Genomic DNA, 60,948 nt, shown 5'->3' with positions numbered 1-60,948 from the left:
TTAAGCTTAAGAACTGTTATGTGCCTAGAAGTCAGAGTATGAGCTTAACCCTTTACCACCTAAGTGGCTTTTTAAATAGTAAAAGAACTTTTATAATAGTAAACAAACCCTGTATCATCCACCCATAGCCACTCCTCACTTGATCTCATCTAAAGAACACAATAAAAGCAGTGTGGATTCTTGAGGCAGGGCTCTTGGTCTCTGAGACCTTGAGTTCCCGGTTCCCACATTTACTTAAATGTCTCTGTGTCTTCTTTTATGTTAACTTTTTTTCCTTAAGTTCCACAGCACCCAGTTCTTCAGCCCCATCCTGTTGTGCTGGCCCCGGCACTCCCTATCACCATACACAAAAATAAACTCCAAATGGATTAAAGACCTAGATATAAGACCAGACACTATCAAACTCCTAGCGGAAAACATAGGCCAAACACTCTCTGACATAAACGACAGCAACATCTTCTCAGATCCACCTATCAGAGTACTGACAACAAAAACAAAAAATAAACAAATGGGACCTACTCAAACGTCAAAGTTTCTGCACAGCAAAGGAAACCCCAAACAACACAAAAAGACAACCCACAGAATGGGAGAAAATCTTTGCAAGTGAATCGATTGACAAAAGATTAATCTCCAAAATTTATAAACACCTTCTGCAGCTCCATACCAAAAAAAACCAAACAAGCCTATCAAAAAATGAGCAGAAGATCTAAACAGGCAGTTCTCCAAAGAAGACATACAGATGGCCAGGAAACACATGAAAAGATGTTCCACATCCCTCATTATTAGAGAGATGCAAATCAAAACCACTCTGAGGTACCACCTTAAATCAGCCAGAACGGCCATCATCCAAAAGTCTACAAACAATAAGTGCTGGAGAGGGTGTGGAGAAAAAGGAACACTAGTACACTGTTGGTGGGATTGTAAATTGGTGCAACCACTGTGGAAAGCAGTGTGGAGATTCCTCAGAAAACTAAACTACCATTTGATCCAGCAATCCCACTCCTGGGCATCCACCCAGAGAAAACCATGACTCGCAAAGACACGTGTACTCCGATGTTCATTGCAGCACTATTTACAATAGCCAAGACATGGAAACAACCAAATGTCCATCAACAGAGGAGTGGATCAAGAAGATATGGTACATAGACACAATGGAATATTACTCAGCCATTAAAAAGAATGAACCACCAGCATTTTTTGCAACATGGATGGACCCAGAAACTCTCATGCTAAGTGAAGTCAGCCGTACAATGAGACACCAACGTCCAGTGCTTTCACTGACATGTGGAATCTGAAAAAAGGACAGACTGAACTTCTTTGCAGATCAGATGCTGACTCACAGAAATTGAAAAACTTATGGTCTCTGGAGGAGAGAGTTTGGGGGTGGGGGGATGCGCCTGGGCTGTGGGATGGAAATCCTGTGAAATCAGATTGCTATGATCATTATACAACTACATATGTGATAAATTCATTTGAGTAATAACAAATTTTAAAAAATAAAAATAAATACCTTATAAAAAAAAAAACCCACATGAAAAAGAATAAAACACCATCTTACACCACACACACAAAGTTGACTCAAAATGGATTAAAGACCTGGACATAAGATCTAAAGCCACTAAACTCCTGGAAGGAAACCCAGGCTGACAGCTCCTTGACATTAGCCTCGACAACAGTTTTTTGGATTTGACACCAAAAAGGCAACAAAAGCAAAAATATCAACTGGGACTACATTCAACTAAAAGGTTTCAGCACTGCAAGGAAACAATCAATAAAAGGAAAAGACAACCTACCAAATGGGAGAAAACATTTGCAAATAATATATCTGATATGGAGTGAATATCCTATATATATATATATATATATATATATATATATATATATATAAACTCCTACAACTCAATAGCAAACAAACTATCCAATTTAAAAATAGGCAGAGGACCTAAACAGACATTTTTTCCAAAGAAGACATACAGTGGCCAACAGGCCCATGGGTCATTAATCATCAGGGAAAACGTGAATCAAAACAGCAAAGTTATCACCTCACACCTGTTAGAATTGCTGTCATCTAAGAGATAAGAAATTCAGGTCTGGAGGAAAGGGAATCTGGGCCCCCTGGTGCTGGGAATGTAAATTGGTGCAGCCACTGTGGAGACTGGTATGGAGGTTCCTCAGAAAATTAAAAAGAACTACCACAAGTTCTCCTCATGGCTCAGTGATAAGGAATCTGATTAGTGTCCATGAGGATGTGTGTTCGATCCCTGTCCTCAGTGGTTTAAGGATCCGCCTTGGCCATGAGCTGTGGTGTAGGTTTAAGGTCGCAGAAGCAGCTCATATCCTGTGTTTCTGTGGCTGTGGCTGTGGATGTGGCAGCTACAGTTCCAATTTGACCTAGCCTGGGCACTTATGCTATGGGTGTGCTGATAAAAATAATAATAATAAAAAAACACCACTTAAGTAAAAAATAAATTTCATATCTTATTTTAAAAATGAATTCCTAAAGGATCATGGACTTAAATATAAAATGTGAAATGGTAAACCTCTAGAGTAGAAAAATACAATAAAATCTGTGGGACTTTAGAAGAAGCAGTGTATTCTTAGATTTGTTACCAAAAGAAAATTACACCCACACAAAAAAACCCCAGTAAATTGGACCTTGCAAAAATTTTAAATCCTTGCTATGTGAAAGTATGATGAAAAAGCTAACACACTGGGTAAATTACTACTTAATCGCATATTCAAAAGAATCTGGAAAAGAATGTATATGTGTATATGCATAACTGAATCTCTTTGATATAAACCTGAAACTAACACAACACTGTCCATCAACTGCACTTGGATAAAAAAAAAATTTTAAAGGCAGGACTTAGAGTCAGAGCATATTTTTAAAACTCTAAAAAGTCAGCATTTAAAAATATGCAGATAAAATTGGACACACAGGGTCATGGCACCAAAGAGGATGCACAGCCCCATGTAAATCAATGAAACTGGAACACCCTCACACCATGCACCAAAAAACACTCCAAATGGCTTAAAGACTTAAACACAAGACACCATATAACTCCTAGAAGAGAACACAGGCAAAACTTTCTCTGACATCAACTGTGCAAATGTTTTCTTAGGTCAGTCTCCCAACGCAACTGAAACACAAGCAAAAATAAGCTAATGGGACCTAGTCACACTGACAAGCTTTTGCATGGCAAAGGAAACCACAGGGGAAAAAAAAAGACAATCTATGGAATGGGAGAAAAAATTTTCAAGTGATGCAACTGACAAGGGCTTAATCTGTAAAATATACAAAAACTTATACAACTCAACAGCAAAAAAAAAACCCAACAGCCCAACTGAAAAATGGGCAAAAGACCTAAATAGACATTTCTCCAAAGAAGATACACAGATGGCCAACAAGCCCATGAAAAAATGCTCAACATCACTGATTATTAGAGAAATGCAAAGCACATCTAGTATGAGGTACCACCTCACCCCAGTCAGAATGGCCATCATTAGTAAGTCCACAAAGAACAAATGCTGGAGAGGGTGTGGAGAAAAGGGGACCCTCCTTCACTGTTGGTGGGAATGTAAATTGGTACAACCACTGTGGAAAACAGTATGGAGGGATCTCAGAAAACTTAATATAGAACTACCATATGACCCAGCAATCCCACTCTTGGGCATATATCCAGACAAAACTTTCCTTGAAAGACATATGCACCCGTATGTTCATTGCAGCTCTATTCACAATAGCCAAGACATGGAAACAACCTAAAAGTGCATCGACAGATAAATTGATTAAGGAGATGTGATATGTATACGCAACGGAATAGTACTCAGCCATAAAAGAACAAAACTATGCCATTTGCAGCGACATGCATGACACTGGAGACTCTCATACTTCGTGAAGAAAGTCAGAAAGAAAAGACAAATACCACAATGATATCACATAAATCTGGAACCTTACATACGGCCCAAATGAAACATTCTGCAGAAAAGATACTCAGGGACTTGGAGAGCAGACTTGTGGGCTGTTCTCTGAGGGGGGGGGGAGGGAGTGGGATGGACAGGGAATCTGGGGGTAATATATTCAAACTATTGCATTTGGAATGGGTAAGCAATGAGCTCCTGCTCTATAGCCCTGGGAACTGTACCTAGTCACTGGTGATGCAGCGTGATGGAGGATAATGTGAGAAAAAGAATGCGTATATATGCATGTGTGACTGGGTCACTTTCCTGTACAATAGAAAATTGACAGAATACTGTAAACCAACTATAATGGAAGAAATGAAAATCATTTAGAAAAATTAAGTTAAAGATATCTATGACCCAACAATGGGTATTTCCCCAAGAGCAATGAAATGTGTGTCCACAAAAAGACCATACAAAAATGTTCACAGGAGCTTTGTTTCTAGTAACCCCAAACTGTAACAACAGGAAACAGCCACTGGTACCGTCCTCAGAGCCCCTTCAGACTTCTCTGGTTGTACATGTGCTCGCTGTGTGTGTCTGTGTAGCTCACAACTTTCTCTCGCCTGTAGCTTCATGTAGCCACCACCACGATCAGGCTATTGACTGAATCATCACAAGACTCCCTGGTGCTCCCCTTACAGGCATACCCCTTCACCCCCATATACCTGAACCCCGGGAAAGCATTCATCTCTTCTCCATCTTGATAATCAAACGTTACGTCAACAATGTTAGGTAAGTGGAATCGTGCTGTGTGTACCCTTTTGAGACTGGCTTTCGATTCAGTGTCATTTCTTTGAGGTTTGGCCAAGTTGCATGTACCAACCGCTCACTCCTTTTACTGCTGAGTCCTCCTCTGTCATGTGGATGTGCCCCAGGTTATGTAAACATTTACCCATTGAAGTACATTTAAGTAGTTTCCGGTCTCTGGCTACTAGGAGTAGAGCTGCTGTGAGCACGGGGGAACAAATCACTGAAAAAAAAAAAAAAAGTTTCACATCCCTGGGATCAAGGTCCAAGAGTGCAGCTGCTGAGTCATGTGGTAAGTCTCGGTTTAAGTGAGTTCACATGTGGCTGTGGCCGTACCAGAGACATTCCCCCCAGCAACGCATGAGTGATTCACTTGTTTTTAACTTCCTTGCCAGAATTTGGTATTATCACTAATTTCTTCAAAAGCCGATCTGGTAGTTCTGTGGTGAGAGCTTGCTGTATGTTCCGTTTACACTTAGCTGATGGCTCATGACGTTGGACACCTTTTCATAGCTCTACCTGACAGCTGTGCAGCTTCCTCGGTGACACGACCCTGAGTGTCCACTTTTTAATTGAATATTTTAAAATGTTGTCTTTTCAGAGTTTACAAAAATTATACTCTGAATATAAGTCCTGCCTTTGTAATTTCTATTTTTTTTTTTTTGTCTTTTTGCTATTTCTTTGGGCCGCTCCCGCTGCATATGGAGGTTCCCAGGCTAGGGGTCGAATCGGAGCTGTAGCCACTGGCCTACGCCAGAGCCACAGCAACGAGGGATCCGAGCCGCGTCTGCAACCTACACCACAGCTCACGGCAATGCCGGATCGTTAACCCACTGAGCAAGGGCAGGGACCGAACCCTCAACCTCATGGTTCCTGGTCGGATTCGTTAACCACTGCGCCACGACAGGAACTCCGTAATTTCTATCTTTTATTGAAATGCAGTTGATTAACAATATTGTATTAGTTTCAGGTCCAGAGCAAAGTGATTCGGTCAAACATATACACTATACATTCCTTTTCAGATTGCCATCAGTGGCAACAAAGAAATGAATGCCCATTTTAAGCACAGCTTATTTTCAGTGGTGACAATAATCCTAAAGGCAGGTCCTTGTTGCCACCACAGGGACACCTCCTCCTATCAGGAACCGAGTTATTTATTGTTGGTGTTCTTAGTTCCTAACGTTCATGGAGACTGCCTTCCTCCTTTTACAGGGAAGGGCCAACACTGGTGAGAGCCAACACGGCCTGGAGCCAGGACCCACGCCCGCCAGAAAGGGGGGACCCACGCCCCAGCCCCCTGAGAGGGTGAGGGTTGTCCTGGGCCCCAAGAAGGAGAATGAGGCCCCAGGGGTTCTCCAGGTGTTCTGCACCTGGCGTCGGTTTGCACAGATTGTGGAGGGCTCAGGAGGGGAAGGAGGGGATCACTGTCGGCAGCTGGAGCCCGTGGTCCCTGCACCAACATGCCAGTGAGAGGCCGGCCTCCAGCTCACTCAGGATCACCTGCAAGTAATAAAAATAATAGTGCATGAATAACAGCAAGAGAAGCGATAAGTCCACGCAGGTGGTACTCATGTTATTGTCATCACCTTAAACCTGTCAATGCAACAGCAACCCTCTGTCCCGCTAATAACCCCTTCACAGAAGTGCTGACTAAGGTGGTCAGGAGATGTGTCCAAGGCTCTCAGGAAGAGGCCAGAGTCTCCTCCTGACACCAGCTGCCCCGTGCATGGGAGCAGCAGGCCCTGTTCCCACTGGCTCTCCCTCTCACCAACCCTCCCCACCCACAGCCGGGGCCCTGCCGAGGATCAGGACTGGGGTCAGGCCTGTAGCACGGACTCTCCTCAGACTCTCCGCTTCAAGGGCAGGACAGCATCTCCGCTGACCCTGGGATACTTAAGAGCTGTGAGGAAACCATTCATCGTCCCAAGGCAGACGTCAACCTCGGAAGTCTGGTTGAAGGTATCCCCTGAGATGATGGCATGAGGATGGCACCTCACTTGTGCCGTCTTCTTCCAAATCCCATCATCCTAGCCTGGTCACAAGAAACAGAAAAATCCCAGTAGAGGAACTCTGCACAACAGCTGACCGATACTTCTCAAAACTGCCAAGGTCGGGAGATCCTGCTGCGGCTCAGCGGTTTGTGACCCAAGTAGTATCCATGAGGACGTGATACCTGTGTGATCCCTGACCTCGTTCTGTGAGTTGGGGATTTGGTATAGCTGTGAGCTGTGGTGTAGGCTTCAGCTGCAGCTCCCATTCAATTCCTACCCTGGGGACTTTCATATCCTACAAAAAATAATAATAATAATAATAATAAGGAAAACAAAAAGAAAAAGTTCAGGTCAACAAAACTAAAGAAACTCCGAGGACCTAACAGCCAAGAGGACTCTAAATGCCATGTGGTTTTCTAGGTGGGATCCTGGGACAGAAAAAGGAATTAGAGTGGGTGAAATCTAATGCAGTCTGATTTCACCGTGGACTGTCGTTGATAGTATAGATACTGGTTGATCCCTGGAAACAAACACACCATCACAAAAGCAAGGTCTTAATATTAAGGGGAACTGTGTGGGGGGCTTATTGGAACTCTAGGTAGTGTCATCTCAATTTTTAGGTAAGTGTAAAAATGATTCTAAAAAATAAAACCCATTAAAAAAAAAAAAAACCTATCCCTTCTGCAGGATTTTGATGTACACGGGAGAGAACCTTGGCAGAGCAGCTGCCCCCTCATGCTGTGTTCATGCTGACCCCTCCCACCCGGAGCCCCAGCCCATGTGGCACCAGGCACCCTGGCCCTTCTCGGTGCCTGCCAGGACCCTTGTTCTGCTCAGTCCGGGGCTTGTGCCCTCATGGCCCTTGTTTAGTTCCAGGAGGGCACGACTGCCTCCTGAGAGCCAGGCCTGGTGGTGCTCTGAGCTCCCCAGAGCCTCAGTGTCACCTGAGGAGACAGACTCCTCTTAAAGGTCAACAGCAGACAAAGGAGCCACTGACCTGGAGCCAACGCTTTAGCCTCACGCTACATCTCACGTTCCAGCAGAGCGAGAATTTCCCAAGTCTTTCCAGGAGGATGTAAATCTCATCTACTCGGACAGGAGACAAGCAGGGGCACGTCCCTTCTCCACACAGTGAGTCGCCTTCCGTCCTGAGCTCTTCTTGCCCTGCGACTGTCTTCCCTACTTTTCCTTTTGATGTTTCTGCAAAAGCCAGATTTGTTTTGGCCCTGACCTATTTTATCGTGGAGAACACGATACCCAAATTGCTTTGCTTGTGTCTTCTGCCACCTCAGTCTGAAACTGTGAAGTCCCCAGGAACGTCCAGCAAGTCCGTGACCTGCCTGTGCCCCAGATCAGTAGGAGGAAGGAACTCAGAAGTGGTTCACTTTCTAAACTGATCAGAGTCTTTAAGAGAAACCAGAGCCCGAGGCCCTGACTCAGCAGGGATCTGGTAGTACCTGGGTTCCTGTGAATCAGGTGAGAGGCTAGGGAATAGCCAGCCGACACAGAGGGTCAGGTGGCCAGTCTACAGGAAGAGACTCAGGGGGCTCAGATGTGCAGCCAGAGGGGGTTGTGTCAATTCCTGCCTGCATGGGGCAGGTCTCAGGCGAGTGGTGAGGTGTGTTTGGCGTGTGGCAATTATCAGGGGGAGCAGGGACCACCCTGCTGACCCACAGGCACTTCAGCTCTCTGAAGGTGAAGCAAAGCGGGTGAGAGCATTAGACAGGTGGCAGCTGGGGCTGTCAGGGCGGAGAGCCTTCCTGCCCTGGAGCTCCCCTACAGATATGCTGAAGAGAGATTTCTTAAACACATGTCTTTTTTCACAATCCACCAGGAAAGGACAAGCCCTCCTGAGTTGTTGACGCTTTCTCCCAGGTAGCCCACAGCCTCCATGAACCCCCGGGACAGGGTGAGGGCCTTCTGACCTGCCATCCCCCAGGGCTGTCTGGGGCCTGCGCTTTGGAGGGAGGTGGGACCCGCCTCCCCCCTACTCCAATGCATTGATCCAGTTTCCCCAGGGACACAAGGAAGACAGTCTTTTCTACAGAGTTAGAACCTGTCCCACTCAGGGAGGCCCAAGGATCCCAGAAGGGTTGGGAGACAGGTGTGCAGGGCTGTGTGAGGGGACCTGGGAGCTGGTGGATGTGTAGGCTGGGGGTCCTGGAGTGTGCTGTATGGGGTGTGTGCCTACCTTCCCTGTATCTCAGCCCCTGGCCTGGCCCGACCCTCAGTGCAGGGAATTTCCTGGCCAGCTCAGGAACAAGGGATGAAATGACAACCAGGACCCTGCCAACCCAAACTCCTCTGTCTCCCAGGGCCTCCGTCCCTGGTGGATCAGCTGGGAGTGGCCCAGGGAAATCTGGGCAGCTATGGTTTCAACTAAAGGGCTGTGGCCAGGTCAATCCACAGCCAACTCTGAAAGCTGACAGAGACAATCCCCAAAGAGTCCAGTCCTCTGGTGCCTGGGACATACCCAGGATGGGCACATGGCCGCTCCCATGACTCCAAAGCCCTGTACTCCCTGCCTGAGCACCCATTTTGCTGCCACCAAGAGTGAGAATTCCCTCCTGGCCTGGGATTTCCTTTAGGGAATCAGGAGTCCTGTGCTGGCTTGTGCACGGGAACAAGCCCACATGGTAGCAGGCTCAACTCACCTGCAACAGAGAGCTTCCAGGTTTCCTGATTCTGTCAGAAATGCCCCACATCAATGTGAGGAAGGCTCACGGTGCCCCTCCTGTGTGGCTCAGGGAGCGATGCAGGCTCTCGTGGAGCTGGGGCGGGTTGTGGGGTAGTAGGGGCCACCAGGGGCTCCAGAGTGGAGTTAGTTCTCTGCATGTCTCCCTGGGCACAGGGACCTTGCCTGATGTCTTAATTATGTGCTTTCTGCAACAGAGCTGCCAACACCACACACTCTCTCAGTGCCGCCCCACCGCCCCATGCCTCCCTGGGCCGGGCTGGCTGTTTCCCAGAGGCTGCAGGGGCTCAACCCCCAGAGGACTGCAAACAACGGCACCACCGTGGAGGAGTTTGTCCTGCAGAGCTTCTCGGAGGAGCCTGGGCCACGCATTCTCTTCCTGGCCATGTTCCTCCTCCTTTACCTGGGGGCTCTTGCAGGGAACACCCTCATTGTCACCGCCATCAGCCTGCACCCAGGCCTCCATACCCCAATGTACTTCTTTCTCACCAACCTGGCCATTTTAGACATCGTCTGCACCTCTACGGTTGTCCCCAAATTGCTGGAGAACCTGGCACTCAAGGGTGGCACCATCACCTACCAGGGCTGCATGACCCAACTCTTCTTCCTGACCTGGTTTTTAGGGGCGGAGCTCCTGCTGCTGACGGTCATGGCCTATGACCGCTACGTGGCCATCTGCCGCCCGCTGCACTACAGCAGGCTGATGGGCCGGCCGGTCTGTGCTCTGCTGGCAGGCAGCGTGTGGGCAATCACTGTGGTTGACGCCTCCGTGCACACAGGGCTAATGACAAGGCTGACATTCTGCAGTCACAATCAGATCCAGCATTTTCTCTGTGAAATCCCCACGCTGCTGCTGCTCTCCTGCAGCCCGACCACCCTGAACAACGTCATGATCGTCCTGGCGGACGTGTACTTTGGAGTGGTCAACTTTCTGCTCACCCTGGCGTCCTACGCCTACATCATCGCCAGCATCGTGCGCATGCGCTCCGCCACGGGCAGGCAGCGGGCCTTCTCTACTTGCTCCTCCCACCTCTTGGTGGTCACCTTGTACTACTCCACGGTCATCTACACCTACATCCTCCCGGGCTCTGGCTCCTCCCTGGAAAACGGCAAAGTGGTTGCTGTGCTGTACACGGCAGTCAGCCCCACCCTGAACCCCCTCATCTACTCGCTGCGGAACAAGGATGTCAAAGTGGCCCTCGGGAAGGTGTTTTCCTGCATCCGTGGCCGGCATGGACCTTGCAGGCTCACGGGCTGATTTGATAGTAAGACGCGGAGAGTCTGAAGTGAGAATCAAAGAGCAAGAAGGAAGTTAATGTGATACACTTAGGTGATATGCGCTGTCCGGCAGGAACTGCCGGTTTTCCAGGTGGCTCTGAACTAAGCCTTCCAAGGCCCTAAATGTGGATGCTGTCGGGGCTGCAGGAGGAAGGAGGCAGGGGAGACCCAGCAGGGGCAGGAGGAAGAGCAGGACGCTGGGCCGGGTGGACCCCCTCCAGCACCTTGCAGCCTGGTTTTCTCAGCACCTGGCACCTGGAACCTTGCCTGAGGGGTGCTGCTGGCCCCTTCCCATTCCAGAGCTGGGCTCCAGCGGTGAGGGAGTGCCCAGAGTCTGGCTGGCCCAGTGTGCACACTGCCTGGCACATTCTGGCGTGGGCAGGTCCCTGTATCCTGCTCTGGGCCACATCACCCAGAGCCTGATTCTCCCACTAGACTCCTGTTGGTGGGGGGTCCTGGTTCTGGCACCACAGAGACTGTGACACGTGGTGGCATCCAGCCTTCCACCTAAGGACCTGCAGCAAGAGGGGCGCTTCTACTTATTTTTCTCCTTTCAGAAAAGGGCACATTCATCCTTTTACCAGGAGACAGTGCCAGGGCAGGAAAGGGTTGTTTTTGCTTCTTCGCACAGAGCACTGCGGCTTATTATGTTAGGGGCCCCTTTCCTCCTCAGTCTCCTCGTTGTTATTTGTCCCACCCTCTGTGCTGGCCCCTGAGATTTGGTGTGCTTCATGGCTTCATGCGAGCCCCTCCTTTCCTTTAAGCCCATAATAAAAGCTGCATTTCTTCTTAGTATTTGCCAGTGGTCTCCAAATATAGAGCTACAGTCAGAGCCTCACCTCTGAAACCCAGAGCATTGCCGTAACTGCTTAGCTGACCCTTAGCCGACAGTGACATCCCTCACACACCTGGAGGCCCATTGGGACCTCACTCAACAGGTGCAGGCCACATATTCAGCCCTTCAACCGCATCCAGGCGGAAGAGCCACAGCTGTGTTTAATAGTGTATTTATTCATTCTTTCAGCTTTATTGTATTATAACTGACACATAGGTCTGTGTAAGTGTGTGTGCAGCATGATGGCTTGATTCATCTTTGTGAAATAATTGCCACAGTAATTTTAGTTACTATCTCTTATTTCATAAAGATACAGTGAAAAAAGAGAGAGAAAATTGGTTTTTTCCTTGTATCAGAACTTTTAAATCTGGTGTTCCAGCTGTGGTGCAGTGGATTAAGAATCTGACCGCAGCGGCTCAGGTTGCCATGGAGGTATAGGTTCAATCCCTAGCTCAGGAACCTCCATATACCATGGCTGTGGGCAATAAAAAGAAAAAGAAGAACTTTTAAGTTCTACTCTCAGCCACTTTTAAACACGCACTGTTAAGTACAGTCACCATGTTGTACGTTACATCCCCAGTACTCGTTTATCTTATGACTGGAAGTTTGCAACTCTTCATGTCCTTCCATTCTTTCATCCCAATCCCTGCCTCTGGTAATCTCAAATCAGATCTCTTTTTCTATGAGTTTGGTTTTTGTTTGTTTGTTTAGATTCCACATTTAAGTGACATCACATGGTATATACCTTTCCCAGACTTACTCCTGTAGGCCTAATGCCCTCAAGGTCTCTCCATGCTGTTACAAATGATAGGATTTCCTTTTTGTTTTAATGGTGGGATAGTGTTATTATAATTATAATGGGATAATATATAGCAGCATACCACACATTCTGATATGTTTTCCTGTCTTTTTCGTAAAGTTTAAAATGCAGTCTAACTTTGAGTTATTATTTCACCCATCTTCAGAAATGCATTATTTAGTTATAAATACATTATTTGGGTATTATTGCAGATATAAGGACTTCTAATTTTTTATTTTATTTTATTTTATTTTTAATTATAATCAATTGTTATTTCCCCAATACTTTTTTTTCTTCTGTACAGCATGGTGACCCAGTTACACATACATGTGTACATTCTTTTTTCTCACATTATCACGCTCCATCACAAGGGACTAGACATGGCTACCAGGGCTACACAGCAGATCTCTTTGCTAATCCATTCTAAAAGCAATAGTCTGCATCTATTGACCCCAAGTTCCCAGTCCACCCCACTTCCTCCCCCTTGGCAACTACCAGTCTATTCTCCAAGTCCATGAATTCCTTTTCTGTGGAAAGGTTCATTTGTGCCATATATTAGATTCCAGATATTTGTGATAGCATATGGTATTTGTCTTTCTCTTTCTGACTTAGTATGACTTTCTGACTTCACTTAGTATGACTTAGTATGACTTTCTGACTTCACTTAGTATGACAGTCTCTAGTTCCATCCATGTTGCTGCAAATGGCATTATTTTGTTCTTTTTATGGCTGAGTAGTATTCCATTGTGTATATGAATTCCAATTTAATTGCATTGTGGTCAGCACACATAATATCTATGACTTATTTTATGGACTATATATGGTTTTTCATGGTGAGTGTTTTGATGCCCTTGAAAAGCATGTGTGTGGCGCATTCTGTTAGGTATGAATGAGGTCAAGGTGGCCAAGGTGTGGTTCAAGTTACTGTATCCTTGTTGATGTTCTGTCTAATTCTTCTATCAATTACTGAGAGAAGAGGTTTGAAATATCTCTCAATAATTGTGGGTTTGTCTATTACCTCATGTAGTTCTTTTGATTATTTTTTAAGTATTTTGACACTCTGTACATAGGTGCATAAACATTTAAGGATATTATGTCATGTTAGTTGCTTCTAATTTTATTGTAATTTTTTATTATGTCTTCTAAGTCCCTGGCAACATTTTTTTGCTCTGAAATTAACACTGTCTGATATTAACATTATCACTCCTGTTTTCTTTTGACTGTCACTAACATGATATATGTTTTTTTTCCACCCTCATCTTATAATGTACTCTGTCTTTATGTTTTAAGTGCTTTTGGGGGGGCAGCATGCTTTTTATGCCTATCTAAAAGACTGCCTTTTAATTGGGATGTTTTGACCATTTGCATTTAATGTAATTATTTCACTCATATTTGAAAGATTATTTTCCCCTAGGTTTGGAGTTCCTAGGATTTTTACTCTTTCAGTACTTTAATGTTGTTGATCCTTTTCTTTCTAGCTTGGATTTTAACAAGAAATTTGCCATTATCTTTGTTTCTTTGTACAGATCATACACTCTTACTTTGAAATAATTTGAGTGATTATTTTGTTAAAATTTTCCTGCTGCAGTAGGCTGTAATTTTACTACAAACAGAGGTCATGTTTTTTAAGTTGGTTAACCCCTTCCTATAATTGCATGTTTTAGCCTGATAGTCCTGTAGGTTCAAACACTTCATTACCATAATAAAATTAAAAAAAAAGAAAAAAGAAAATAAAATAATAATCTCTTTATTTTCTTACTTCCCTTGCCCACATTTTATGATTTTGATGTATTTTTTTATTTTATTTTAAACATCTTCATGATTGCATCTGTATGCTGCCTTATTTAAGTGACTGCTCTTGTTTGTGGTTTCCTCCATCCTAGTTCTTCGTTGTTGTTGTTGTTTTTTTTAATTCAGAGAAGCCCTTTCAGTATTTGTTTCAGAATGGGTTTTGTATTGCTGTGTTCTGTTTGTTGGAGAAATGTTCTACTTCCCCTTCCATTTTAAATGATATTCTTGCTGGATAGAGTATTCTAGGTTTCATAATTTTCCCTTTCAGGGCTTTAAATATCTCTTGCCATTCCCTCCTGGCCTGTGGAGTTTCTGTAGAGAAATCAGCTGATAGCCTTATAGGGGTGCCCCTATAATTGACACTTTGCTTTTCCATTATTCTATCTTCCACATTAGTAATTCATTCCTCTGCCTTATTCATTCTGGTTTTTAATGCCCTTAGCTCACAGTTTGTACCTCTGCAAATGAATTTTCTAGTTTTTCTTGGCTCCTCCTTCTATTTTCTAGTTTCTTTCTGAGGGGGTCTGTGTTACTGTTCGTGTCTTCTCTTAATTCCTACAGTATCATCACTATCTCCCTTTTGAACTCCAAGTCTGTCAGACTGCAGAGGTCTGTTTCATTGTTGACAGCTTTAGCCGTGCTCTCCTGTTGCTTTAACTGGGAATGATTTCTGAGCATCTTCATCTTGCTTGTGTTTTTCTTTTTTGTGGTGGAGATGCACTCCCCATGGCTGGGCACGGTTTCCCTGGCACTGCTGCAGAGTGATACTTGAGGTCAGGCGGTGTTGGCCAGCCTGCTTTGAGGCAGCAGGGTGTTTCCTGAGGGGGGGCGGGGCTAGCTGGGTCACACCAGAGTGGGGGGTGCATCCTGAGGTTGGTGGGGCTATCCGGTCACTCCATGGAAGAGGGCACTTCCCAAGGGCGGGCAGGCCTAGGTGGGACACTCCAAGGCAAAGGAGCACTTCCTGAGTCAGGGCAGGGCTTGCCTTTGTGCTCTGGGGCCACGGAGCTCTTCCCGAGGGTGGGCGGTGCGGGCTGGTTTGCACTTCAGTGGTGGAGGATGTGCACCCTCTAAAGAGTTCTGTTTGGTTCTTCCCTGGGGCTCTGAGAAAACCTCCCTGAGCGCCTGTGGTTTTGCAGGTGACCCAGGCTTGTGTCAGAGTTGAGTCAGGTTCCCCGTGGGCATCAGAGAAGGGGGTCACCCTTGTTGGAAGAGGGTCACGAGTGAGCTCAAGCTGTGGGGCGGACTCACTCCCCACTTCTCCTCCTGTGCTGTTTGCTCTTTTTAGTGGAATAGGAAAGCAGATTTCACTACTGAAGCAAAAATCCTTTGTGGGGGGTGGGGTGGGGCGGACCATGAGAAACGGCACAAGGGTGTTTGGGGGCCAAGGAGCATTTTGGGTGTGGTACTTTCACACAGAGTGTGAAACAACACTTGGGAAAGGTATCGGGGCGTGATGGAGTGCAGGTGTGACAAAGGGATCGGAGCCGCATGTCCCCTCTGCGGGGAGGAGAGGGGCTGCAGGACTTGGAAACGAGCACTGGGCTGGTTTCTGCCAGCAGCAAAGAGCCACACCGCACCACACGGGCACAGGCCAGCAATCCTGAAACTGTTCATGGGGGTCAAGCAAAGAGCCACTCTACTGCAGGCAGTGAGAGCGGGTTTCTCGCTGTTGGAGAAATAAGCTACAGCAAGCGAGGGGAAGCCTGGACCACATCCTGTGGACCGGAATTGGAGGGGTCAATGTGGAGGACACATCCGTGGATCGAGGGGATGGTACCACACAGATGTGACCTGTGTGTGGCTCAGTGGGCGTAGGTACACTTCCCGGCTCGTCTGCCAAGAGGGCTAGAGCAGTGACACCCCCTCAGCAATGGGCAACCCTGCATGCAGACTCTGGTCTCTAAACACTCCCCTCCCAACAAGGGACCCAGGGATCCTTGGAGAGTGGCTGACTCCAGGACCGGGGCAGGAAAGTCCAAGGTGAGCCTGGAGCATCTCATGGTGCCAGAACATAAAGGAAAAGGGAAGGCATGTGTCCGTTTTAGGGAAGCCAGCCTGAAAGGGCTTCTGAGGACCAAGTAGGGACAATCGGAGCAACAAAGAGAACCACAGCCGTGTGGGATGAAAACCCCAGGAATAAAACACGCGGACACAAACACACATATGCAGGGGTGAGAGGAGAGGCGAGCCCCACTAGAGGACGCTGAGGTCAGGGAGGGAAGGTGCAGGATAAACAGGGAGGAGGCTGAGGGGGCACGACAGCAGAGCAAAGTGGTCCTGGGCTGAAAAAGAGCATTCGTGGGAAGACGGCTCAAGTGAGTCTGTAACTGTGTTCATAGCACACAAGGTAATATGCTGATGCTGCTCGTTTCTGATGTGGTTGTGTGAGGTCTTTGAAAAGCAAAAGCTGGCTGTAGGTATGACAATGCTGTACTCATCAGGCTCAAATAATCTTGGGAGTTGAAAACTCCTTTCTGACACCCAGGATGCAGTGTTGTTTTCACTCTCCACAGTCTGGTGTTGCTGAAAGCATGTGCACAGCCTGAAGTCTGGGGAGCAAGTTATGAGACGGAGCGTCGGAGGATCAGGTGAGTCCCTTCAAGGAAACGTGACTCATCACTGTCATGGGATTCTGCGCTTGGGCCTCACGGAAGGAGTCCGGGACCCTGGAGCTTCTGAGGTGGTCCGAAAGGCTCCCCGTTTCTGGCGTGGCTCCTTCGGAGGGGTCCAGGAGGCCTCCAGCTGTCTGTTCCCTCATCGGTCACAGTGTCCCCGCCCCCCACTAGCTTGTTCCCTTCCCCTCAGCGTCTTGACATCACATCACCACACAGGGCTGGAGAAAGTTGAGGTCCTCTGCCTCCGTTCAGGACCCAGTCCTGCCTGTGTCTCCACTGAAACTCGGGCACTGAGAAGGGAGCTGGCGCTGGGCCAGACCCTGGCCTCCAGCCACGTGTGCCAGATGACGGGCTGCCTTTCACACGGTCTCTGGGGCAAAGCCAAACGGCTTTCTGAAGAACCGCGTCTGGTGGCATCCTCTCCAGCCCCAGTCACGGCCAGAACTCACGCAGGGTCGGCAGGGGACCTGGCACTCTCTCTGGTTGCATCACACAGTCCAGACTGTCCCCTTTTAACCCGGGTGACCTGATGCCACTGGCCACCTCTGGACCCCAAGAGGCAAGACCGTGGCCAGAGCTGAGGCTGCGAGGTGAGGACCCGGCTCTGTGGCTGAGGCTGGGCTCAGGCCAGGGCTTCCTGGGGGCACTCAGTCACCCAGCAGGGGGCCAGAGTCTCTTTGTTTAGGAACCTATCTGTCGGTTTCCTTATTTTTACTTTAATTTATTTTTTTTTTTTTTTTGAAGTAGGGTGGTTGTGTTAGTTTCACATGAACAGCCAAGTGGTTCAATCATGCTTATATCTCTCTATTTTTTTCAGATTCCTTTCCCTTATAGGTTATTACAAGGCATTGAATATACTTCCCTGGGCCAAGCAGGAGGCTCTTGTTGATAGGGCGTGTCATTACTTTTAAAATCCCATCGTGTTAATTGATTTTAAAATTATGCTGAACCCTCATTTCTACCTTCTCAGAGGTTAAAGCAGAGAGAGTCAGCTCCCTGTGTCTGTGGGAGCACCTGGGACTGGGGCCTCCTGTGTCAGACAAGCAAGTTTCGAGAACTCTTCTGAAGTTTAGTGAGGGCTTCACTGGCTCCAATGTTATAAGGAAGGTGTGTGGGGAGGAGGAGGGGTTGGGACCTGGTGGTCCCTGTGTGCAGCAGGGTTGGAGGAATGGGGGTGTCGGGGCGGGGGCTTCACTTGGTTCCATCTGAGCTTCCTCCCCACAGTCTCTGCAGGAAGCCCAGCCTGCAGGGAGGAGCGCAGCTCAGGCAGGGCCTTCGTGCTTATGTGCTTTTCCCAATCTCGTAGAAAATGAGACATTTTGGTTTCAGTAGAGTTAATGCAGTCTTTCTTGTGATTGCATGAAACTACCACTGGCAGATTTCAGGAGTTCCCCAGGATTCCAGCCATGCCTTCCTGGGCAGCCCTGGGGTCTGGCCAGCCTCTCGCACTGCCGTCTCTTTGACAACTGTGTTGGGTGAGTCTCTGAAGGCAGCCTCACTCGGCCCACACTGCTGCCCCAGGGAGACCTGCTGGGTGATGCCAGATGCCCCCACCGGTGGTGCAGGTGCTTGTAGGTGGGGTGCTGGCTGTGAGCCTGGGCTTCTGCACAGGGTGTGGCTGTCTCACAGCCCAACTCCGAGAGCACGGCCCTGAAGCTATTCAGAGATGGGGGGTCTAGGCTTCCCTGGTGGTCTAGTGATTGGGACTCAGCACTTTCACCGCTGAGCCTGGGTTCAATCCCTGCTCTGGGAACTGAGCTCCCACATCGAGCTGATGCACACCATTGCCCCAAAGAGTCCAGAGATGGGGTGTCTAGGCTAGAGCTGTCAGAGGAAATACCGGACACTCGGTGGCACTTGAATTGTAGATCTACCCAGAAAAAGTCCAAAAATCATTAAAGAAGATAATACTGCTCAGCATCAGACAATCCCAGGCAACATCTGGGAGGTGTAGTAAAAATCAACTCGTCGTTCGCTTGCAGTTCAGAGGGAATGGGCATAAATGCTGCTTTTTGTCTGCCAAGGGGCAACCCTGGTCTGGACACACATCGGGTTCAGGGTCCCCAAATAAACAACTCAGTCCCTGACCTAGTGGAACTACTTGGTGAGACAAACTGGCCATTTTCTGAGAGACGTCTGCATGGCTCTGCAGGAGCAGAAGGCTGGCCTGAGTCCCCAGGGCTTGGTGGGTGGAAAATTATGAAGAAGAAGTGCTCCCCCCCCCCCACCACCACCAGAAGAGGAGCCCAGTATGTGCCAGGCTCAGGAGTCTGTTCTGCGCACGATGCTTTGCTAGGGGTTTGGGGACAAGGGAAGGCTGATGCTGCAGTGCAAGCTGCACGAGTGTCAGTAGCTCTTACACTGAGGGAAGGTTGGGGCATCGGAAAGGGCCTCCTAAGTATGTTTATTGTTCAGGGACCTTTCCTGTTCCACACCCTCCACCCAGCAGGTCCCCCGAGGCTCCTGAGAACCTTGGCAAGCCTGCCAGGGGCTCATGCACATGGGCCAAACTCCCCAAATTGCCAGGACAGTGGCAACACACAGGTGTACAGCACGCAGTCCCACGGGACACACAGAGGCCGGAACTGTCATTTTCACCCTGTGACGACTGAAGTCAGATTAACCAACTTCTGCTGCACACCTGTCACATGGTGGGGGACCCCACTGCTCTCACTCTGAGGTGGGTACAGCGCTTGGCCCCTAATTCCAAGTTAATGGACTGCACCTGCCACTGTGCTTGGCGGCCCCTGCAGTCGCCCAAGTCAGGCTGCTGGGACTCGCCTGGGGCCCTTACGTGACCAATGCAGAAGACATCAGCCTGTGCCGGGAGGAGGCCCTGAGGCCAGGCTACACCGTGTTCGGTGCTCCGCTTCCCTGGACCCTCCGTCTCTGCCTTCAGGGCCGTCTGTCCGGGAGACACCGTCTGGTTCTGGACAGTCTGCTGGATCCTCCGGGCCAGCTCCTGAAAGCACAGGGTCCTTGGGCGGGGCTGAGAGTGGGGTGGGAGCAGAACACGGGGAGTTCTTATGGCTCTAAGGTCGGAGCCGGCTGTGTGTTCTGACTGCCTAGCGACCCTGCTCATCACCCGAGCATGGCACTGTCCCCCTTCAGGATGGGAACCTCCCCTTAGACGCTTGCCCGACCCAAAAAGCAGGCTGAGGCCATGACTTCTGTGCCTGGCCTGCCTCCAGCCTGGGCCTCCGTGGGGTGGGAGCTCCTGGGTTCAGGGCTTCCTGCCCCCGGCGAGAAAGGAGGCGTGTCTGTCACAGAGCATTTGGCCTCTGTCTTGGGCAGAGTTCCTGTAGCCTCCCCAGGATTATGTGTGCTTATTCTGCGGTGTAAGTGGGCTCATTCCCTGAAAGGCCAGTGCAGGAGCAGAAGCTGCTCCTCTGCCCACCACCTGGCTTCTCAGAGTTCATGTTGCTGCTTTGAGTCTATCTCCCTGTTTTTCCCCTCATGCCACCCCCGCTGCAGGGGAATACTCCCCGCCCGAACTCCTCAGCCCCTTGTGGATGGTAGGGGCTCTCAGGGCCCCTGTGCACTCAGGGGTCTGGACTCTTCGGGAGGTCCCGGGTGGTCAGAGCCTGTGGCCCAGGATTAAAATCAAGCGCCTTAATGGTCTCAGTAGTGAACCCCTCAATCCCCATTATTTATATGCTATTTTCTTGCCTTTCTTAACGGGATCTTATAACATCTTCATTACAAGCATCCTTATGCACTTCTAACCATGCCTTGCGGGTGGAGATAGCTCCCATTCCCCGCTGCTTCTGCAGAGCAAAGGAAACCATTGGCAAAGTGAAAAGGCAGCAGCTGCTGTTGAGGCGCGACAGGATCAGTGGCCTCTCTGGAGCGTTGGGACACAGGTTTTATCCCCAGCCTGGCACAGTGGGTTAAGGACCTGGGGTTGCTGTACCTGGGTGTAGGACACCACTGCAGCACAAATATGATCCCTGGCCCAGGAACTCCATACGCTGTGGGGCGGCCAAAAAAGAAAAAATATATATAATGAAAAAAAAAGGCAACCCATGGAGAGGGAGAAAGTATTTGTGAACCATAATCCCACAAGGCGTCCATATCCAAAATGCATAAAGACTCATAAACGCAGTAGGAAGAGCATACTGATGTTTCTAATTATCTAATTAAAAGTGGGCAAAGCCTCTGACTGGATAGTTTTCCAAGGAAGACATACAATGGCCCACAGGCTCATGAAAAGATGCTCACCGGGGACACGCACAGCAAACCAGGAGGAGATGCCTCCTCACACCTGCTAGAGTGGCTCTTATCAGAGAGACACGCGGTAACAAGCCCTGGGGAGGATGTGGTGAAAAGGGGGACCCTTCCGCCCTGTTGGTGGGACTGTGAAAGGCTGCAGCTGCTGCGGAAAACAGTACGGAGGGAGCTTTTTCCTCAAACGAGCCAGGAAGGCTTCCTCTGTAAATGGGAACTTTAGCGTCTCTGGTTTCCTTTCCAGAAGCGACTGCTCCTTACATGTAACGGATCACTTTTAACTTTTCAGTCGAAAACAAAAGCCGCCTATCCCTGAGCAGCAGGAAGCATAAAGTTTGCAGCGCCCAGCAGACCTGAGCCGCTACCGCGCATGGCCTTGGGGAACCAGACAGCGGTGAGTGTCTTCATCCTGCAGAGTTTCACCCAGGACCCCTGGCTCCAGGCTGCCCTCTTCGGCCTCTTCTTTGCTCTGTTTGTAGTGGCCTTGGCGGGCAATGGGCTGATCACTGCTGCCGTCTGCTGGAGCCCCACCCTCCACACCCCCATGTACTTCTTCCTGGTCAACCTGGCTGTGCTGGACATGATCTGCACCTCAACCATCCTGCCGAAGGTCCTGCAGGGCCTGGCCGCCGACAGCACCATCTCGTTCTGGGGCTGCCTCAGCCAGCTCTTCTTCTTCACCTGGTCGCTGAGCTCTGAGCTGCTGCTCTTCTCCGCCATGGCCTATGACCGCTACCTGGCCATCTGCCGGCCGCTGCACTACGGTGCCCGGATGGGCGGGAGGGTCTGCGTCTCGCTGGCGGCCTTCGTGTGGGGCGTGGGGCTGCTCAACGCCGCCCTGCTCACGGGCCTGGTCCTGCGTCTGTCCTTCTGCGGCCCCAACCTCATCGCGCACTTTTTCTGCGAGATCCCGCCCGTGCTGCTGCTGTCCTGCAGCCCGACCTTTGTCAACGACGTGATCATTATCACCGCGGATGTGTTCCTCTCGGGCATGAACTTCCTGCTCACGCTGGCGTCCTACGGCTGCATCGTGGCCAGCGTCCTGCGCATGCGCTCGGCTGTGGGCTGGCGGAGGGCCTTCTCCACCTGCTCCTCCCACCTGCTGGTGGTCACCTTGTACTACTCCACGGTGCTCTACACCTACATCCGGCCGGGCCTGGGCTCTGCTGGCCCGCTGGACAAGGCTGTGGCCGTTCTGTACACCACTGTGACCCCGACGCTCAACCCCCTTATCTACACCCTGAGGAACAAGGAATTCAAAGCAGCCCTTAGGAAACTCTTGCTGTTTTCCACTAAGTGACTCTGAGGCGGAGACCGTACGTCTGACCTTCGGAAGCACTGGGAGAGCCCCCTGTGAGGGACCCTTCAGGCCCTGCTGGACACAGGCCCCGAGGACTTGCCCTGAGCCTTTTCCAAAGGGCTCTGTAGGTAACAAACGTCACTGTTGCTACCTAGCACGCAGTGTGTTCATCTTAAAAGATATGCTAAGCTTTTAAGCAGTGCCCACGCAACTAATAAGACATACGTGTTGCACATTCAATTCTCTGCAGCATTTAATCATTTCTTAGACTTCCACTGTTATCACCTCCACTCACCTCCCACTGTTAGCTAGATCACAAATGTAGGTTCATTTCATGTATGTCCTGTTAACTTGTTTTGCTTTGCTTTGCTTTTTGCTTTTTAGGGTTGCACCCATGGTATACGGAGGGTCCCAGGGAGAGGGTCAAATTGGAGCTGCAGCTGCCGGCCTTCACCACAGCCGTGGCAATGCCCTATCGGAGCTGCGTCCGGGACCTACACCACATCTCAGGCAACGCCGGATCCTTAACCCACTGAGCGAGGCCAGGGATTGAACCCACCCACCCATGTATCCTAGTGTTGCAGAAACTGCAGAAACCGTGGCAGCGGAAGGAGACAAATGGCACTTGGAGATGCCAAGAAGCAAAGATCATTGAGCCCTGGTGCAGGCTCAGAAGAGTCACCTCCAGAATCTGAGCACCACGCCTTTGTTCTCAGCAACTTTTATACCATACAGAGTCTTGTTTCTCCCATGTCAGCAGCCTGGACCTCCCCCGACCCTGAGCAGATAGTGTTCCTGCTTAAGAAACTGAGCAAGCGAGGTGACAGAAGCGAACCCGGTAAGCAATCCTTGACCAGCATTAGCAGGGCTGCTGGCTTAGACATAGGGCACGTAGCTGCTACATAATTACAAGAAGGATGGTGTGAGGCGAGCAGAACTGAAAAGGCACGCAGCTGCTTTTTCAGACAAGGGGCCTTATGTCTCTTAGTTAAACTTCCCACTTCACTAGTTGGGTTTGTTAACCACAGAGACACAAAGGGAACTCCCTAAAATATTGCTTTTATTAGCACAGTTTAGTTTTCAATGATTTTTATTTTTCCATTGTTGTTGGTTGGAGTGTTCTGTCAATCTCCTACTGTAGAACAAAGTAACCCAGTCACGTACATATATACATTCTTTTTCTCGCATGATCCTCCATCATGTTCCATCACAAGGGACTAGACATAGGTCGCTGTGCTATACAATAGGTCCTTGTTGGTTACCTGTTTTTAATATATGAGTATGTATCTGTTAATCCCCAACTCCTAATTTATTCTCTCCCCTTTCCCCTTTGGCAACCATAAGTTTTTTTCTGTGTCTGTGAGTCTATTTCTGTTGTATAAATAAGTTCACTTGTATCATATTTTAGATCCCACATATAAACAATATCATATGATATTTGGAGATCCTGTTGTGACTCAGTGGAAACAAATCCGACTAGTATCCATGAGGATGCGGGTTCAATCCATGGCTTCTCTCAGTGGGTTAAGGCTCCAGCATTGCCGTGAGCTGTGGTGTAGGTCACAGATGTGGCTCAGGTCTGGCATTGCTGTGGCTGTGATGTAGGCTGGCAGCTGAAGCTCCACTTCGACACCTAGCCCGAGAACCTCCATAGGCTGGGGGTGTGGCCCTGAAAATGCAAAAAACAATGGTAGGCTGTTTGTGTTTCCCTGTCTGACTTACTTCACTTAGTGTAATAATCTCGAGGTCCATCCATGTTGCCACAAATGGAGTTATTTCTTTCTTTTTATGGCTGAGTAATATTCTATTGTAGATATAGCTACATCTTCTCTGTCCATCCATCCACTGATGGACATTTAGGTTGTCTCCATGTCTTGGCTGCATGGAACATGGGGGTGCATGTGTCTTTTCAAATTATGGTTGTCTTCAGATCTATGCCCAGGAGTAGGATTCCTGCATTGTATGGTGGCTCTATTTAAAAATAGTTTTTCAAGGATGTCCATACAGTTCTTCATAACGGCTCTACCAACTTACATTCCCGCCAACAGTGCAGGAAGGTGCCTTTGTCTCCACACTCTAACCAGCATGTGTTATTTGTAGATTTTTTGATGGTGGCCATTCTGACCGATGTGAGGTGATACTTCGTTGTAGTTTTGATTTGCATTTCTCTAATAATTAGTGATGTGTGTTTTCATGTACTTTTTGGCCAACTATATGTCTTCTTTGGAAAAATGTCTATTTAGATCATTTTTTATTGGATTGTTCTTTTTTTCATATTGAGCTATATGGGCTGTTTGTATATTTTGGATATTAATCCCTTGAAGGTTGCACTGTTTGCAACTATCTTCTCCAATTCCGTAAGTTGTCTTTTTGTTTTGGTTTTAATTTCCTTTATTGTGCAAATGCTCTTAAGTTTAATTAGGTCCCGTTTGTTTATTTTGCTTATTATTTCCATTACTCTAAGAGATGGATCCAAAAGGACATTGCTGTGATCTATGTCAAAGCGTGTTCTAACTACATCTACAGTATCTAGTTTCACATTTAGGTCTCTAATGGAGTTTGAGCTTATTTTTGTGTGTTTTGTTAGAGAATGTTTTAATTTCATTCTTTTATGTGTAGCTGTCCAGAAGGAAATTAAACAAAAAATCATGAGCAGAGCAATCATTCATAATGATAGTGAGTCAGGAATTTTTTTAAAACTCCCACTAAACAGAAGTCCAAGACCAGATGGATTTACATGTGAATTCTACCAAATATTTGGAGAACAGGTAACACCTAGCCTGCTCAAATTATGGGGAAAAGTTGCAGAGAAAGGAAAAGCATACTCATTCTATGAGGCCAGCATTATCCTGATACCAAAAGCAGACAAAAATACCACAAAAAGAGAACACTACAGGCGAATATCAAGCATGAACCCAAACACAAAAAAAATTCTCAGCAAAATGCTAGCAAGCAAAATCCAATAGAACATTAAAAAGATCATACACCATGATCAAGTGGGATTTGTCCCAGGGATTCAAGAATGCTTCGATATTCACAAATCAATCAACATGATACATCACATTCACACACTGAAGAATAAAAAAAAATCATAACATTGTCCCAATAGAAGCAGAAGGCTTGTGGCAAAGTTGAAAAGCCATTTATTATAAAAACTCTCCAGGAAGTGGATATAGGGGGGATGTACCCACCATAATAAAGGCCACCCATGAGAAGCCCTCAGCTAAGGTCATACTCAATGGTGAAGACTGAAAGCAGTTTCTTCACAATCAGGAATAAGACAAGGATGCCTTTCTCACTACTTTTACTTAAAATAATTTTGGAAGTCTTAGCCACAGCAATCAGACAAGGAAAAGAAATCAGAGGAATCCAAATTGGAGAGGAAGAAGTAAAACTGTCACTGTTGGCAGATGGCAAAGTACCATACATAGAAAGTCCTGATGATACTATGAAGAAATTACTAGAGCTCATCACTGAACTCAGTAAAGCTGCAGGATACAGAGTTAATACAAGGAAATCTATCGCATTTCTGTACATTACCGCTAACTATCAGAAAAAGAAATTAAGAAAAGAGTCTTATTTACAATTGACTCCAAAAGAATAGAATACCAAGGAATAAACTTACCCAAGGAGGTAAAAAGCCTGTACTTGGAAAAATAAAAGATCCTCAAGAACGAAATTGAGGATGGCACAAACAGATGGAAAGCTATACTGTATTCATTGACTGGAAGGAGTTAATAGTGTTCAAATGACCATATTATCCGAGGCATTCTACACATTCAAAGAAATCCCTATCAAAAGATCGATAGTATTTTTTCCGCAGAACCAGGACAAGTAATTTTTATAGTTGTATGGAAACACAAAAGACCCCAAATAGCCAAAACAATCTTGAGGGAGAAGAGCACAGCTGGCGGTACCACGATTCCTGATGTCAAACGATACTACAAAGCCACAGTAATCAAAACGGTGTGGTACTTGTACAAAAACAGACATAGATCATAGAACAGAATAGAAAGCCCAATAAGAAAGCCTCACTTAAATGGTCAATTAATCTGCAACAAAGAGGAAAGGTTGTACAATGGATACAAGACGGTCTCATCAATAAGTGGTGATGGGAAAACTGGTCGGCTCCTTGTAAAAGAATGAAATTAGAACATTTTCTCAGACTGTATACAATAAATGGATTAAGGGCCTAACTGCAAGATTGGAAGCCATGAAACTCCTAGAAGAAAAGACAGGCAGAACACTCTGACAGAAATCGTAGCAATATTCTTTTGGATCTGTCTCCTACGGCAAAGCAAACAAAAGGAAAAATAAACAAACAGGGCCTAATGAAACTTAAAACCTTTTGCATAGCCAAGAAAGCCCTCAAGGAAAAGAAAGACAACCTGCCGAGAGGGAGATAGTATTTGAAAGTGATATGACAGGTCGGGGTCAATATCTTAAATATATAAACAACCTTATACAACTCAATATCAAAAAAGCAAACAACTCAAGTAAAAAATGGGAGAAGACATGAGTTGATATTTTACAAAGAAGACGTACGGGTGGCCACCTGGCACTTGAAAACATGCTTGACATTCCCAGTCATCACAGAAATGCAAATCAAAACCACAATGGGATATCACTTCACACCTGTCAGAATGGCTATTATTAAACCGACAACAAATAACAAGTGTTTGTGAGGGTGTGGAGAAAAGGGAACCCTCCTACATTGTTGGTAGGAGGGTAAATTTTGTGTATCCCTTATGGGAATCACTGTGAAGTTTCCTCAAAATACTTAAAATAAAACCATCATATGATCCAGCTCACCCCTGGGTGTATATCCTAAGAAAATTGAAACACTCATTTGAAAAAACGCAGGCACCCCAATGTCCCTAACAGCACTATTAACAATAGCCAAAAGTGGAAGCAACCTACATGTCCAGCAACAGATGAATGGATAAAGAAGATATGGTTCACATATACTATGGAATACTTCTCAAACTTAAAAAAGAATACAATTTTGTCATTTGCAACAACATGGGTGGACTTAGAGGGTATTATACTAGTGAAATAAGCCAGATAGAGAAAGACAAATACTGTATGTTATAATGTATATGTGAAAACTAAGAAATAACAGAAACTAGTGAATATAGCAAAAAACCAGATTCATAAATGTACAGAACAAATTAGTTGTTACCAGTAGGGAGAGGGAAGGAGGAATTGGCAATACATGGATAGAGGATTAAGAGGTACCGTCTACTATGTGTAGAACAAGTAAGCTACACGAAATAATGATAGCACGAGGAATACAGCCAGTATTTTGTACCAACATTACGCATTCGGTAGAGAATTCTAAAGGGATATATACACTAGATGTGAGGCAAGGTTAGCCACAGAACAAAGGCTATGCTAGACAACTCTGAAATCAGTTAGCAATAACCTTAAAAACAACTAACAAATCAGCAAGTCCACGAATTTCCTACCAGAAAGAGCCTAATACACGTTAAATAAATACTACAAAAGTAAGCAATGAACAACTTAAAATCACCATGTTCACTTTCCACTCAAGAACATTAGACAAAAGAAAGAAACAACAAAAAATGTGTAACATAGCCAGGAGTAAAATCAGTCAACAGAAACAGACTCCTAAATGATACAGATGGTGGAATTCGTGAAAATGGCATTAAAACAGCTATTGTAAAGATACTTCTTTAAAAAAAATTATTACAGTTGATTTACAACATTCTGTCAATTTCCGCTGTACAGCAAAGTGACCTATACATATATGTACCTTCTTTCCCTCACATTATCCTCCATCATGTCCCAACACAAGAGACTAGATGTAATTCCCTTTGCTATACAGCAGGACCCCATTGCTTCTCCACTCCAAATGCAATAGTTTGCATCTACTAGCCCCAAACTCCAAGCCCATCTCACTCCTTCCTGCTCCCCCTGGGCAACCACACATCTGTTCTCCACGGCCATGGGATGGTTTCTTTTCTGTAGAAAGGTTCATTTGTGCCATATATTAGACTCCGCATATAAGTGATATCACATGGTATCTGTCTTTGCTTTTTGATTTACTTCGCTTAGTATGAGAGTCACTAGTTCCATCTGTGTTGCTGCAAATGGCATTATTTTGTTCTTTTTTATGGCTGAGTAGTATTTCATTGTGTATATGTACCACATCTTCTAAATCCAGTCATCTGTCGTTGGACATTTAGGTTGTTTCCATGTCTTGGGTATTGTGAAACGTGCGGCAATGAATGTACAGGTGCATGCATCTTTTTCAAGGAAAGTTTTGTCCAGGTATATGCCCAAGAGTGGGATTTGTAGGTAATAAGGTGCTCTATATTTAGTTTTCTGAGGTACCTCCACACTGTTTTCCATAGTGGTTGTACCAAATTACATTCCCACCAACAGTGAAGGAGGGTTCCCTTTTCTCCATACCCTCCCCAGTCGTTGTTACTTATGGGCTTATTAATGATGGCCCCTTCTGACTGGGGTGAGGTTTTGATTTTCATTTCTCTCATAATTAGTGATATTGAGCATTTTTTTCATGTGCCTTTTGGCCATCTGTAGATCTTCTTTGGAGAAATGTCTATTCAGGTTTTCTGCCCATTTTCCAATTGGGTTGTTGGTACGTTTTAGAGATCAAGCCCTTGTCAGTTGCATTCTTATAAACTATTTGCTCCCGTCCTATAGGTTTTATTTTTTTTTTTTTTCCTTTTTAAGGTTTCGTTTTCTGTGCAAAACCTTGTCAGTTTGATTAGGTGCCATTGGTTTACTCTTGCTTTTATTTCTATTGCCTTGGGAGACTGACCTAAGAACTCATTTGTACAGTTGATGTCAGAGGATGCTTTGCCTATGTTCTCTTCTAGGAGTTTTGTGGTGTCTTGTTTTACATTTAAGTCTTTAAGCCACTTTGGCTTTATTTTTGTGCATGGTGTGAGGGTGTGTTCTAGTTTCATTGATGTAAATATATTTCTTTGCTAGTAATTGAAGGGAAAACTCAAAGATATGCAAAATGCTATACATGAAATAAAAAATTCACTGAGAGCTTTCTTGACTGCCTGCTTGCAACTCTTACAAGCGTCCTATCCTAATAAGTTTGTTTCTTGCCTATCACTTTGTCTCTGGCTGAATTCCTTCTGTGTGGAGGCATAAAGAACCTGAGCCTCGAACCTATCCAGACATGGAACTCTTTTTATTTCCCTGAACCAGACCTTGGCATTGTTGGAACATGGATGGAACAGAAAGAGACTTGGTGTCAGACACAACTGAGATGAATGCCAGCTTCATCTCTTTAAAAAGATGTGGCTTGAGGGTCAAGATGGAGGAATAAGACCTCACGCTCACCTTCTCCCATAAACACATCAAAAAACCACATCTATGTGTAAAATGACTCAGGCAGCATATCTACTGAATGCTGGCAGAAGAGCTTAAACCTCCAAAAAGGGCAAGAAACTCTTGACACAACTGGGTAGAACAAAAGAAAGAGAGAGAGAGAGAGAGACAAAAGGAATCCGGATGGGACTGGCATTCCTGAGAGGGAGCTGTGAAAGAGAAAAGGAAGCCCTGCCGGGGTCCAGCTCCAGTGGCCAGGGATGTGCACCCTGTCGGAGATGGACGGTGTGGGCGAAGGCACACGGAGACGGCCTCTTTGTCCCTTCTTTCAGGGCACTGGACTGCTCAAATTTTATTGGCATAGATGATTGTCTTATAAGACAGTTTTTAATTACATCACAGTGTTAAAAGTACACCCAAAGGTCAAGTTCTAAAGGTTAACTCCCAGATTATGCTTTCTAAAAGGCTACAGACATAAGGACTTGGCATTCACAAGTCTTGTTTTTAGAGTAGTACTTAGCGATAAAGCGTCATGGCAGGAGGACAGTATGAGAAAAGTAGCTTCAGTAGCTATCACCTAAAAGTTTTTAAAATCAGGGACAACTCTCATAGCTAGGTTTCTTTGTCCATGAATAATATAAGTCGAACTTTATCTAAGTCTGTAATACATTCCAACTTCTAAAGCTTACAGTATAACCAGTTAGGAGAATAAACACTATGTTTTTAATTAAATTGGATTTGAATAGGGGAAAGTGCTTCAGGATGAAATTCTTATTATATTATTGTTGTAATTCTGTTAAATCACAAATCACCACAGGAAAATAAGAATAATAAGCAAATAACAGGAAAGACTGAGGAAAAACTGAATAACAAGTAAACAACAGAAAAGACTAAGTCATCCATGGAACAATCCCCACTCAGCAATGCAGAATGGAAATTGTTTTCTGGAAAACCTAGTTCCCCACCAATGTCAGCGGGCGAGCCTTATTGTCTTCTAGGGCCTGTCCTTGGAATTGCACCGTGCAGGCAGGCATCCCCTTGTTTAGGAGCCTGCCCTGGGAATTGCACCATTCAGACAGGCCCCTTTTCCTGATTAGGACCCTGCCCTCAGAACTGCACCGTCCAGGCAGGCCCCTTTTTCTGATTGCGAGCCTGTCCTCGGAATGGCACCATTCAGGCAAGCTCCCTTCCTCGGCTCCTTGTGTCTTCTCAGCTCCCCGTAAACCCCCATCTTGGGAAGCCACCTAACCAATGGGGAGATCAGCTGAACCAGAGGGACCTCAGAGTTGCCGAGAACAGTGCAGCAGCCTGACTTGGAGGGCAAAGCAGACTGAGAGCCACACAGGTCATCTGCACCACTGCCTGGACACCACTGCCTGAGACGCTAGGGCAGGGGCCGGGCATTGAGGCTCAGGCTCCAGAGGTCAGTCCCAGGGAGAGGACTTGGGTTGGCTGTGTGGGGTCAGCCTGAGGAGCCAAGGAGCAGTGTGCCACGGGCTGGGGAGTGGAACACCCAGGCAGAGGGCACCCGTGAGAAGGTCTGGGCCAACGGGAGAAGCAAGGTGCCATTCTTAGGGAGGGTGAGAGGAGGAGGGTGGACTCCCATAGGAATCTCCCTGCACAGGCTCAGGCTCTCAGAGGGCAGGGCACCCCTGGTGTAGGCTATGGGTGGTGAGAAGCCACTTGCTCGGGCTACAGGAGACCAGGCTCTTCTTGCACAGGTGCGGGTGGCTGGGCATCTCTTGCGTGGGCTAAGGGCATGCAGGGGGCTAAGTGCAACATTTTGCCTCTTGCATGATCTACAGGCAGCAGGCATGGACCATGGTGGTCTCAGGGGCCAGAGGGTAGTGTGACCTTCCACCACTGAGGGCCGGTGAGTGGGCTTCACCTGCAGCCTCAGTCACCTCAGGGGTTGGCAAAGGGAAAAAAGGGGGTGGGGGGCACTGCAACCAAGCACCACACGCTGTTGTTCTCACTACTACCCTGGGAACACTCCACCCCCCCCCCACAGCTGCCACTGCCAAACGCTCTGGGCAGTGCCGAGATGCTTGCTCGTGGTCCCTTCCCAGGAATCTACAGCTAGGAGCAGCACCTCCTGTGGGGGCTAAGCTGGATGAGGTGCCTCTTGCAAGGTCTACAGGTGATGGGTGCAAACCACTGCAGTTACCTCTGATTCCAGAGGTGGGCGTGGTCCGCCACCACTAGGGGTCCATGAACAGACACTACTTGTGGACCTAATCACCTCAAGGGCACCACAGAGGAGGGTATTGTGGCCAAAAACCACCTGTTGCCACTCTCACACCTCTGGGAGCACACTGGCCCTACTACTGCCACTGCCAAATGTTCTGGGCAGTACCCACAGGCTTGATCTCTGTCACTTCCTGGGATCCTGCAACTAGGAGCAGCCTGTGAAGCCCCTCCTATGTGGGCTAAGTGAGACAGGGTGCTTCTTGCATGGTCTGCAGATGGTGGGGGCAAACCACTCCAGTCATCACAGACTCCAGAGGTGGGCATGGCCCACCACCACTAGGGGTCCCTGCACAGGCACCAGTTATGGCTCCACTCCCCTCAGAGGAGGGCACTGCAATTGAGCACTACATGTTGTTGCTCTCACTCCCCTGGGAACTCACACACTCTGCTGCTGCCACTGCCAAATGCTCTTGGCGCCTTGTAAATCTGCCTCCCTGGAAACACACTCAGCACCCTGGGGATAACAGCCTGCTCACATTGAAGAAAGAGATGCAGATATTCAAACTGCCATGCCAAAAATAAATCATAACCCCCACAAAATACGAAGGGGCTCTCTAGCATAGTAGCAGCACTCCAAGACTACCTAAACTCACAGAAAGAGAAAAACATAAGCAAGACGAAGAAACTCAGGAACCGTTCCCAGTTAAAGGAGCAGAAGAATTCACCCGAAGCAGCAAACAATGGAGCAGACCTCTGCCAACAGACATTGAGTTCAAAAGGGAGATAGCAAAAAACCCAAAGGAATCAGGCTGAATATCAAGGAATTAAGAGCGGGTAGGAACAGTAATGCAGATTCCTTTAGAAAGGAACTACAAAATATAGGGAGGAACATAGAAAAATCAGAACATTCATTTTCAGAGACGCAAAGTGAGTTAAAGACACTAAAGAACAGAGTGACTCGTGCAGGAGAATGAATAAGTGACTTGGAAGATAGAATAATGGAAAACAGCCAATCGGGACAGCAGACAGAAAACCAAATGAAAAAACATGAAACAATGGAAGACATCTGTGGGATAATATGAAGCAGGCCGGTTTACACATAATAGGAGTTCCAGAAGGAGAAGAGAAAGAAAAGGGATTGAAAATATATTTGAAGAAATTATGGCTGAAAACTTTCCAAATCTAAAGGAAACTGATATGAAGACACAGGAAGCACAGAGGGCCCCAAACAAGCTGAACCCAAATAGGACCACACCAAGACATAGTACAATAAAAATGGCCAAAGTTAAAGATAAAGAGCAGATTCCAAAGGCAGCAAGAGAAAAGCAAAGCATCAATTCATTATAAGGGCACCCCCATAAGGCTATCAGCTGATTTCTCTGCAGACACACTACAGGTCAGAAGGGAGTGGAAAGATTTATTTATTTATTAATTGCTTCATTTATTTATTTATTTATTTCCCAACTGTACAGCAAGGGGGTCAAGTTATCCTTACATGTATACATTACAATTAAATTTTTTCCCCACCCTTTGTTCTGTTGCAACATGAGTATCTAGACATAGCTCTCAATGCTACTCATCAGGATCTCCTTGTAAATCTATTCTAAGTTGTGTCTGATAAGCTCAAGCTCCCAATCCCTCCCACTCCCTCCCCCTCCCATCAGGCAACCACAAGTCTCTTCTCCAAGTCCATGATTTTCTTTTCTGAGGAGATGTTCATTTGTGCTGGATATTAGATTCCAGTTATAAGTGATATCATATGGTATTTGTCTTTGTCTTTCTGGCTCATTTCACTCAGGATGAGATTCTCTAGTTCCATTCATGTTGCTGCAAATGGCATTATGTCGTTCTTTTTTATGGCTGAGTAGTATTCCATTGTGTATATATACCACATCTTCTGAATCCAATCCTCTGTCGATGGACATTTGGGTTGTTTCCATGTCCTGGCTATTGTGAATAGTGCTGCAGTGAACATGCGGGTGCACGTGTCTCTTTTAAGTAGAGTTTTGTCTGGATAGATGCCCAAGAGTGGGATTGTGGGGTCATATGGAAGTTCTATGTATCGATTTCTAAGGTATCTCCAAACTGTTCTCCATAGTGGCTGTACCAGTTTACATTCCCACCAGCAGTGCAGGAGGGTTCCCTTTTCTCCACAGCCCCTCCAGCACTTGTTATTTGTGGATTTATTAATGATGGCCATTCTGACTGGGGTGAGGTGGTATCTCATGGTAGTTTTGATTTGCATTTCTCTTATAATCAGCGATTATAAGCATTATAATGATTATGAGCTTTTTTTCGTGTGTTTGCTGGCCATCTGTATATCTTCTTTGGAGAAATGTCTATTCAGGTCTTTTGCCCATTTTTCCATTGATTGATTGGCTTTTTTGCTGTTGGGTTGTATATGTTGTTTATATATTCTAGAGATTAAGCCCTTGTCGGTTGCATCATTTGAAACTATGTTCTCCCATTCTGAAAGTTGTCTTTTTGTTTTCTTTTGGGTTTCCTTTGCTGGGCAAAAGCTTTTCAGTTTGATGAGGTCCCATGGGTTTATTTTTGCTCTAATTTCTATTGCTTTGGGAGACTGACCTGAGAAACTATTCATGATGTTGATGTCAGAGAGTGTTTTGCCTATGTTTTCTTCTAGGAGTTTGATGGTGTCCTGTCGTATATTTAAGTCTTTCAGCCATTTTGAGTTTGTTTTTGTGCATGGCGTGAGGGTGTGTTCTAGTTTCTTTGCTTTGCATGCAGCTGTCCAGGTTTCCCAGCAATGCTTGCTGAAAAGACTGTCTTTTTCCCATTTTATGTTCTTGCCTCCCTTGTCAAAGATTAATTGACCCTAGGTGTCAGGGTTTATTTCTGGGTTCTCTATTCTGCTCCATTGGTCTGTCTGTCTGTCTGTTTTGATACCAGTACCACACTGTTTTGATGACTGTGGCTTTGTAGTATTTCTTGAGGTTTGGGAGAGTTATGCCTCCTGCTTGGTTTTTGTTTCTCAGGATTGCTTTGGCGATTCTGGGTCTTTTGTTGTTCCACATAAATATTTGGATTGTTTGATCTAGTTCTGTGAAAACTGTCATGGGTAATTTGAGAAGGATCCCATTGAATCTATAGATTGCTTTGGGTAGTACGAACATTTTTACAAAAATATGAATTTTTCCAACCCAGGAGCATGGACTATCTTTCCATTTCTTTACATCTTCTTTGATTTCTTTGCTTAAAGTTTTATAGTTCTCGGCATATAGGTCCTTTGCCTCTTTGGTCAGGTGTATTCTGAGGTATTTGATTTTGTGAGGTGCAATTTTAAAAGGTATCGTGTTTTTGTATTCCTTTTCTAATATATCATTGCTGGTATACGGAAATGCAACTGACTTCTGAATGTTAATCTTATATCCTGCTACTTTGCTGAATTTGTGGATCAGTTCAAGTAGTTTATGGGTGGAGTCCTTAGGGTTTTCTGTGTATAGTATCATGTCATCTGCATACAGTGACAGTTTGATCTCTTCTCTTCCTATTTGGATGCCTTTTATTTCTTTTGTTTGTCTAATTGCTGTGGCTGGGACTTCCAGTACTATGTTGAAGAGCAGTGGTGAGAGTGGGCATCCCTGTCTTGTTCCAGATTTGAGTGAGAAGGCTCTCAGTTTTTCCCCATTGAGTATTATATTTGCTGTGGGTTTATCATAAATGGCTTTGATTATATTCAGGAATGTTCCCTCTATACCCACTTTGCCCTTGCCTTTTCTTAAGTCCCACAGCTTTTGTTCTATTTTTCTCTTCTAGAGGTTTTATCATTTCACATTTTATATTTAAGTCCATGATCCTTTTGGAATTCATTTTTAAAATAAGGTATGAAATTTCTTTTTTACTTAACCTTTTTTTTAATCAGCATACCCGTGGCATCTGGAAGCTCCCAGGCTAGGTCGAATTAGAACTCTAGCTGCCAGCCCCCACCACAGCCACAGCAACACAGGATATGAGCTGCATCTGTGATCTACACCACAGTTCATGGCAAGGTGGATCCTTAAACCACTGAGTGAAGCCAGGGATTTAACACACATCCTCACGGATACTAATCAGAATAGCTACCACTGAGCCATGTTGGGAATTCATGGTAGTTCTCTTTCATTTTCTGAGGAGCCTCTATACCGGTTTCCACAGTGGCTGCACCAATTTACATTTCCACCACCAGGGGGCCCAGATTCCCTTTTCTCCAGACCCTTGCCAACACTTCCTATTTCTCGTCTTTTTCATGACAGGCATTCTAGCAGGTGTGAGGTGATAGTTTTGTTGTTTTGATTTGTGTCTTCCCTGATGATTAATGATTCATGGGCCTGTTGGCCACCATATGTCTTCTTTGGGGAAAATGTCTGTTTAGGTCCTCTGCCCTCTTTTAAGTTGGATTGTTTGTTTGCTGTTGAGTTGTAGGAGTTCTTCATGTATTTTGGATATTCACACCTCATCAGATATGTTATTTGCAAATATGTTCTCCCATTTTATAATGTGCCTTTTCCTTTTGTTGATTATTTCCTTTGCACAGCAGCAACATTTCAGTTGCATGTAGTCCCGCTTCTGTATTTTTGCCGTTGTTGCTTCTTGGTGTCAAATCCTAAGAACCATTGTCAAGACTGACGGCAAGGAGCTTTTGGCCTGGGTTTCCTTCCAGGAGTTTAGTGGCTTTAGGTCTTATGTCCAAGTCTTTAATCCATTTTGAGTTAACTTTGTGTGTGTGGTGTAAGATGGTGTTTTACTCTTTTGCGTGTGGTTGTTCAGTTTTCCCAGCACCATTTTGCTTTTTTCTTTCTTTTTTTCTTTAAAGTTTTGTTGAGGCATCAGTGATTATACTATTGTGATGATTTCTGCTGCACAACAGAGTGATTCAGTTATACATGTCAACACATCCATTCACTCTCAGATTCTTTTCCCACATGGATAATCACAGAAAATTGAGTCGAGTCCTCTGTACTATACAGCAGTCATGTTTCCAAGAACACATTTTTTCTTTTTTTTTTCTTTCTTTTTTTTTTTCTTTTTTTTGTATTTTTGCTCTTTCTTGGGCCGCTCCCTTGGCATATGGAGGTTCCCAGGCTAGGGGTTGAATCGCAGCTGTAGCCACCGGCCTACGCCAGAGCCACAGCAATGCGGGATCCGAGCCGTGTCTGCAACCTACACCACAGCTCACGGCAACGCCGGATCAGTAACCCACTGAGCAAGGGCAGGGACCAAACCCGCAACCTCATGGTTCCTAGTCAGATTCGTTAACCACTGCGCCACGACGGGAACTCCAGAACACATTTTTTTCAATTGTATATTCTTGGATCTTCTGTCATAAATTAATTGACCATATATGTGAGGCTTTATTTCTGGGCTGTCTGTTGTCTCCTACTGATCTATATATCTGTTTTTATGCCAATATCATACTGTTTTGATTACCACGGCTTTGCCGTAGACACTGAACTCAAGAAGCGTGATGCCTCTTTTTTTGTTCTTCTTTCTCAAGATTGCTTTGGCTACTCTGGGTCTTTTTTGGTCCGTACACGTTTTAATACTTTTCGTCATATTCCCCTGAAAAAAAAAAAAAACGTTTTAATAATGAAGTGGTTAAAACCTCTGAGAGTGGTTTTTTGGAGGTGTTTCATGGTATTAAAAATACAAAACAAGGTCTGAGTAAGATTCAAGGTGAATGGGCTATAGAATGAAAAGCTTTTGCTGCCCTTTTCTCAGAATTAATCTATCAGTAGTGATAAAAAGAAAAGCTAAAGTTCGAGTGTGATCCTGGGTCAGGAACTGAACCAAGAACCTCAGGTGTTTGATAAGATGTAATTCTCCCCCAAACTCTATAAGGCATTTATTATTGCCTCCAGTTTCCATGTAAGGAAATGGGGCACGTGGGAGTTTGATAAAACATACGTAATAGTCCCTCACATCTTTATGTACCTGGGAGTTAATGTTCTTTTTAAATTTCCATAGCATATTTGAAAAAACCTGACCATGCCCAAACTAATGATGTTTAACCAAAAGTGATTGTGAGAAGATACTTGCAAAGTGTGTGGAGCAGCATCTGGCTGAGAACAGACCCCGCAAGCGGTGGGGCCACAGGGAAACCTCAGTAAGGTCGCAAAGGAAACCCCCTCTAGTCACGACCTTTGTGGTTGGTGGTCGTCAGAGCTCCAGGCCAGCGAGGGTTGGCCGTCGGGGTAATGTTGGGGTCAGGGCTCCCGGGGGCGGATAGGAGAATTTCAGGTCTAACTGTTCTCTGTGGGGAGGTGGGAAGGGGGCACTGATGAAGGGGTAATGAGGGGCTTTGGCCCAGGGAGGAGGGAAGCCCCCACCCCCCCGGCCAGAATCTGCCAGCAGCTGAGGGAGGACCTGGGTGGTGAGCGGGAAGGTGGGGGTGGAAGTCACACTTTCTTCCTCTGCTTCCCCCTTGACCCCATTTGTTACCAGGCCCAGGAAACACCTGCTTCCTACACATGCTGCTGCTCCAGGTGAGGGTCCCAGCCTTTGTCGAGCGGCTCCTTGAAATGCCGTTTGCTTGTCATCTTTGCAAGAGCCACTGACCTAAGTGATTCACACAGCAGGTGATGCTGAATCATATTTAACTATCTTTTAATATCCCAGAGGCAGATTCACCAAAGGTACAGGCAAACTTAGAGCAGCTGTAAACATTCTTTTCTCCCCCTCTGAAATCGGCCCCCTTTGCCATCAGTGGCAACAAAGAAATGAATGCCCGTTTTAAGCACAGGTTATATTCAGTGGAGACAATAATGCCAAAGGCAGGGCCTTGGTGCCACCACTGGGAATCTCCTCCTATCAGGAGCCGAGTTATTTATTGTTGGTGTTCCCAGTTCCTAATGTTCACGGAGACTGCCTTCCTCCTTTTACTGGCAGGGGCCTGGTGAGAGCCAACACGGCCTGGAGCCTGGGCCCACACCAGGAAGGGGGGACGGTGCCCCAGCCCCTGAGAGGACCAGGGTTGTCCTGGGCCCCAGGTGGCAGAAGGAGGTCCCAGGGGTTTTCCAGGTAATTTGCAGCTGATGTTGGGTTGCAAAGATTGTGGAACCTCAGCAGAGAGCTGCCCCCTCGTGCTGTGTTCACACTGACCCCTCCCACCTGGAGCCCCAGCCCATGTGGCACCTGGCACCCTGGCCCTTCTCGGTACCTGTCGGGGTTCTTTTCCTGCTTGCTCTGGGGCTTGTGCCCACAGGGACCTTGTTTAGTTCCAGGAGGGCACGACTGCCTCCTGAGAGCCAGGCCTGGTGGTGCTCTGAGCTCCCCAGAGCCTCAGTGTCACCTGAGGAGACAGACTCCTCTTAAAGGTCAACAGCAGACAAAGGAGACACTGACCTGGAGCCAACGCTTTAGCCTCACGCTACATCTCACGTTCCAGCAGAGGGAGAATTTCCCAAGTCTTTCCAGGAGGATGTAAATCTCATCTACTCAGACAGGAGACAAGCAGGGGCACGTCCCTTCTGCACACAGTGAGTTGCCTTCCGTCCTGAGCTCTTCTTGCCCTGCGACTGTCTTCCCTACTTTTCCTTTTGATGTTTCTGCAAAAGCCAGATTTGTTTTGGCCCTGACCTATTTTATCGTGGAGAACACGATACCCAAATTGCTTTGCTTGTGTCTTCTGCCACCTCAGTCTGAAACTGTGAAGTCCCCAGGAACGTCCAGCAAGTCCGTGACCTGCCTGTGCCCCAGATCAGTAGGAGGAAGGCACTCAGAAGTGGTTCACTTTCTAAACTGATCAGAGTCTTTAAGAGAAACCAGAGCCCGAGGCCCTGACTCAGCAGGGATCTGGTAGTACCTGGGTTCCTGTGAATCAGGTGAGAGGCTAGGGAATAGCCAGCCGACACAGAGGGTCAGGTGGCCAGGCTACAGGAAGGGACTCAGGGGGCTCAGATGTGCAGCAGGAGGGGGTTGTGTCAATTCCTGCCCACATGGAACAGGTCTTGGGCAAGTGCTGACAAGGGGTGTGTGCTGTGTGGCAATTACCAGGGCCAGCAGTGACCAGCAGGCAGGAAGCCCACCCTGCTGACCCATGGGCATTTCGATGCTGTGGAGGTGGAGCAAAGCGGGTGAGAGGATTAGACAGGTGGCAGTTGGGGCTGTCAGGAGCCCAGAGCCTTCTGACCTGGATTCCCCCACAGATATGGCTGAGGACAGAGTTCTGTAAACACATGTCTTTGCTCACATTCTACCAGGAAAGGACAAGCCTTCCAGAGTTGCTGACACTTGTTTCCAGGTGGCCCACAGCCTTCATGAACCCCCAGGGCAGGGTGTGATCCTTCTGACCTGACATCCCCCTGGGCTCCCTGGAGGCAGCAATACAGAGGGAGTTGGGACCAGCCTCCCACCCCACTCCAGTGCATTGATCCAGTTGCTCGAGGGGCACAAGGAAGATGGTCTCCTCTAGTAGGTGCAGCCTGTCCCACCCAGGGGGGCCCAGGGGTCCCAGAAGGGTTGGGAAACAGGTGTGCAGGGCTGGGTGAGGGGGCTTGGTAGCTGAAGCCCTTATAACATATACGCTGGGGTCCCGGGATATGCTGAGCAGAGTGTGTGCCTACCTTCGCTGTATCTCAGCTCCTGGCCTGGCCCAAAACTCAGTGCAGGGTGTTTCTTGGCCAGCTTAGGGGCGAGGGATGGAATTACAACCAGGACCCAGCTGACCCACACTCCTCTGGCTCACAGGGCCTCCCTCCCTGGGGAAGCAGCTTGGAGTGGTCCAGGCAGAGCCGGGCAGCTGTGGTTTCAAAGGAGGGGCTGTGTCCAGGTCAATTCACAGCCAACTCTGACAACTGATGGGGACCTTCACTTGGTACCTGGGCCAAACCCAGGCTGAGCCCCCAAACACTCTCACCCCACCCCGACTCTGTACTACCCGCCTGAGCACCCATTTTGCTGCCACCAAGAGTGAGAATTCCCTCCTGGCCTGGAGGCCTGACTCTGGCTGATGGGTTTTCCTTTAGGGAATCAGGAATCCTGTGCTGGCTTGTGAACGGGGACAAGCCCACATGGTAACAGGCTCAGCTCACCTGCAACAGAGAGCTTCCAGGTGTGTGGATCCTGTTGGACATGCCCCACATCAAGATAGGAAGGCTCACGGTGCCCCTCCTGTGTGGCTCAGGGAGTGATGCAGGCTCTGGTGGAGCTGGGGGGGGGTTGTGGGGTAGTAGGGGCCACCAGGGGCTCCAGAGTGGAGTTAGTTCTCTGCATGTCTCCCTGGGCACAGGAACCTTGCCTGATGTCTTAATTATGTGCTTTCGGCAACAGAGCTGCCAACACCACACACTCTCTCAGCGCCGCCCCACCGCCCCATGCCTCCCTGGGCCGGGCTGGCTGTTTCCCAGAGGCTGCAGGGGCTCACCCCCCAGATGACTGCAAACAACGGCACCGCCGTGGAGGAGTTTGTCCTGCAGAGCTTCTCGGCGGAGCCTGGGCCACGCATTCTCTTCCTGGCCATGTTCCTCCTCCTTTACCTGGGGGCTCTTGCAGGGAACACCCTCATTGTCACCGCCATCAGCCTGCACCCAGGCCTCCATACCCCAATGTACTTCTTTCTCACCAACCTGGCCATTTTAGACATCGTCTGCACCTCTACGGTTGTCCCCAAATTGCTGGAGAACCTGGCACTCAAGGGTGGCACCATCACCTACCAGGGCTGCATGACCCAACTCTTCTTCCTGACCTGGTTTTTAGGGGCGGAGCTCCTGCTGCTGACGGTCATGGCCTATGACCGCTACGTGGCCATCTGCCACCCGCTGCACTACAGCAGGCTGATGGGCCGGCCGGTCTGTGCTCTGCTGGCAGGCAGCGTGTGGGCAGCCAGTGTGGTGAGCACTTCTGTGAACACAGGGCTTTTGACAAGGCTGACGTTCTGTGGCCACAATCAGATCCAGCATTTTCTCTGTGAAATCCCCACGCTGCTGCTGCTCTCCTGCAGCCCGACCACCCTGAACAATGTCATGATGATCCTGGCGGACGTGTACTTTGGAGTGGTCAACTTTCTGCTCACCCTGGCGTCCTACGCCTACATCATCGCCAGCATCGTGCGCATGCGCTCCGCCACGGGCAGGCAGCGGGCCTTCTCTACTTGCTCCTCCCACCTCTTGGTGGTCACCTTGTACTACTCCACGGTCATCTACACCTACATCCTCCCGGGCTCTGGCTCCTCCCTGGAAAACGGCAAAGTGGTTGCCGTGCTGTACATGGCAGTCAGCCCCACCCTGAACCCCCTCATCTACTCGCTGCGGAACAAGGATGTCAAAGTGGCCCTCGGGAAGGTGTTTTCCTGCATCCGTGGCCGGCATGGACCTTGCAGGCTCACGGGCTGATTTGATAGTAAGACGCGGAGAGTCTGAAGTGAGAATCAAAGAGCAAGAAGGAAGTTAATGTGATACACTTAGGTGATATGCGCTGTCCGGCAGGAACTGCCGGTTTTCCAGGTGGCTCTGAACTAAGCCTTCCAAGGCCCTAAGGGTGGATGCTGTCAGGGCTGCAGGAGGAAGGAGGCAGGGGAGACCCAGCAGGGGCAGGAGGAAGAGCAGGACGCTGGGCCGGGTGGACCCCCTCCAGCACCTTGCAGACTGGTTTTCCCAGCACCTGGCACCTGGAACCTTGCCTGAGGGGTGCTGCTGGCCCCTTCCCATTCCAGAGCTGGGCTCCAGCGGTGAGAGAGTGCCCAGAGTCTGGCTGGCCCAGTGTGCACACTGCCTGGCACATTCTGGCATGGGCAGGTCCCTGTATCCTGCTCTGGGCCACATCACCCAGAGCCTGATTCTCCCACCAGACTCCTGTTGGTGGGAGGTCCTGGTTCTGGCACCACAGAGACTGTGACACATGGTGGCATCCAGCCTTCCACCTACGGACCTGCAGCAAGAGGGGCGCTTCTACTTATTTTTCTCCTTTCAGAAAAGGGCACATTCATCCTTTTACCAGGAGACATTGCCAGAGCAGGAAAGGGTTGTTTTTGCTTCTTCGCACAGAGCACTGCGGCTTATTATGTTAGGGGCCCCTTTCCTCCTCAGTCTCCTCGTTGTTATTTGTCCCACCCTCTGTGCTGGCCCCTGAGAATTGGTGTGCTTTATGTGAGCCCCTCCTTTCCTTTAAGCCCATAATAAAAGCTGCATTTCTTCTTAATATTTGCCAGTGGTCTCCAAATGTAGATCTACAGTCAGCCTCACCTCTGAAACCCAGAGCATTGCCGTAACTGCTTAGCTGACAGTTAGCCGACAGTGACATCCCTCACACACCTGGAGGCCCATTGGGACCTCACTCAACAGGTGCAGGCCACATATTCAGCCCTTCAACCGCATCCAGGCGGAAGAGCCACAGCGGTGTTTAAGAGTATATTTATTCATTCTTTCAGCTTTATTGAGTTATAATTGACACTAGGTCTGTGTAAGTGTGTGTGCAGCATCATGGGTTTTCTTACACCTATTGTGAAATAATTGCCACAGTGAGTTTACTTAATATCCAGTATTTCGTACATATACAGGAAAAAATGAATAAGGAAAGAAAAAAATGTTTGTTTTTCCTTGTGATCAGAAGTTTTAAGATTTGGAGTTCCATCTCTGGTGCAGTGGGTTAAAAGTCAGATTGCAGTCGCTCAGGTCACTGTGGACATTCAGGTTCAATCCCTGGCCCAGGAACTTCCATATTCTATGGGTGTGGTCTTTAAAAAAAGAGCTTTTAAGTGCTTTTCTCCTCAACCTTTAAACACGCACTGTTAAGTACAGTCACCATGTTGTATGTTACATCCCCAGTACTTGTTCACCTTATGAGTGGAATTTGCAACTCTTTGTCTCCTTCATTCCCTTCTTTCAACCCAATCCCTGCCTCTGGTGAACTCAAACCTGATCTCTTTTTTCTATGTATTTTCTTTTTGTTTGTTTGTTTATTTTTTAGGAATTAGGAATTCTTCATTCACCCACATAGCAGTGCCAGGGCAAACCCTGCCTGACCACAGGGAATGTGCCTCCACCACAAAAAAGAAAAACACAAGCAGGATGAAGAAGCTCAGGGACCACCCCCAGTTAAAGCAACAGGAGCGCACACCTAAAGCTGTCAACAATGAAACAGACCTCTGCAGTCTGACAGACTTGGAGTTCCAAAAGGGAGATGGTGATGATACTGAAGGAATTAAGAGAAGACATGAACAGTAACACAGACCCCCTCAGAAAGGAACTAGAAAATAGAAGGAGGAGCCAAGAAAAACTAGAAAATTCATTTGCAGAGGTACAAATGGAGCTAAGGGCAGTAAAAACCAGAATGAATGATGCAGAGGAATGAATTAGTGATGTGGAGGATAGACTAATGGAGATCACTCAGTCAGGACAGCGGACAGAAAGCCAAATGAAAAAACATGGAAGCAATAGAGGAGATCTATAGGATAATATAAAGTGGGCCAATCTATGCATAATAGGAATTCCAGAAGGAGAAGAAAAGGAAAGGGGATTGAAAATACATTTGAGGAAATTATCACTGGAAACTTTCCAAATCTAAAGGATTCTGATTTCAAGATACGGGAAGCACAGAGCGCCCCAAACAAGTTGAACCCAAATAGACCCACACCAAGACACATTGTAATAAAAGTGGCAAAAGTTAATGATGAATAGAGGCCTCTAAAGGCAGTAAGAGAAAAGCAAAGTGTCAATTATAAGGGCACCCCCATAAGGCTATCAGCTGATTTCTCTACAGAAACTCCACAGGCCAGGAGGGAATGGCAAGAGATATTTAAAGCACTGAAAGGAAAGTATATGCAACCTAGAGTACTCTATCCAGCAAGAATATCATTTAAAATGGAAGGGGAAATAAAAAATTTCTCCAACCAACAAAAGATAAGAGGACACAGCAATACAAAACCCATTCTAAAACAAATACTGAAAGGGCTTCTCTAAGTTAAAAGAAAAAGGAAGAACTAGGATGGAGGAAACCACAAACAAGAGCAATCAAATAAGGCAGCATACAGATGTAATCTTGAAGATGTTTAAAATAAAAAAGACATCGAAATCATAAAATGTGGGCAAGGGAAGTAAGGAAATAAAGAGATTCGTTTTTACTTTTCCTTTTTTAAAAATTTTATTATGGTAATGAAGTGTTTGAACCTATAGGACTATCAGGCTAACACACACAAATATAGGAAGAGGTTAACATACTTAAAATCAGGGCAAGCACAAATCAGAACCGAATATGAATTCACAAAAAAATGAAAAAAGTACTCAAGCAGAAAATGAATGGAGACCATCCAACCAAAAAAAAAAAAAAAAAAAAAAAAAGAAGAAAAGAAAAAAGAAAGGGAGAATGGAGAATCATAGAATCAACTGGAAAACGAGGTTAAAATGGCAATAAATAAGCATCTATCAATTATCACCTTAAATGTCAATAGACTGAATGCTGTAATCAAAAGACACAGAGTGGCAGATTGGATAAGAAAAGCAAAAACCTCCAATCTGCTGTCTACAAGAGACTCACCTTAGGACAAAGGACACATACAGATTGAAAGTGAGGGGGTGGGAAAAGATATTTCATGCCAGTGGACAAGACAGGAAAGAAGGAGTTGCAACACTCATATCAGACAAACCAGACTTTAAAACAAAGGCCATAAAGAAGGACAAAGAAGGACACTATTTAATGGCTAAAGGATCCATCCAAGAAGAGGCTATTACAAACATCAACATACATGCCCCAAATATAGGAGCACCCAGATACATACAGCAATTACTAACAGACATAAAAGGAGAAATTGATGGGAATACAGTCATAGTAGGAGACTTTAACACTCCACTCACATCAATGGACAGATCCTCTAGACAGAAAATCAATAAGGCAACAGAGATCCTAAAGGAAACAATAGAAAAGTTAGACTTAATTGACATCTTCAGGACATTACATCCAAAAAAATCAGAATACACATTCTTCTCAAGTGCGCATGGAACATTCTCAAGAATCGACCACCTATTGGGACACAAAGCTAACCTCAACAAATTTAGGAGTATAGAAATTATTTCAAGTATCTTCTCTGGCCACAATGGCACGAAACTAGAAATCAACCACAGGAAAAGAAATGAGAAAAAACCAACTACATGGAGACCAAACAACATGCTACTAAGAAACCAATGGGTCAATGAGGGAAATCAAGAAAGAAATTAAAAAATACCTCGAGACAAATGATAACGAAGACAAACCTCTCAAAATCTGTGGGATACCGCAAAAGCAATGCTCAGAAGTCAGTCCATACCAATACAGACCTTCCTCAAAAAAGAAGAAAGGTCTCATATTGACAACTTAACCCACCACCTAAATGAATTAGAAAAAGAAGAAGAAAATACTAAAGTCAGCAGAAGGAAGGAAAAGATAAAGATCAAAGAGGAAATCGATAAAATAGAGATTCAAAAAACAATAGGCAAAAATCAATAAAACCAAGAGCTGGTTCTTTGAAAAGGTAAACAAAATAGACAAACCTCTGTCTAGACTCACCAAGAAGCGGAGAGAAAGCACCCAAATAAATAAAATAAATGAAAAAGGAGAAATCACAATGGATACTGCAGAAAGACAAAAAACCACACAAGAATCCTATGAACAATTGATGCTAACAAATTTGACAATCTGGAAGAAATGGACAAATTTCTGGAGACTTAAAGACTGCCAAACCTGAATCAGGAAGAAATAGACCAACGGAACAGACCGATCACTAGACATGAAATTGAATGTCATAAAAACACTCCCTACAAATAAAGGCCCATGACCAGACGGCTTCACAGGTGAATTCTACCAAACTTACAAAGCGGAACTGTTGCCCATCCTCCTTAAACTTTTTCAAAAGATTGAAGAGGAAGGAACACTCCCAAAGACATTCTATGATGCTACCATCACCCTAAGTCCAAAACCAGACAAAGATACCACCAACAAAGAATACTATAGGCCAATCTTTGATGAATAAAGACTCAAAAATTCTCAACAAAATTTTAGCCAACCAAATGCAACAACATATCAAAAAGATCATACACCACGACCAACTGGGATTCATCCCAGATTCACAAGGATGGATCAACATATGCAAATCAATCACCATCAGACACCACATTAACAAAAGAAAAGTCAAAACCATATGATCGTCTCAATAGATGCAGAAAAAGCATTTGACAAAGTCCAGCATCCATTCATGATCAAAACTCTCACCAAAGTGGGTATAGAGGGAACATTCCTTAACAGAATCAACGCCACTTATGACAAACCCACAGCAAATGTAGTACTCAAGGGAGAAAGATTGAAAGCCTTCCCACTCAAATCTGGAACAAGACAGGGATGCCCACTCTCACCACTGCTCTTCAACATAGTACTGGAAGTCCTAGACACAGCAATCAGACAAACTAAAATAAATAAATAAATAAATAAATAAATAAATAAATAAATAAATAAATGGAATCCAAACAGGAAGAGAAGAGATAAAGCTGTCACCATATGCAGGGGAGATGATGCTATACATAGAAAACCCTAAGGCCTCCACCCAAAAACTACTTGAACTGATCAACAAATTCAGCAAAGTAGCAGGATATAAGATTAACATTCAGACATCAGTCGCATTTCTGTATACTAACAATGAAACATTAGAAAAGGAATACAAAAACGCAATACCTTTCAACATCGCACCCCCAAAAATCAAATACCTGGGCATACACCTGACCAAGGAGGCAAAGGACTTATATGCCGAGAACTATAAAACATTAATCAAGGAAATCAAAGAAGATGTAAAGAAATGGAAAGATATTCCATGCTCCTGGGTTGGAAAAATTCGTATTTTTGTAAAAATGGCCGTACTACCCAAAGCAATCTACAGATTCAATGCGATCCCTCTCAAATTACCCATGACAGTTTTCACAGAACTAGAACAAACAATCCAAAAATTTATATGGAACCACAAAAGGCCCAGAATTGCTAAAGCAATCCTGACAAACAAAAACCAGCCAGGAGGCACAACTCTCCCAGACCTCAGGCAATATTACAAAGCCACAGTCATCAAAACAGTGTGGTACTGGTACCAAAAGAGACATATAGACCAATGGAACAGAATAGAGAACCCAGAAATAAGCCCAGACACCTATGGTCAATTAATCTTTGATGAAGGAGGCAAGAGCATAAAATGGGGAAAAGAAAGTCTATTCAGCAAGAATGGCTGGGAAACCTGGAGAGCTGCATGCAAATCAGTGAAACTAGAACACACCCTTACACCATGCACAAAAATAAATTCAAAATGGCTTAAAGACTTAAATGCTTGTTTGTTTAGATTCCACATTTAAGTGACATCATATGGTATATACCTTTCTCTACTTCCTTCAGTTGGCATAATGCCCTCAAGGTCTGTTACAAATGGTAGGGTTTCCTTTTTTTTAAATGGTGGGATAATATTATTATGTTTATATAATGGGATACTATTTAGCAGCATCCCACATATCCTGATGTGTTTTCTTGTCATTTTCATTAAGTTTAAAATGCAGTCTAACTTTCTGAGTTCTTATTTGACCCATGCTCAGAAATGCATTATTCAGGTATGAATAAATTATTTGGGTGTTTTTCCTGATAAATTCATCTCTGGTTTAACTGCATTGTGGTCAGCACACATAATTTCTATGACAAATCCTTTAAAATTTGTGGAGACATATTTTATGGTCTATGTATGATTTTTCATGGTGAGTGTTTTGATGCCCTTGAAAAGCATGTGTATTCTGCTGTAATTGTGTGTGGTGCATTCTGTTAAGTATGAATGAAGTCAAGGTAGCGATGGTGTGGTTCAAGTTACTATATCCATATTGGTGTTCTGTCCACTTCTATCAATTACTGAGGTTTGAAATATCCCTTGATAATTGTGGATTTGTCTATTACCTCATGCAGTTCTATCAATTTTTTCATGTATTTTGAAACTCTGTGTGTACCTGCATAAACATTTAAGGATATAATGTCTTGATAGTTGTCAGGCTTTATTCTAATTCTTGATTATACGATGACTTCTAAGTCCCTGGCAATATTTTTGTGCTCTGAAATTAACACGGTCTGATATTGACAGTATCACGACTTTTTTCTTTTGGCCACCGTTAACATGGTATATCTTTCTTCCGTCCTTATAATGTACTGTGCCTTTATTTTTTTAAAGTGCTTTTTTGGTGGGCAACATGCTTTCTATGCCTATCTAAAACTCTTCCTTTTAATTCTGATGTTTTGGTCATTTACATTTAATGTAAATATTTCACTCATATTTGAAAGGTTTTTTGCTAGATAAGGAATTCCTAGGATTTTTTTTTTTCTTTCAGTACTTCAGTGTTGTTGATCCTTTTCTTTCTAGCTTGGATTTTCATGAGAAATTTGCCATGATCTCTATTTCTCTTTAGAGATCATATATTCGTACTTTTGAGTGATAATTTGAGTGATTATGCGGTTAAAATGTTCCTGTTGATGTAGGCTGTAATTTCACTGAAAGTAGAGGTCATGTTTGCTTTACATTCCCATTATATCTTCAATAGATCACACAGACTCTGGTTCAGAGGACCAGTCAATCCTGCTAAGTCATGAATACATTTGCTATAATTAATGATGTCTACAATCTAATCAGATATTGGGCAATGAGAAAGTGTAAATTAAGAGGAAAATACACTGTAAGTAAAGAAAGTTGAAACATGATATTGTGGGGGTTTTTTTCTTATCCTTAACTTTCTAAGGATTATGAAGGGAATATTTGGGAATATTTAGGGTGGCTAGGGGTCTTAGAATTGGGCCACACAATTGTGTGGTTTTAGGACCCACGTGGCAAGCTTTCCCATTGCTTGGACATCAGAGAAGCAAAGAACACAGTATGACAGCCTGAATCACTTGTCCAGGTCCTTGGAAGGAGACCTGTCCTCCAAAGGCTTAAGTAGACAGAGAGGGGAACCAGTGGCACAGGAGGGTAGAGATAGTGGGAAGAGATTCTCTGAAAGCAGGACTGAAAGTGATGTCCATCCTCTTACAGGGAATTCCCAGGAAGGGTGGACTCGGAAGGGTCAAAGAGGGTGTGTGTGAACATCCTTGGAGGTGCTGAACCCATGTTGATCCTTGGTGAGCTAGTGCTGCTTCCCCTGCAGGGGGACAAGCTTGCCCCCAGACACCCCATCCAGAAGTCCATCATCACCCACAACATGTGTTCCCCACTGGTGTTCCTGGTCACTTGAATGACAAGTCATTTCTTAGTCTGAACACCTGTCAGCCAGCCATTAGCAGCCATTCTTTCACTGCCTTGGGAAGGCTTCCTAGAAGCTGACCTGGAGGTAGTACTTTGGGCAAGTGGTTTATTAATCAGATTCTCCAGGGAACCTGTGGTAGGGAAGGATACTAAGCCAAACATGAGTGTGATTGGTTTTGGGTGAAGTTTCAGCCTGATCCCAGTGGGATCCCTGGAGCATAGAATTGGCCAAGGTAAGGGGAGTGGGCTTTCAGTCCCCCATGCCAACCCGTCATTTAGTGTCCACTGGCCATGGGGGCAGGAATGTAAATGTACAGGGCATCATTGTCCTCATGACCAGTGATGTGGCATCAGGAGATGAAGAGCAGATGGACCTCAGATGGAGGTGGAAGTACTGAGGATCTGGGTGCAAAGAGGAAACAAGGCCGAGCTGCTGCAGAATCTAATGTGGCTTCCTTTGCCATATGTATGCTGAGTAACTGTGCTACGAAGGGTGCAGATATAGCCAGTCCATCACTGCACCCCTGTGGCTAAATTGCATTTTGGTGCCAGACTATGGTCTACAAGTTTCCAGTGAATGCATGGATGGTTGGAGCTGGTGATGGAATAAAATTTGGTGCAGGTCAAGAAGGTCAGGCTTGAGTAATTGGGAGTTTTGAGGAATTAAAGATAGTGTGGAGCAAACATGGGGGTGGGAACACATGAGTGGAGAGGTTGTGGGATTTCACACTGAGGGTGTGTGGATGAACTGACAAACCTGGCTCCACATAGGAAGACAGGATTTTCTGTGTCCCTGAGGAAAACTCTTTAACCTTGGTCTGACCATAGATCCTGAAATGGCCTTGTTACTTGGCTATTCTCTTGCCAACTGCAGGTTGGGTGTGCTCCAGCTTGTCTAGGGTCCCTCATGGAGACATGCAGGTCTGTGCTCCTGGAGGCAGATCTGCTGCTCTCACTCCAACTGTGCATCCTCAAGCAGGCCTGCAACCTTGCTCACTCATATTTCATTAGAAGGGAGTCATGTCTACACAGGAACCTGGCAGGAAGTACACCAGCCTGTGCCTCAGAACCAGGGGCATGGACCTCAGAGTCAGCTGTGGTCCCAGAAGGAATCCCTGTAACTATGTAGCACTTCATCTCAGATGCCTTTGGGGAACTCCTGTCTGCCCATGTAAGTGACCTGTCCAGGTCACACACATTTTTGAACGTGGTAATAGGCCTAATGACTGCAGACCCTGAACAAATCTTTGCTCCAGTGTTAGCTGTACTGAACAAGATCTCCGAGACAGTCCTGTCCACCTAAAGAGCAGGGAGAAACCACACCCACCCAAGTGGGACCCTGTTACCAGCACTACCAATGGCAGACCCTACTGCTTCCTTAGCAGTGACTCTGTGACTTTAAGTGGCTCCAACCCACTCTGCTTAGATCCTACAAACAATACTGTCAGCTCAGGGACCTAAAAGGAGAAGGTCTTTAACTTCCGAAATTAGTTTGTAAGGACTGGAATAGGCGTTTGCTCTTTCAAAAGCACAGATAGCAAAGCAAGACTACAGAGAACATGAATAATACAGCAAAGATGACAACACCAAAGGAAAGCAATGAAGCTTTAGAAACTTATACCAAAGAAATGGAAATCTATAAATTGCTGGAAAAGAACGATTTAAAAATAATCATGTTAAAGTAGTTCAAGGAGGTGCAAGAGAACACCAATAGATGATGAAATGAAATTAGGAGTCAATTATAAAAAAAGAGAAGTTTAATAATGAAGGAAATCCATTAAAATCAAACAGAAACACTACGCTAAAGAATACCGTGTCAAAACTCAGAAATTCAATGCAGAGCTTCAACGTCAGGGTTGACAATGCAGAAGAAAGAGTCCATGAATCAAAAACAGGTCTTTTGAAATTGGCCAGTTAAAGGAACAGAAAGAAGAAAAAATGAAAAAGACTGAAATATCACATGAAACTTATGGTAAATATTACAATGAACCAATAAGGCCTTTGGGGAAATTCAGGAAAAAGGGAGAGAACTCGAGTTCCCTTAAGCACAGTTGGCAGTGTCACTGCCTTGGCTTGGATTGCTGCTGTGGCATGGGTTTGTTTCCCGGCCTGAGGACTTCCACACGCCATGGAAGTAAGCCCTCACAAGCTACCCAGGGATGCTCTCACGTATAAACAGCCTTCCATGTCTCCAGGAGTTGTATTCCCTAAACTCACAGAATAAGAAAAATATAAGCAAAATGAAGAAGTTCAGGACCCATTCCAAGTTAAAAGAACAGGACAAGTCCCCCGAAGAAGCAAACCATGAATCAGACCTCTGCAGTCTAACAGACACTGAGCTCAAAAGGAGATAGTGAAATTGCTGAGGGAATTAGCAGCGGATATGAAACATAACGCAGATTACTTTAAAAAGGAACTGGAAAATATAAGAAGAAGCCAAGAAAAATTTAAAAAATTCATTTGCAGAATTGCAAGCTGAGTTAATGTCATTGAAGTGTAGTATGAATCATGCAGAGGAACGAATTTGTGACTTGGAAGAAGGAATAATGGAAATCACCCAATCAGGACAGCAGACAGAAAACCAACCAGCCAAACAAAAAAACATGAGAGCAATATAAGAAATCTATGGGATAATACAAAGCTGACCAATCTATGCATAATAGGAATTTCAGAAGTTGAAGAAAAAGAAACGGGGATTGAAAATATATTTGAAGAAATTATGGCCAAAACTTTCCAATCTAAAGGAAACATGGATCAAGATACAGGTGACACAGAGGGCCCCAAACAAGTTGTACTGAAGCAGACCCACACTGAGATATATTTAAATAAAAATGGCAAAAGTTAAAGATAAGGACATGATTTTAAAGGCACCCAGAGTTAATGATAAGGGAACCCCCATAAGGCTATCAGTTGATTTCTTTGCAGAAACACTACAGCCAGAAGAGAGTGGCAGGATATATTCAAAGTTTGGAAAGGGAAACATGTGTAGCCTAGAAAACTGGAAAATAATCACTTAAATAAGGCAGTACACAAATCTAAAAGAAAAAAAATTGTATTTTTGTAAATTACTATAAACAGAAGGAAAAGCAAGAGGATAAACATGAAGATGTAAAAAGGACATCAAAATCATAAAATGTGGGGAAGGAGAGTAAAAAATTCAAGATTCTTCTTCCTATTCTTTAGAATGTGTTTGAGTCTGTATGACTATCAGGCTGAAACAAGCAGATATAAGAATGTGTTAACCTACTTGAAAAACAGGGCAACCAACAAACAAAATAAAAAGAGAGAGAGAGACAGAGACAGAGACAGAGACAGAGACAGAGACAGAGACAGAGAGGATATAAGCATAAAATAAAAGGAAAGCATCCAACCAAAAAAAGAAAGGAACAAAGGAGTAACATAGAATCAACAGGAAAACAGGTTTTAAAATGGCAGTAGGGAGTTCCCATCGTGGCAGAGTGGTAAAGAACCCGACTAGCATCCATGGGGATACAGGCTCGATCCCTGGCCTCACTCAGTGGGTTAAGGATCCAGCATTGCCATGAGCTGCGGTGTAGGTCGCAGACATGGCTCAGGTTCTGTGTTGTTGTGGCTGTGGCATAGGCCAGCACGTACAGTTCCGATTTGACTCCTTGCCTGGGAACTTTCATAGGTCACAGGTGTGGCCCTAAAAAGACAAAAAAAATAAGGCAATAAATTCATACTTATCAATAATTACCTTAAATGTCAATGGATAGAATGCTCCAGTCAAAAGACATAGAGTAGTGGACTGGATAAAAGAAACAAGGTTCTACAATATGCTGCCTACAAGAGACTCACCTTAGGGCAAAGGACACATATAAATTGAAAGGGAGGGGATGGAAAAAGATGTTTCATGTGAATGGAAAGACAGAAAAGCAGGAGTTGCAATACTCATATCAGACCAAATAGACTTTAAAACAAAGGTCATAAAGAAAGACAAAGAAGGATAGTATTTAATGAAGAAAGGATCAATTTGAGAAGAGGATATTGGCATTCCCGTCACAGCTCAGTGGTTGACGAACCTGACTAGCATTCATGAGGATGTGGGTTCGATCCCTGGTCTTGCTTAGTAGGATCTGGCATTGCTGTGAGCTGTGGTGCAGGTTGCAGATGCCGTTCAGATCCCACGTTGCTGTGGCTCTGGTGTAGGCCAGCAGCTACAGCTCCAATTGAACCCTAGCCTGGGGACCTCCATAAAACCAAAAAGACAAAAAAAAAAAAAAGAAAAAGAAGAAGATATTGCAATTGTCAATATATATGTCCCTAATATAGGAGCACCCAAATACACGCAACAAATACTAACAGAGGAATAAAATAAAATAAAAAGAGGAATTGAGGGAGTTCCCATCATGGCACAGTGGTTAACAAATCTGACTAGGAACCATGAGGTTGCAGGTCGATCCCTGGCCTTGCTCAGTGGGTTAAGGATCCAGCGTTGCTGTGAGCTATGGTGTAGGTTGCAGATGCGGCTCGGATCCTGAGTTGCTGTGGCTCTAGTGTAGGCTGGTGGCTACAGCTCTGATTGGACCCCTAGCCTTGGAACCTCCATATGCCACAGGAGTGGCCCTAGAAAAGGCAAAAAGACCAAAAAAAGAGGAATTGATGGGAATACATTAATAGTAGCAGATTTGAACACCCCACTCTCATCATTTGGACAGATCCTCTAGATAGAAAATCAATGAGGCAACAGAGATGCTAAATGACACAATAGAAGACTTAGTCTTGATATTTTCAGGACATTCCATTAGGAAAAAACATAATATATATTCTTTTCAGATGCACATGGAACATTCTCAAGGACTGACCACATTCCAGGGCACAAAACTACTGACTACATGGAGACTAAACAACATACTACTAAAGAAGCCCAATGGATCAATGAGGAAAACAAAAGGGAAGTTAAATGCACAGATAGCAATGCAAGGCTACACGGAACATGGATAATAGAGCAAACATGAGAAAAAAATGAAAAAGACGGAAAAATCATATGAAACCTGTGGGAAATAATGAAACAAACAAGTAAGGCTTTATGAGCGATTCAGGAAAATGAGAGAGAGAGAGAGCGTTCCCCTGTGGCACCTTGGGCATTTTCATGCAGTGACTTGGATTGCTGCTGTGGCATGTGTTTAATTCCTGGCCTGAAAAGTTCCACATGCCATGGAAGTAAGCCCTCACAAGCTACCCACGGGTGCTCTCACATATAAATAGCCTTCCATGTCCAAGTCGTTTTCCCTAAACTCACAGAATGAGAAAATATAATTGAAATGAGGAAATTCAGGACCCATTCCAAGTTAAGAGAACAGGACAGGTCCCCTGAAGGAGCAAACAATGAAACAGGCCTCTGCAATCTCACAGACACTGAGTTCAAAAGGAGATAGTGAAATTGCTGAAGGAATTGAGAGCCGGTCTGAATGGTAGTGCAGATTACTTTAGAAAGGAGCTAGATAATGTAAGAGGGATCCAGGACAATTTTTTTAAAAATTCCTTTGCAAAATTGCAAGCTGAATTAAAGCCATTAAAGAGCAGAATGAAGCATGCAGAGGAATGAATAAGTGGCTTGGTAGGCATAATAATGGAAATAATCCAGTCAGGACAGCAGACAGAAAACCAAATGAAAAAAACATGAAAGCAATGTAAGAGACCTATGAGATAATATAACGCAGACCGATCTATGCATAATAGGGATTTCAGAAGGTGGGAAAAAAAAGAAATTGGATTGAAAATACGCTTGAAGATTTTCTCTGTGATATTGATCATTTCCTTCATTCTGCTGACTTTAGGTTTTGTTTGTTCTTCTTTTTCTAATTCGTTTAGGTGATGGGTTCAGTTGTCGATTTGAGATTTTTCATCTTTTTTTGAGGAAGGCGTGTATTGCTATGAACTTCCCTCTGAGCACAGCTTTTGCAGCATTCCATAGATTTTGAGTGGTTGTGTCTTCATTATCATCTGTCTCGAGGTATTTTTTAATTTCCTTCTTGATTTCCTCATTTCTTTTCCTGTGGTTGATTTCTAGTTTCATGCCATTGTGGTCAGAGAAGATACTTGAAATAATTTCTATACTCTTAAATTTGTTAGGATTGGTTTTGTTCCCCAGTATGAGGCCAATCCTTGGGAATGTTCCACGTGCACTTGAGAAGAATGTGTATTCTGATTTTTTTGGATGTGAGGTCCTGAAAATGCCCATTAAGTCTAATTTTTCTATTGTGTCCTTTAGGATCTCTGTTGCCTAATTGTTTTTTTCTCTAGAGGATCTGTCCATTGATGTGAGTGGGGTGTTAAGTCTCCTATATGATGGTAGTCCCATCAATTTCTCCTTTTATGTCTGTTAGTATTTGTTGTAGGTATTTGGGTGCTCCTATATTAGGGGCGTATATATTGACAATTGTAATATCCTCTTCTTGAATGGATCCTTTAACCAGTAAATAGGGTCCTTCTTTGTCTTTCTTTATGGCCTACATTTTAAAGTCTGGTTTGTCTGATGTGAATATTGCAGCTCCTGCTTACCTGTCTTGCCATTGGCATGAAATATCTTTTCCCATCCCCTCACTTTCAATCTATATGTGTCCTATGCCCTAAGGTGAGTGTCTTGTAGACAGCAGATTGTAGGTTTTTGCTTTTGTGTCCAATCTGCCACTCTGTGTGTTTTGATTGGAGCATTCAGTCCATTGATATTTAAGGTAATTATTGATGGATATGTACTTATTGCCAATTTAAACCTTGTTTTCCAGTTCATTATATGTTTCTCCTTTCTTCCTCTCTATTTTTTTTTATTTTTGGTTGGATGATTTATATTTATTTTATGCTTGGGTACTTTCTTTTTAGTTTTTGTGAATGTAATGTTTGGTTTTGATTTGTGGTTGCCCTGTTTTTAAAGTATGTTAACCCCTTCCAACATCTGCTTGCTTTAGCCCGATAGTCATATAGGCTCAAACGCATTATTAAAAAACAAAGAGCCCATATTTTCTTAATTTCCTTCCACATCTTGTGATTTTGAAGTCCTTTTTTTTTAACATCATCATATTTGTCCTTTTGCTGTTCCTTTTGTTTATCGTTGCTTTTACAGCATCCCCCCCCCCTTTTAGACCTCTATGCTGGCTTATTTAAATGATAGCTTTCCAATTTCCAATTGTGCTTTCCTCCATCCTATTTCTTCTTTTTTTATTTAGAGAAGCCCTTTCAGGACTTCTTTTAGAATGGGTTTAGTGTTGCTATAATCTTTTAGCTTCTGTTTGTTGGAGAAATTCCTAATTTCCCTGTCCATTTTAAATGATATTCTTGCTGGATAGAGTATTCTAGGCTGCAAAAATTTTTTTTTGTCTTTTTACTATTTTTTGGGCCGTCCCCGTGGCATATGGATGTTCCCAGGCTAGGGGTCGAATCGGAGCTGTAGCCACCGGCCTATGCCAGAACCACAGCAACGCAGGATACGAGCTGCGTCTGCAACCTACACCAGAGCTCATGGCAATGACGGATTGTTAACCCACTGAGCAAGGGCAGGGACCGAATCCGCAACATCATGGTTCCTAGTCGGATTCGTTAACCACTGTGCCACTACGGGAACTCTCCAGGCTGCAAAATTTTTCCTTTCAGCACTTTAAATATATCTTTCCACTCCCTTCTGACCTGTATTGTTTCTGCAGAGAAATCAGCTGATAGCCTTATGGGGGTGCCCTTATAATGAATTGATGCTTTGCTTTTCTCTTGCTGCCTTTGGAATCTGCTCTTTATCTTTAACTTTGGCCATTTTTATTGTACTATGTCTTGGTGTGGTCCTATTTGGGTTCAGCTTGTTTGGGGCCCTCTGTGCTTCCTGTGTCTTCATATCAGTTTCCTTTAGATTTGGAAAGTTTTCAGCCATAATTTCTTCAAATATATTTTCAATCCCTTTTCTTTCTCTTCTCCTTCTGGAACTCCTATTATGTGTAAACCGGCCTGCTTCATATTATCCCACAGATGTCTTCCATTGTTTCATGTTTTTTCATTTGGTTTTCTGTCTGCTGTCCCGATTGGCTGTTTTCCATTATTCTATCTTCCAAGTCACTTATTCATTCTCCTGCACGAGTCACTCTGTTCTTTAGTGTCTTTAACTCACTTTGCGTCTCTGAAAATGAATGTTCTGATTTTTCTATGTTCCTCCCTATATTTTGTAGTTCCTTTCTAAAGGAATCTGCATTACTGTTCCTACCCGCTCTTAATTCCTTGATATTCAGCCTGATTCCTTTGGGTTTTTTGCTATCTCCCTTTTGAACTCAATGTCTGTTGGCAGAGGTCTGCTCCATTGTTTGCTGCTTCGGGTGAATTCTTCTGCTCCTTTAACTGGGAACGGTTCCTGAGTTTCTTCGTCTTGCTTATGTTTTTCTCTTTCTGTGAGTTTAGGTAGTCTTGGAGTGCTGCTACTATGCTAGAGAGCCCCTTCGTATTTTGTGGGGGTTATGATTTATTTTTGGCATGGCAGTTTGAATATCTGCATCTCTTTCTTCAATGTGAGCAGGCTGTTATCCCCAGGGTGCTGAGTGTGTTTCCAGGGAGGCAGATTTACAAGGCGCCAAGAGCATTTGGCAGTGGCAGCAGCAGAGTGTGTGAGTTCCCAGGGGAGTGAGAGCAACAACATGTAGTGCTCAATTGCAGTGCCCTCCTCTGAGGGGAGTGGAGCCATAACTGGTGCCTGTGCAGGGACCCCTAGTGGTGGTGGGCCATGCCCACCTCTGGAGTCTGTGATGACTGGAGTGGTTTGCCCCCACCATCTGCAGACCATGCAAGAAGCACCCTGTCTCACTTAGCCCACATAGGAGGGGCTTCACAGGCTGCTCCTAGTTGCAGGATCCCAGGAAGTGACAGAGATCAAGCCTGTGGGTACTGCCCAGAACATTTGGCAGTGGCAGTAGTAGGGCCAGTGTGCTCCCAGAGGTGTGAGAGTGGCAACAGGTGGTTTTTGGCCACAATACCCTCCTCTGTGGTGCCCTTGAGGTGATTAGGTCCACAAGTAGTGTCTGTTCATGGACCCCTAGTGGTGGCGGACCACGCCCACCTCTGGAATCAGAGGTAACTGCAGTGGTTTGCACCCATCACCTGTAGACCTTGCAAGAGGCACCTCATCCAGCTTAGCCCCCACAGGAGGTGCTGCTCCTAGCTGTAGATTCCTGGGAAGGGACCACGAGCAAGCATCTCGGCACTGCCCAGAGCGTTTGGCAGTGGCAGCTGTGGGGGGGGGGTGGAGTGTTCCCAGGGTAGTAGTGAGAACAACAGCGTGTGGTGCTTGGTTGCAGTGCCCCCCACCCCCTTTTTTCCCTTTGCCAACCCCTGAGGTGACTGAGGCTGCAGGTGAAGCCCACTCACCGGCCCTCAGTGGTGGAAGGTCACACTACCCTCTGGCCCCTGAGACCACCATGGTCCATGCCTGCTGCCTGTAGATCATGCAAGAGGCAAAATGTTGCACTTAGCCCCCTGCATGCCCTTAGCCCACGCAAGAGATGCCCAGCCACCCGCACCTGTGCAAGAAGAGCCTGGTCTCCTGTAGCCCGAGCAAGTGGCTTCTCACCACCCATAGCCTACACCAGGGGTGCCCTGCCCTCTGAGAGCCTGAGCCTGTGCAGGGAGATTCCTATGGGAGTCCACCCTCCTCCTCTCACCCTCCCTAAGAATGGCACCTTGCTTCTCCCGTTGGCCCAGACCTTCTCACGGGTGCCCTCTGCCCGGGTGTTCCACTCCCCAGCCCGTGGCACACTGCTCCTTGGCTCCTCAGGCTGACCCCACACAGCCAACCCAAGTCCTCTCCCTGGGACTGACCTCTGGAGCCTGAGCCTCAATGCCCGGCCCCTGCCCTAGCGTCTCAGGCAGTGGTGTCCAGGCAGTGGTGCAGATGACCTGTGTGGCTCTCAGTCTGCTTTGCCCTCCAAGTCAGGCTGCTGCACTGTTCTCGGCAACTCTGAGGTCCCTCTGGTTCAGCTGATCTCCCCATTGGTTAGGTGGCTTCCCAAGATGGGGGTTTACGGGGAGCTGAGAAGACACAAGGAGCCGAGGAAGGGAGCTTGCCTGAATGGTGCCATTCCGAGGACAGGCTCGCAATCAGAAAAAGGGGCCTGCCTGGACGGTGCAGTTCTGAGGGCAGGGTCCTAATCAGGAAAAGGGGCCTGTCTGAATGGTGCAATTCCCAGGGCAGGCTCCTAAACAAGGGGATGCCTGCCTGCACGGTGCAATTCCAAGGACAGGCCCTAGAAGACAATAAGGCTCGCCCGCTGACATTGGTGGGGAACTAGGTTTTCCAGAAAACAATTTCCATTCTGCATTGCTGAGTGGGGATTGTTCCATGGATGACTTAGTCTTTTCTGTTGTTTACTTGTTATTCAGTTTTTCCTCAGTCTTTCCTGTTATTTGCTTATTATTCTTATTTTCCTGTGGTGATTTGTGATTTAACAGAATTACAACAATAATATAATAAGAATTTCATCCTGAAGCACTTTCCCCTATTCAAATCCAATTTAATTAAAAACATAGTGTTTATTCTCCTAACTGGTTATACTGTAAGCTTTAGAAGTTGGAATGTATTACAGACTTAGATAAAGTTCGACTTATATTATTCATGGACAAAGAAACCTAGCTATGAGAGTTGTCCCTGATTTTAAAAACTTTTAGGTGATAGCTACTGAAGCTACTTTTCTCATACTGTCCTCCTGCCATGACGCTTTATCGCTAAGTACTACTCTAAAAACAAGACTTGTGAATGCCAAGTCCTTATGTCTGTAGCCTTTTAGAAAGCATAATCTGGGAGTTAACCTTTAGAACTTGACCTTTGGGTGTACTTTTAACACTGTGATGTAATTAAAAACTGTCTTATAAGACAATCATCTATGCCAATAAAATTTGAGCAGTCCAGTGCCCTGAAAGAAGGGACAAAGAGGCCGTCTCCGTGTGCCTTCGCCCACACCGTCCATCTCCGACAGGGTGCACATCCCTGGC

The 60,948-nt window shown here is 45.6% G+C and overlaps 3 protein-coding genes across 3 annotated transcripts; all 3 read left to right on the top strand.

Moving 5' to 3' along the window:
- Nucleotides 1-6,362: 6,362 nt before the first annotated feature.
- On the top strand, nt 6,363-11,463 carry LOC146397177 (olfactory receptor 13A1-like). The gene is made up of 3 exons (XM_084997670.1): nt 6,363-6,907; nt 7,389-7,832; nt 9,594-11,463. The coding sequence occupies exon 3, from the start codon at nt 9,638-9,640 to the stop codon at nt 10,652-10,654; it is 1,017 nt and encodes a 338-aa protein (XP_084853796.1). The 5' UTR covers nt 6,363-6,907; nt 7,389-7,832; nt 9,594-9,637; the 3' UTR covers nt 10,655-11,463.
- A 9,684-nt stretch (nt 11,464-21,147) lies between these two features.
- On the top strand, nt 21,148-22,244 carry LOC146397176 (olfactory receptor 13A1-like). The gene has a single exon (XM_084997521.1). The coding sequence runs from the start codon at nt 21,315-21,317 to the stop codon at nt 22,242-22,244; it is 930 nt and encodes a 309-aa protein (XP_084853647.1). The 5' UTR covers nt 21,148-21,314.
- An 18,833-nt stretch (nt 22,245-41,077) lies between these two features.
- Nucleotides 41,078-42,094, top strand: LOC146397175 (olfactory receptor 13A1-like). The gene has a single exon (XM_084997520.1). It carries the CDS (start codon nt 41,078-41,080, stop codon nt 42,092-42,094), a length of 1,017 nt encoding a protein of 338 aa, XP_084853646.1.
- Nucleotides 42,095-60,948: the final 18,854 nt, after the last annotated feature.

This window comes from Sus scrofa, chromosome 14 (genome assembly GCF_054392235.1).
Source record: "Sus scrofa isolate SSC_HxYL_T2T_F1_AM1 chromosome 14, Sscrofa_HxYL_maternal_Yorkshire_Landrace_v2.0, whole genome shotgun sequence".
Classification (NCBI taxonomy): domain Eukaryota; kingdom Metazoa; phylum Chordata; class Mammalia; order Artiodactyla; family Suidae; genus Sus; species Sus scrofa.
The sequence above is the reverse complement of the archived record's forward strand: the minus strand, read 5'-3'. Positions and strand labels throughout refer to the sequence as shown.

Bases quoted from the DNA above. Each gene is read 5' to 3' on its own strand.
- LOC146397177 (XM_084997670.1), top strand. From the start codon at position 9,638: ATGCCTCCCTGGGCCGGGCTGGCTGTTTCCCAGAGGCTGCAGGGGCTC.
- LOC146397176 (XM_084997521.1), top strand. From the start codon at position 21,315: ATGGCCTTGGGGAACCAGACAGCGGTGAGTGTCTTCATCCTGCAGAGT.
- LOC146397175 (XM_084997520.1), top strand. From the start codon at position 41,078: ATGCCTCCCTGGGCCGGGCTGGCTGTTTCCCAGAGGCTGCAGGGGCTC.